At 52.4% G+C, this 68711-nt stretch overlaps 3 protein-coding genes, 1 long non-coding RNA gene and 1 other non-coding gene across 9 annotated transcripts; 1 reads left to right on the top strand and 4 right to left on the bottom strand.

Moving 5' to 3' along the window:
• Positions 1–215: 215 nt before the first annotated feature.
• Positions 216–5909, bottom strand: LOC132246539 (maestro heat-like repeat-containing protein family member 2B). Of its 2 annotated transcripts, none has more exons than XM_059719671.1 (4): positions 5763–5909; positions 4459–4613; positions 4017–4167; positions 216–3423 (listed from the first exon to the last, which is right to left on the bottom strand). In XM_059719671.1, the coding sequence occupies exons 1-4, from the start codon at positions 5859–5861 to the stop codon at positions 3376–3378; spliced, it is 453 nt and encodes a 150-aa protein (XP_059575654.1). In that variant the 5' UTR covers positions 5862–5909; the 3' UTR covers positions 216–3375. The 2 variants fall into 2 exon arrangements, with proteins under 2 accessions (XP_059575654.1, XP_059575655.1); XM_059719672.1 differs by having other exon boundaries at positions 4017–4161.
• Positions 5910–6418: 509 nt separating this feature from the next.
• On the bottom strand, positions 6419–13477 carry LOC132246541 (maestro heat-like repeat-containing protein family member 2B). Its single transcript, XM_059719682.1, has 13 exons — positions 13433–13477; positions 12322–13093; positions 11573–11680; positions 10742–10864; positions 9645–9797; positions 9268–9294; positions 8943–9065; positions 8451–8530; positions 7930–8065; positions 7684–7779; positions 7213–7317; positions 6898–7025; positions 6419–6490 (listed from the first exon to the last, which is right to left on the bottom strand). Exons 3-12 carry the CDS (start codon positions 11669–11671, stop codon positions 6960–6962), a joined length of 1008 nt encoding a protein of 335 aa, XP_059575665.1. The 5' UTR covers positions 11672–11680; positions 12322–13093; positions 13433–13477; the 3' UTR covers positions 6419–6490; positions 6898–6959.
• Positions 13478–13558: 81 nt separating this feature from the next.
• LOC132246566 (maestro heat-like repeat-containing protein family member 2B) lies at positions 13559–17950 on the bottom strand. The gene is made up of 7 exons (XM_059719796.1): positions 17284–17950; positions 16747–16816; positions 16505–16618; positions 16010–16083; positions 15452–15571; positions 14530–14637; positions 13559–14073 (listed from the first exon to the last, which is right to left on the bottom strand). The coding sequence occupies exons 4-7, from the start codon at positions 16073–16075 to the stop codon at positions 13879–13881; spliced, it is 489 nt and encodes a 162-aa protein (XP_059575779.1). The 5' UTR covers positions 16076–16083; positions 16505–16618; positions 16747–16816; positions 17284–17950; the 3' UTR covers positions 13559–13878.
• Positions 17951–53379: 35429 nt separating this feature from the next.
• Positions 53380–67979, top strand: LOC132246455 (uncharacterized). Of its 4 annotated transcripts, none has more exons than XR_009457746.1 (5): positions 53380–53723; positions 59949–61305; positions 61769–61898; positions 65719–65908; positions 66736–67979. It is a non-coding gene; the product is annotated as an uncharacterized LOC132246455 (long non-coding RNA). The 4 variants fall into 4 exon arrangements; XR_009457748.1 differs by having other exon boundaries at positions 65705–65908; XR_009457747.1 differs by lacking the exons at positions 65719–65908; positions 66736–67979 and adding an exon at positions 62106–62319 and having other exon boundaries at positions 53382–53723.
• TRNAA-UGC (transfer RNA alanine (anticodon UGC)) lies at positions 55730–55801 on the bottom strand. Its single transcript has one exon. It is a non-coding gene; the product is annotated as a tRNA-Ala (tRNA).
• Positions 67980–68711: the final 732 nt, after the last annotated feature.

The raw sequence follows: 68711 nt of genomic DNA, 5'->3' as shown, positions 1-68711 counted from the left end.
TGCATCTAATCCTCTGCAGGTGTGGAAATCGTCTCATTTTGAATGGAGCAGAGTTGATTTAAAAGTGCCATTTGACCTGCTCTAACAGAAAGGACATGTAGGTTGATGTTCACGTGGAGCAAATCCCATGCAATCAGTAGAGTTTTCTGAACTCTTCTGTTAGCCAAGTAGCCAGCTCCTGCTCTCCGCAGAGGTTTTCAGAAGTGACCAGGTAGCTGGGCAGTTAGTTGCTAAGATCCCAGCAGGTTCATGGCTTCTTGAAGAGGTCGCAAGTTGGGCACCTCAACTGAAACAGTTCAACTCACTAGAGAAAAACTGGTTCTTTTTATTAACAGGGTAAGATCAGGAAACTGTCCCAGTTTCCCTAGTTTGGTGTTTGAATCTTCTAAAGTGGAACCCTTGCCATTTCTGCATGGTTTAATTTAGCTTTGATAAGGAAGACAGGATCTTGGTGCAGGTACTGGTTAATCTACATAGGTTTGTGTTGATTGTTCTAACCGCACAGCACTAAGATCCAGATCAAGCTATTTCATTGTAACAGGGTCAGTTATTGTCTTGTTTTGTAAATCAAAATGTTTCAAAATGTTTCAATAGGTACAAAAATAGCAGCTGACATCAATGCTTCTGAAATTAAAATTGCACTAGCATTGATACAATATCAGTAATAAATATAAATCTAAACGACTAAGATAACCTGAAACAAATGAACACAATTCTAAAGCCAAAAGTCAGAATTTGACAAAATGAAACAGAATTTTTTTTCTTAGGAATTTTTCCCCCACGAGGATTTTCTTCAAAATCAATACTATTTAGCACACTATTCCAGGCCATTGGAACAACTTTTTTTTTTTCTGATGAAAACCTGTGCTTTGATGAAAATATTTTGACCTTTTCTATCTGTTACACAACAGGGGGGTTTAGTTCAGGCAGTGAAGGTTCACAGAGTAAAGTCCAAAGTGCTTTGGTTCAACCTGTAGAGCAGTGGTTCTCAACATTTTCAGAGTTAAGGCAGCCCTTGGAAATGGCCAGTTCTTACCTTTCACTCCTTTTTTGCCTGAAAAGCTAAGAACTGGCCATTTCCAAGGGGTGCCTCTGGGTGATCCTTTTCTTTGGGCATCCTGTTCCTAAAATGATCAACAAGATATGTCTCCCTTAAAAGGATCTTGGAGTCATCATTGATGCCACAATGAACATGGGTCGACAAAGTGGGGACGCAGTCTGGAAGGCCAACCGAGTTGGGAGCTTGAACAGTCTGGGGACACAACTGACACCCGTGGCGCCAAAACTCAGAGGTAAGAGATCCTAATTAAAAAATCTCACTTAACGGGTCTCAGTGTTCCCTAGCCTGGACAAGTAATGTCTTCTCAGCGGTAAGCACTCCCTACATTCCTTTTATAAGTATAAGACTTAGTTTATTTTATCTGACTGACTGAAAGATATAACCGGATACTTTATTTGAAACTGCAGGTAGGGGCAGACAAGAGAAGAGAGAAGAAATGAAGGAGGGCTGCATTCCTGTGTCAATGGGGTGGGGGAGAGTCCCCAGCAGGCAGGAGGGGCCAGGGCAGAGGCTGGGCATGGACTGAGGCTCCAGAACCCAGGGTCTGCATTTACCTAGTAGCCCCCAAGCAGGGATTACCGTGGAGGGTAAGAGGTGGCGGGGGTCAGGTTGGGAGCACTCTGCAGGGGTGATGTCCCTATAGGAAGGGTGTCTCCTCCCCACCCTGGTTGTTGGGCTCAGATCTGTACCAATGCTCCCTCTAAGGAGTAGCAGTCTGTGAGCACGCAGCCTCGGTCCATGAGCGCACTGCCTCGGTCCGTGAGCGTGCTGCCTCGGTCCAGCGTGGGACACTTATCAAAGGGGGCACAACTTTTAGTTGTGCGTGGCCATGCATGCGTGCACCTTAGAGGGAACCTTGGTCTGTACATGTGCCCTGATAGGGTGTGGGTGTCTCAAGGCAAGGAGGCAAAGGGGTTGAGGGCACAGCACTATCCTGGGAGCCAGGAGGAGCCTCCTGGCCTGTTGTGTCTGCTGTTGCTCTCCCTGAGCAGGAGAGTCTCAGCAGAGAGAAGCACTCTGTCGGGCGTAATTCCTGCCTCAGTGTAACCTAGGCCTCCTGATAGCCAGGGCATGGCCTGCATCCCCAGTGCCTACCCTGAGCTGTGTCTGTGGCCTCCAGAAGGGTTGAGCAGAGAGGGTGGGGGTTCCCAAGGACAGGTTTAAGGATCCCTCTGTTGGCCTGTGTCTCGCACCGGGAGGGAGGGGGCTGTGTCCTGCAGTGAAGACTCCATGGAAAGTGCTTCCAGCTCTGAGTCCCTGCCTAAATGTGACCTGCCCTCATCTCATCTGGCAGTCTCTGCCCCATACTGGAATGTATTTGTAGAAGTGGAGGTTGGACCTTGGGAATGCAGGAGGCAAAGCACTTTCTCTTCTGTAATAAACCAGTCCTGCCCATTGCAGGCTGAGATGGGGCAGGCCCACCCCACTAGAAGCAGCCCATGGTGAGCTAATGATGGGACTAATTACATTCCCCAGCTGTGGTCCCTCCGCAGGAGCAGTGGATCCAGCAGGGAATGATACACGGCTTGGCCCCAATATCCACTGAGAAAGAAAGCTGCTCATGCAGAATCCCCTTCCATCTGTGCCCAGCCAAGCTCTGCTCTGTGTCCTCGCAACACTATTACCAACATAGTGATCCATGGCAGTATCTGCAGGTGTCAGGGAGCATAGCTGCAAGAACTGGTTGCTGGAAGAGTCTGTGGACATGATGATTGTGCTCTGCAGAGAAGGAGTGTACGGTCCCTGTACATCAAGACCCCATCTGCCACAGCTCCTTCCCAAGGCAGCTGCCAGAGATCCTGCTCCTGGCAGAGGTACTTGTGACTCTGCAGGTCACGGTGAAAGTCTGTCCCAGTTTTAGCATGCCTATTTGAGTAAAAGGTTCCCGGTGAGGAGCTCAGGTGGCAATGCTTGCACAGAAACAGGGGAGTCTTCAGTGGGATGTGTTTGTGAAGGGACTTGGCTGTCAGTTGGAAGCTGGTGTGATTTGCTGTACAGACTCCACTTCCCCTTTTTGCACAGCCCCTGCCCTGCTCTGAGTCACTGTGTGATGTCCCTGATAAAATAATACATGGCGGTCTCTGCGACCGTCATGGAGTGCAGCTGCAGGGAGACCTGGTTCTTGGAGGTGTCTCTGGAGATGGAAATTCGGCTCTGTAGGGCTGAGCTGTAGATGGTGCCGCCACTGTAGTTAATATACCCCATCCACTCCAGCCCTGATGCTTGAGGTTGCCGGATCCAATGCCACCATCTGCTGCTTGTAGCGATGGATTCTCCAGAGATGGTGCAGGTCAGGGTGAGGGTCTCTCCAGGCTTTACCACCCCTGGGCCAGACTGGAGTAGCTGCGCTTGGGACAGGACACCTGGAAACATAGAAAGGCTAGAGTGAAATCCAGTGCAACTCATTTTTCCTGGCCACTGAGCAAAGAGCAGTCAGGACTGATTGTAGGGAGCATCCCTCTGAGACACAGACCTGGGGTAAGGAAGGAGAGAGAGGAGAGAAACAGTCATAGTGATGCCATCATGTGCTGAGACAGGGAGCTTCTCCCTAGAGCTGCCAGTTTCTCCCCCTGGCTGGTGCCAGAGCCCTGCAGGAGCCAGCATTTAACTAGGGAGCCTGGGGTTGGGTTTTGCATCAGTGCTGCCCTGAGCAACAGAGCCCTGCCCAGGGCTGCCCAGGAGGCCTGTGTCTCCTTCTGTGGCCCTTCCCTCCTGCCTCTGCCCTCCCTCCACACAGTTTCCCATTCTGCTTTGCAACCACCTCTCTGTCTGTCTGTCTGTCTGTCTGTCTGTCTGTCTCTCTCCTGTACTTGTGCTTCCCCCAGCCCCTGGGAATCCTTTTCAGCAAGGGAGAAAAGCTTGCCCCACGACCTGGCATCCTACCTCAAGCTCTTGAGAACCAGGACTCTAGCCCTCAAGGGGGAATGGAGAGAGCTGGGCTTGGGCTGTCACTTACTGCGAGAGGTCCCAGGGCTGCAGTGCCCTCAGATGGGCTACCCTCTGTGCCAGCTGGATATTGGATCTTCTCCAGAAGCAAACGGAGTATATGGAGGGTGGAGACATCATCCCTCCCCAAGGCCCTCCAGAGCTCAGAGGTGTCACTGCAACTGAACACAAATTACATATGAGCTGCAGATGTTCCTGTGATGTCATGAAGCAATAGGACACTGAAGCAAAGGCCAAGGGCTCTCCTGGCCTAGGACGGGGTTGGGGCACAGTGATGTCATCTGCCAATGCCGTTAGGCATGAGCCTGGTATTTCCTACCCAAACACAGTTGGACGTTAACTCTTACCAAGTCACCCAAAGGATCTGCAGCTGACTTGAAACTCTATGGGCTTTGCCAGGCTATGGGATGTGTGTGTGCCACCAGGCACAAGAGGTAGGGAGTGGCAAGTACCTGTCCATTGGCAGAGGCTTGGCAAGGAGGCTGGTGATCACTGCCTCTAGGTGAAACATGGCAAGAATGCCAACGCCTTCTAACAGGAAGCCTCGCATGGACCTCTCCTGCATTGTTGGCATCCGTATAAAGATAGTGGACAGGATGTCTGGCACCTGGAGAGAAAATAGCAAGAACAAGGGTCCCTTTCTCATTCAGCCAGCACACTCCAAATCAAGCCCTCCCTCAGTTTGGCAATTTGCTGCCATCTTAGAAATTCCTCGCTTTGAGGGACCAGTGTCCAGACACTGCTGCCTCCGGCTGATCCTAAGAAGTGAGCACGTCCCTATGCCCCTAGTTGGGGTGAAAATGGACACCATGACATGTGGGCAGACACCAACCAGCCTGCACCCCCTCAGCCTTTCCCTCACCCATGTGCACACACCTACAATCTAATTGCATGTCTGCCTGGGACCCATTTCTGCCTGACCTGCTCACACAAACACCCCAACAAATATCGACATCTGGGGGTGGTTTGAAGAAGCTAATTTTGACCTGCTGTGTGGATGCTCAGCTCAGGACCAACAAGCACCGCCAACGTCAGAACCCCTGTGAGAATCCCTGGGACCGCGAGCAAGATGATTGTAAGTGTAATTTTTCCAGGTGAGACCAGCTCTGCTGGAACTGCACACTGGAGTTCACACTTCTCAGTTCTAACTGCACCTCCCTATTCTGCACATGGCCGGGCCTGCGGGACAGTAGGTCCAGCTGCCCATAGCCAGTCCCATCCAGAACAGGGAGAGGGTGGAGGCTGCAGTATCTCTAGCATACAGTCTTTCCTGCGTCCTGTTCCCAACCCTGCAGAGAGGAGCAGGATGGAAAGAGCATTTCACATAGCCTCTACCAAGGCTGGGAAATGCCTGAGGATACACAACCATCTCTAGGTCCTGCCTTGCTGTGGACCCTTTGCATGGTGTGGCACTGAGGGAAGTGTGCATCTGTTCCTCATGCCTAAGCATGGTGTTCCAGCCCAGCCACAGCCGGGTGCCTCAGGCTCCTTGTTGCCCTCTCCTGCTGTATTTGCCCCACAGTCTATGTTTCCAAACCTGCTGGGGCTGAAAGCTCTTCTCAATAATCTAGGTCACTGTGTTCTCTCTCTTGGATGCGGCTGATCTGCTCTTCCCCCCCACATCTCTGGCTAGCAAGGGAAATGGAACTTGCTTCATGTCCAGGGATCAACACTAAGATTGCTGTCCACTCCACATGAAAGCAGTGTTTGAAAAGCACAAGGCAAATGCAGAAAGCCTCCTCAGCTTCAATTTTACCTCATTCAGAAGGGCATCTCCATTCTCCCTCAGGACTGCACAGAACCAGTGGCCTGCTGCTGTGGCACACATGGGGCTGGCAGAAAGCATGCCATCCATTATTGTCCCCACCAAATCAAGGGCCTAGGTGGAGGGCAAGAATTTGCCAGTGACCTGGAGACAAATAGAAAGAAAGGAAATTGCACTGAACCCCAGAATTCAAGACAGATATTAAAGAGTGGTGCCGTGTATAAGCTTGGGCCTTACGGCAACATGGTGCATGTGCAAGAGGTGAATCCTGGGTTTGAACGTTCCACCGTTCTTCAACGGAGAGAGCATCAATTGACAACACAACACAAACACAGCCAAGCTGCACCTCAGGATAAGTTAAAATGGGCACATGAGGAGACCAAGTCCTGGCTGAGGCTCTCACTTGGATGCTATCTACCAGACTTTCTAATCTTGCTCTGACTTATTCTTTCTACATGGACATGGGCAAACAGTGGGTGAACCATATGTGTCCCAAATGCCTCCCCCATGCACGCCAAAGAAAGAGATAAACCACGTGTGAGCAAAAGAACGGACAATGAAGGACACCCAGCTCCCAGAGTCTCCACACCAGCTTCTTGAGCCACTGACCTTCGCCATTTGGCAGGATGATGTCAGCACAGCCTCAGGGCTGGCAGCTTTGAGCTCCTCCCAGAGACCTCTCAGCTCCCCCTCTGCTGCATCCATTGTCCCGGACTGGCCTGGAATGAAAATAAGGAGGAAAAAGTGCTGTAATGATGTCTGAAACAGAACCGTGGCTCCATGGAGGAACCATGTGCGGTGTCATGGGCAGTGTGGTCCAAGGATGATGTTTGAGGTCTAAGTGACTTCAGTGGGGTCAGAGGTGCAGCGGGATCAGAGCTGCTACAATCCTCTCCCCATTTCTGCTAGGCGGGCTTCTTTTCACACTTCCCAAAGGAGGGTCAGGCCCTTCACACCACGCACTTCTTCTCTCCTAGGAGGAGATCTTCCAAGGGCCAGTCGTGGCCCTTTTGAGGTGCTTTTCAGGTGTCGTTAGACTAGCAGTGAATGGACAGAGCAGACGAGTAGGCATTACCAGAGGGAGAAGAGGGGCAGAGTCACTTGCACCTACTCAGAGTGCCCTTACTTTGTAGCTGCAGAAGGCAGAAAATGCAGTCGGCGGCCCACAGGCGGGATGCAGCAAGACAGCTAGCTGCAAGTGTATGGGGCCAGCAGCCCCAGCAGGGACCCAAACTGCTCCAAAGGCTCTTGTAGCTGAGAAAAAAGGAACAAGAAATGAATGACATGTGCCTGTGTCTGGCTAGAGTGATATTCAGATGTATGATCCGGAAGGTGAAAACAGAAATGCATCCCTGTGGGGCCCTGTCTGCTAGGGGAGCTTTCTACATCTCAGGGTGAGGCTGCCAGGAGGACATCAAGGCAAGAGTTAGACCATACTTACTCTGCAATAGACTGTCTCCTGATAGGCAACAAGAAGCTGGGAGCTGGCCTGCAAGGCCCTCTCTCTCTCCCGCTCCTTGTCAGAGAAGATCCATGGCTCAAGCAGCTGTTGGGAGAGCAAACTACTGTCAGAGGAACCTTGACAACAGCTCAGAGGACCCATTTCAACAGCACACATCACCATCACCACTGAAATCCCTCCAAGCAATCTGCTTCTTTTATCAGCTGGATACACCCCAGGCAGACTTGAATTCCCCTGAAGCCAGAGCAGCTGTTGAGTGACCATGGCACAAGAAGATGCAGCTACTAGGGATGTCAACGGGATGCAAGGGAATTACTATGCATTGCCTCAAGGACACCTTGGGAGACTCCCCTCTCATTTGCCCTGCTGAGGGAAACCTTCCTCCCTGTTTTTTGCCCCGCTTCCCCTTCCCCAGGAAAACAGCTCTGCCTGCTCCTGCTGGCTACTCACATGGACCATTTCCATGAACCAATTCTCAGCGGGGTCTTCTTCAAGGAGGCCCCTCATGAGCTCGCCCAAGGCCTGCATGGACAACTCGTGCAGTGCCTGCAAGCAGGAGATAGAAGAGGGAAGCTCAGGGCCAGCGGGAGCATGCGTCACAAAACCCAGAACCATTCTAGGGAGGCCAGGGGTGACTGCCAGGACCCAGAGCAGGCTGGGGAGCAGGTCCCAGCAGGTGATGCTGTCTAGGTGTACCTGTACTTGGACAGAGTCCTGAGAGGTCTCACTCTTTTCCCTCAGCTGCTGAACAGCTGGAAGAGGCAGCAGGCATTTTAAGCAGTCATCCAGGATGTTTCTGTTTTCATCCCGATTTAGTGAGGGTTTCACCTTGCTGGCAGAAGAAAGAGAGGACGAAAAGCCCTGTCACACTGACTGCCAGCCCCAAGGGAAAGTGGGTGCTAAGATATGATCTGAACCTAGAACCCGAAATCCAAACCCCGCTGGACCTGGCAGCTGACAAGCTCCTGGCACTCCCCCCAGCCACTGCTAGCTGTCCCACAAACACCACCACCACCAAGTCTTTCAAGTCCAAATCTCCAAGTGGACCAAACACATTCAAACCCTCTGACCCCAGCTGCAGTGAGAGCAGCCTGTGACCTGAGCCCTGCAGGTGTCTCAGCTCCAGATCTGATGGGAAGAACAACGGAGGATTAAGGAAGGAGCTCATCTCTGACCAGGGCATCCCAGTGCCAAGGGCCAGGGCAGGAATCACCTACCTCAGGTGCTTAATGGCAAGCATGGCCCTGAGGCGAACAGGAGAGGCCAAGGAATCCATTGGTTCCTCTTTCATGAAGTCCTGAAAGGCAGAAACGGAGACATGACACAGGGGAAATGGATGTGGGAAGCAGAGAGCTTCCCCCCACAAACCCACCAGGCTGCCCTCCCAGGTGAGCCATAAACAGAGCCAGGGCTGTGCTGGCTACTGCCCCAGGATCCTGCTCAGGTCGATGGCATCGGCGCAGAGGGCACAGAGCTGTACTCCAGTCACTCGCCAGACACAGCCGGGCCCTCCAAGAGCAGCCCGCAAAGCAGCATTGCCTACAAAGCTTCGAGGGGCACCAGCTTTCTGGGCCCCAAGCAGACCCCTCATGAGGCTCCAAGAATCCCATCCTAGCCAGGGGATGAAACAGCTGCTCCCAGGCAAACCAGTCCCATTAGGTTCCCACTAGGGCCTTTGCAGTTTGCCCCCCAGGGCTCCTCCCACTCACCAGCATGTACCCCAGGAGCTCCTCTTTGTAAGCAAACTGGAAGCTCTGGGAGTCGTCTGCGTCCTGGATGGCACGGCTAATCTCAGTGACCGACCGGATCAGGGTCAGCTTTAGGTCCGGGTCCTGAATTTCATGGGGGAACAACAAGGAGATGGAGATGAGGAATGGGCAAGAACCAACAGGTCCCTGAAAGCCCCAGGCCCACGCCCATCTCATATGAGAAGCATGGCAGCAGCAGGGACTCCTGCCTGGGGAAGGTCATTGTGCCTCCTCCAGGTGGGGTCTGGGAAGAGCACAGGCAGAGGTGGGGTCATTGAACATTTACCTTATTGACAAAGATGATGCCAAGCACCTGGGAAGTGAAATGCAAAACAATCGTCAATGCCTGGACGGCTCCAGACTACAGCTCCCTGCCAGGTCCAAAAAAGGGCTGGGCTGGGGAGTGTTGAGCAGTGCAAGGGCATGAATGCGTGCCCCGCTCCAGCGCAGGACAGGATGTCAGGAGCGTCTATCCCAGCACTCTCCATGCGTGGGTCCCTCCCACTGCACATCATCCCAGAAGGATTAACATGGATGCTCATCACAGGCCTGAGTTCAGGGGGAGGATCAGACAGTCAGAGCCTCTCTAGGCACCCAAGTGCAAAGGAAACATCAGTCCCATGGCAGGCCTCTTCCCGACATGGTGCAGTCCCAGGCTCTTACCTGGCAGCTGGTCATGTAATACTGCAGGACCTTCCTGGTGAGATCATGCTCCACGCGGGGGAGCAGCTGTGTTCGGGGGGCATGGACAGCAATTCGGCCGTAGGCCAGTATCAAGGCCCTGTGGGTCCTGGCTCTTTTCTCTTGGTGATAGTCCTGCACAGGGTGACATGACACTCAAACCAGGGCTTCCCATGCCTTCTGCCCCCCAAGTAGGAGTCACTGCTGACCAAGGAGTTGCCCAGCAGCAATACCGGCTCTCCCTGCCACTCACAGGAGACCCACAGCTCTGACAGCACCATCATCAGTGCTTTGTTTCAGATGCCTCATCTTCTCTGTCCTGCAGCCTGGGTGACTCGGGCAGAGAGAGCTGCAGTGCCACTCTGAGCCGTGGAAGTCGGGGCAGGGGCGGGGCAGAGTTTGTGACCCACAGGAAATGGGGCAGCAGATGCATTGTGCCCAGGGCCGCCTCATGTATTTGGCAGTAAGGAGTCCCTGGGCACAATGCATCAGGAAGGCTGCGGCAGGTCTGTCCGTGTGAAGGAGGTGGCTCTGCCTGTTGTGCTTTGCGCAGAAGCTGAAGCTGAAGCTCTCGGCAGGTGTTTGGGGCACCGTGAACGCCCTGCTGGATGCGGCCTGGACCCAAACACCTGTCAGCGCTGAGGTGCTCAGCTCAGCCATGGTGGCGGCTCCGCTGGGCTGGGTGAGCCCTAGAGGAGAACCTTAGGGCCCATTTTACAGCATTTGGGGCATGTGGATTATGCACTCGGAGCTGGTACTTTGAGGCTGGGCAACAGGGCTCATGTCTCCTCTCCCATGGCTAACTGAAAGATGTGAGAAAGACACAATCTCTTTCTCTGGGTGAACATCAGATGTAGTTGCCTCAGTGCCTGAAAGGGGCTGGTTAACTGTTGACTTATTAACCTGGGACATGAAAAACCTGAGTAGTAGAAACTGTGTTCCCCTCTGTATCACTGGAGACCTGATGTGGAGCATGTTCCCTGGGAGAGGGCATTACCAGGGAGAGGAGCCACCGCCAAGCTGCTCTTCTCAAGGGTTTCTAGGGGAAGGAAGTGTGAGAAACCCCCCAGCTCCATTACCTGCAGGCGGCCGACTATCCCAGACACCTGCACTTTACTCAGAGCCGCACCAAAGTCCTCCATTGTGCCCAGGGTGAGGTCCAGGTGGCCCTCGGCTGAGAATGCCAGGATGGTCACAACGTGCTGGAAGCCAAGAAACGCACTGGGGAGTGAGCAGGGCTGTCTGGCTGACAGACCCCAGAGTCCTCCCCATCTCCCTGATACTAGAACTGCCCGTCCGACCCGCAACAAGTCAGGGGGCTGTCTGAGGGAAAGGACAAGGGAAGGCCAGGAAGCAAACAAACCCGAGACACAAAGCAACAGAGAAGTGAGGACACGGGAGGACCTGATATGTCTGGAGAGAACAGGGTCCTCACCTCTCTCTCAGAAGCGTTCATGTAATCTGTGCCCTTCAGAGATTTCTGGAGCTGGGATTTCACATGGGCAACATCCTGGCAAGAGGCCAAGGTGGTACCAAGTGCCTTATATAGGAAACTCTGAAAGAAGGAGACCACCATCACCAAAGAGCTGGGAACACAGCAGCCTGCTGGTCAGGACAAGAACTGCCCAGAAACACACCCATCCCTAGGAAGGACCAAGAGAGTCCAGCCCCAGCACCCACACACCGAATAACTGGCCCCACTCTGCAGGGAAATGGCAGCTAAAGACAGAGAAAGAGCCCCAGTAAGCTCTCCCTTTGGGTCATTGAAGAGAGCAGACGACCAAGGACAATGCTTTTGATCAAGAAAATAGAACGGAAAAGCACAAACTGTGGAGAGAAACTCTCTGCAGCCTCCTGCCACAGCACCACCAAACAGCTGCAGAAACCCAGCCGTTGCCAAGAGCACGCACCTTCTCCGGGGAGGAGCAGGCATAACTGGCTGTCTGGTGCTGCAGCTCCAGGCTCAGCTGACTGCTCCAGGCATCGTCAGCAATGCTCTTCAGTGTCATGTTCAGGAACTGAGGGCACAAGTGAAGGGAAAGAAAGGGTTGGGTGCATGGGCTGAGTCTCTGTCGTCCTCCTCTTCTTTGCCCTTTCTAGCACCCGAGTCTCACAGGGAGACTTGGCAGCCTTTGGAGAACGCTCCAGGTGGACACCCTAGGATCTTCCTGCTTCTTGCTCTCCCCTCCTCATCTCTGCCCAAGGATCCTTCACAACCTGGACACCAGTGGACAGAAATGTGGAAGAGATTGTGCCAAGAAACCTGTCCACTGGGGAGAGATTGTGTAGAGGGGGGAGGCTGGATCAAGTCAAAAAGGCGCCATGGGCTCTACAACGGGCACCTCCAACTGCCAGGGACTTGAGTGCTTTGTTGTGTTGAACTTGCATTGTGATAGGACCTGGGAATTGCAGAAGCCCCCAACCAAGGCCTCATCTCCTTCCATTTCTTGAGCTCAAAGACTGTACGGAAAGGCTGGAGGATCCCAAATGGACAACTCTAGATGCCAATCCAAACTCAAGGACACTGGCAAACCTTCCAAGTTGGACTCTTGCTGGGTTATTGACTTTCATCACCTCATTTCCCTGAGGCATGAGGGAACCCTCCCTTCTCAGACAGCCCTGGCTGGCTGCAACAGCAGCTCTGAGAGCCATCCTGTACCTTCAGCAGCAGGTGCTCCCACCACACATTGTCCTGGGAGGTCTCAGGATTTCCTGAAGCTGGGAGGCAAACAAGAAGGGTGTCACTGCCATAGGCACTGAAGAAGAGTCTTAGTTGCCTCCCTGGGCATCAAGTCTTTAGCAACTCCTGCATCCGCACCCAGTCACCTCCTGGGATCTCAAGGTCACAGGCCCTGCGCTCTAGTATATACCCTGCTGGCATGTCTGAACGTTGTGCATGACCAGTCCCTGCAGAAGTGGCCATAAGGGGCCTGGAGGGTGCTCAGCACCTCACGGATGTGCTCGGCACAGCACAGTACAGGACCGGGCTTCGTAGAAAGGCAACGTGCACAGAGGTTTCCTCTGGCAACAGAAACCTCCCAAGAGTTCAGAGAACTGCAGGAGAGTGGTTAATCTGGTGGAGCCCTTCATGGGCAAACCCTACCCTGGGTCCCATCAACCTCCATGTTGTCAAGGCCCTGGATTCGCGCCCCCTGGCAAAGAGTAGAAGCTCTCAAGCATGCGATGCTGCAGAGGGGGACCGGTGCCACGGGGGGCTCCAGGAGGCTGCAACCTCCCCTCCCCTCTCCCTTTCCATTCTGCAGAGATACTGTGCTCCTTCCTTGCTTGTTTCCTTCAATAGTCGAGAGCAGGATGGGAATCTTGACCCTCCACTGCTCTCCAACAGCAGGGTGGATCATGCGGTGCAGAGCCCACAGTGCCCGCAGGGCAGAATGTGCGCGGCTGCTGTCACCCAGGGCCGAGGCAACCACCTGACAGCATGAGAGAAACAGGGGCTCAGCTCTGGAGTGGGACTCCATGGCTTTCTTTAGGAGGGAAACTGGCCTCCACCATACATGGCCAGAGCATTCAGCAATCAGACAGAGGCTGAAGTGCTGTGCTAGGCTGATCCTGCATGCCCCTCCGCAGGCTGCGAGGCAGGGGCAGAGCCTGGCTCTCCTCTGCAAAGGGAAGGGAACTCTGCCAGCACAGGGCAGCGCCAAGTGTGGGAAGAGACAGAACGTGCTCCTCCAGCTAAGGCTACAGGCACGTGTCCCCACACCACTGACCCTCCCCACACCTCTGGCAAGTACCTCTCCAGGGCTACTCACCAGGAGTCGCGCCAGCAGCCCCTGAGCCATAGGAAATGTGGCTGGAAAGAGAAAGAGAGCATGGCCATGTGGGACTACTTTGGAACTGGGGGGGTGATGCTGCTACAAGCCTGTCCATTCCCAATGCACCCGCCTGTGGCTGCTCGGGGAGCTGGGCACAACTGGCACTTTCATGGCACCTTCCGTGTCTGGATCTCAAGGAGCTTTACCAAGCAGCCTTCACTCCCAGCCCCTCTGTGAGGCAGGCACTGCTCAGTCATCATTGGATGAGTGGGGAAGCTGAGGCAAAAAGGCCCTGGGATTCCCCTGTTGCACAGCATAAATCTAGGGCAGCTCTGGCTTGGAGGAGCCCACATTGCCTGGCTCTCCCTCCCAGCTTGGAATGACCCAACTGGCCCTCCCGCCTTTGGGCTTCCTCATAGTGCATGGAAGAGACCGAAGATTTTCTACGAGGCAGGTGGAGCGGGTTCAAACCACAGGGATCTGGATTTCAAACCTCCTTTGCTGGGGTCCATGCAAGCTGCTTCTTCTCCCTCCCACTGCGGTTGCTCGGCCAGGTCCCCGAGGCAGCGGCACAGGGGGGTCAGAGTGCAGCTGTACTCAGCTGGCACTATGTACTCCAGCAGCCGGGGCCATAAGACCTGGAGAGGAGCCAGACAGCTTGGACTCAGCTCCTTGTACCCCTGCACCCAGCTCTCTTCATCCAGTGCTCAAGGACAGTCTCCTCTTCGTCACCAATGACCCACCTACTTGAGGGTCCTTCCCCCACCCCTGACCTCATGTCTGTCTCTCAGGAATAGCTGATCTCTGAAACCCTGTTCTAACACTGGCCAAACAAGTCTGAATTTCAGAGAAGACTGAGCAGAGCAAGGAGAGAGAATGAGGAGGCCAGCTCAGCACAGGGATCCCTTCCAGCTGGGGGGTTGTATTAAGGTCATTCCTTAAATGGTGGCAGCTTGCTCCATAACTCATGGCCAGCACTGGCCATGGTATATCTCCATTACCCTGCCAATGCAGAGAATTGCCCAGTGGAGAGGTACAGGGGATGAAGAGAAAGTCCTTGATAATGCAAGGGCAGCAACTAACTGATCACCTACTTGGCTCATGCCACTGATTGAGACATCCAGATTTTCCAGGATCTCCACGCAGGTGATTCGGATGCTCTGTTCCTCCTCGGCATCCTGACTGGAACGGTTTTTGGACTTCTGCACGAGAGACCGAGAGAAAGCTCACGAGCAAGTCAAGAGGCAACGACTGGACACTCAATCTCCATCTCCTTCACAGCCAGCTTGAACACTGCACAGTTACCACTGCATTTTATGTTCTGCTGAAAGCACAACTCACTGGAGCCGAGATAAGAAAAGAAAAACCAGGCTGATGGGGCAGGTTCCCAGTTCAGAAAGACCTCCGACACTGTGCAACGACTTGCTGAACACAAAGTGTTTCTGGGGCCTGGGAGTGGGTTATGTCTTGAAACCTGCCAAGTATTCACCTCCCTCGTCCTTCCAAGAGAACCCTTCAGATTCAGCCCAGCGGACTCAAATGTGCAGGCATCACACACCCGCTCTGCTGCGTCTGCTCCAGGGCCCAGCCAGCTCAATTGTCTCGTCACTGTGATTCTATCAATGGGCCAAGCTATGTCCTGGGCACCAAGACATGTCCTCGGCAGTCTATTTCCACCAGAGAGCATTGCTGTTCTCAAGGAAGTCTCCCTGCCAGACTGCGTGGTCAGGGTTTTCACTCCTCAGTGCCTGACGGGGCAAATCTCAGCCTCATCAGAAGATGTACATAGTCCAGATGAGAGTCTGGTCTTGCTAACACCCTGGGGAAAATCCAGAGGAGCTGCACTGACATCCCGAGAGCTCCCTTGGAGCTGTTGTACCAGTGGAAATGGTCTGACCCTGGTTCTAATGACTCAGCCTGGCACTTCTGAGGCACACCACACTCCTGCTCAAGACAATGGCAGGCTTCAGCCTGCTACAACAGAAGCCCCAGGTCCCCAGCTTCCATTCCTCTTACCATTTGGCTCCTAGACAAGCTGGACTGCTTGAAAATATAGGCCACTAAGTCCCAGGCCCAGTCATCCAGGCCCTGCACACTGAGCAGTGTCCTGACGAAATGAAGGACGGCCTTCTTCACCTGGAGGGGAGGAGAGGACAGATTGGAGTCAGGACGGCCTTTATGCCCTAATGGGGGCAGGGACCGGCCATGGCACAAACCCTCCCTCAAACCTTGGAAAGGATGACAGGGAAGGAGAAGGGTCCCCAGGCCTCCAAATTTATTTCTAGGGTTTATAAAGAGGCAAGAGAACAGCATGTCTTTCCTACTCAGTAGTCCTATATTGGCATCGGAGGGAAAGCAGATCCCCTGCCCACTGGCAAACTGATGTCACTTCCCCAGATCCTGACTCTCCCCACCTCTGGAAGCAGAGGGGCAGGCTCTCTGCACTGCCTTCCCTGAAGACGCGGATAGGGAAGAAAGGTTTTCTCTACAAGAGAACCAAGAATCTGGGGTGGGAATTTTGTGCCAGGTCCATGTGCCATCCCCAGCACAGCCACTGCTCACAAAGCACCTCACCTCAGTGCTCTGATCACCAAGCATGCACCTCATGGCCTTGACTACAGCACATTTTTTCTGGCTCATCTCGGGCACTGGAAGGAAAAGGAGGGCACAATATTGCTGTGTTCTGGGAGCAATCCACAGCAAGAGGCACCCGGATTGCAAAAGACCTGCTTGTGGTGACCTGCACAACCTCCTGTCTCTACTTTGCAACCTGGGAAAGTCTCTTGGGCCATAAAAGGGCTCGTTAAACCTCTCGACTTGAGAGTGCTGCCAGGAGAGGTGTCCGAGCAGGATTTGGTCCCAGCATTCCTGTGTCATCCAGCAGGATGCAGGGTGCTACTGGCCCTCTGGGACCGAGCAGCAGAGGACGGAGGTCTGACTCTAGCTCTACAGCCAGGGCTCTTGAGCGCAGCTAGAGCAGGACAGGTCATTCGGCCTGGACAGTCCTAACTCAGTTCCTGAAAGGTCAGCCAAGACAGCAGTCAGCACATTTGCTCTGGTCATACTTACAGTCAGCAGCAATGATGCCACTAAAGATGGAGAGGGATGCCACGCAGCTTCCCTCTTTGTCGGTCTTGAGGCGGGAGCCCACAAAGGAAATAAATTGGTCTGGGGAGAGACAGGCTGCAGGGGAGAAGAGCAAACCTCAGTGGCCTCAGCACTCCTCGTTCTCATTCCCCTGTCCAGGGTTTGGCACAGAGCAGGGAGGTTTGAAGGAAACCCCTATGTCACTTGGAGCCCCCTCTGCTTACCCAGCAGGCGGAGACAGTAGAACACCTTGACCTGGTTCTCTGAGCCCGGCAGCTGTGCGATATCACACACCTGTGGGAAGAAGGCAAGGGATTCTCCATAGTCCCAGCTGGGTGCAGATGAAAGTGTGGAATGGATCCTGAACTCCCACTGTCCAGAGTCCTTTTGAGTCCCAGGAGACATCACTGCTATCACACACAGCAAGAGCCAAGAACTCAAAGGTCCAGACCATAAGCAAGAGGGGACCCTGATTTCCAAGTCCCTTTAGCAACATGGCTGCTCTTGGCTGGACTCGCACCACAGGGTTGATTGTTCGGGTCCTGACTTGCTAGGACAAAGGGATTTGCATGGAGCCTCCTATCAGTTGAACTGGACTGAGGGAGACAAGGAGGCCACCACCTGTTTTCTTCTTCTTGGGCAAGCAGAGACGTTGCCAGCAGAGTGGGGCTTGGCACCTCCATCAGCTGGGTCTGTCTGGGTAATGGGACTTGGACCTGCTGGGCCTTGGGATGAGCGGTACAGAATCGACCTCCCCTTACCTGGGTGTGCAGGGCAAAGCAGATGCTCTTGAGTTTCCCAACGGGGAGAGGGACCTCAAAATCATAGGCTACCTCCAAGATCTGGCTCAGACTCTGCAACAGACCGTGAAAGTCAAAGGGAGGGTGTCACGGCGGGGTCCTCACGGAGGGCCGTGATCTCCTTGAGGTCCCTCGCTCCGTGTCAGGCCGGCCCAAGGCACTCTCTAATTCTCGCCCGCCACGTCTTGTTGGAACATATGATTGGGAGGCTGCCTATGACTCCCTGGGCACGGCTACTCGGGACCTCTGTCCCCGCGGTTCTTCTGGACCCCCTGGGGGTCTCCCGATATGGTGGGTGTTCCCCGGACAACCTAGCCTTATGGGCTATGCGTGGCTCCTACCTGCCCCTGATACCACGCCCCAAGCCTCGCAGATGTAATGGACGTTGCTCGGTCTGTACGCCCACTTCCCGGGCCTCCTCTCTAATGTGGCCCACTCTGGGCTCCCTCTCTTGTGCCAGGCCTCTTGCTGGAACTCTCGTCTTGCCCACTCTGGGCCTCCCCTGCCAGTGTGGTCCCGCTCAGGGACTCTCTAGCGGGCCTCCGGTCCTATGGGCCAACCGCACGGGCACCCTCTCTGACCCTGGCTCACCGCGCTGCTACTCCCTGTATTCTCGGGGCAACCGCAGCGCCCTGCCTCGGTTTGAGGGGTGTTACCGCACTAGCCTGCAGCTGGGCTCGCTATGCCCGCCTCGGGCTCTTCGATATGGCCCCCCTCTCTAGGGCTGCTCGGTATGGCGCTCCCCCTCTCTGGGGCTCGCCGTGCCCACACTGGGCTACTCAATAACGTACAATGGCGCTCCCCCTCTTTGGGGCTCGCCGTGCCCACACTGGGCTACTCAATAACGTACAATGGCGCTCCCCCTCTCTGGGGCTCGCCGTGCCCACACTGGGCTACTCAATAATACCGCCCCTTTCCTGGGGCTGGGGTCTATATTTCCCCACATGCAATCCGGGGTCTCGGTCCCCGTCCGCAACCTACAGGTTGCGCCCGCGACCCACTGGCTGCGCTCCTCGCCGCCAGCTGCTCACGCACTGGCATGCGAGCTGCGCCTTCCCTGGTGCTATGAAAATAATGCGCCCTCTTGGCGCTAGGGCACCCCACACTCTCTGGGGTCCCTGTGATTGAGGACACTACACCCTCTTAAGAGGCCTCCTCCAACCCCTACAGCCTCACCCAAGCCTCCGGGTGTAATATACAGAGCCAAACGTAAACTAGAGCCTCCTGGCTATAACATAAACATAAAGCCCCCTGGCTAAACCATAGTGCCCATCCTCTCAGGGCTATCACGAGCTGTACTTGCAAGTTGGGCTTCTCCCCATATCTCGGCTGAGGGAGCTCCTGCCTCTCCGGCTGCTGGCAGAGAACTGCCACCCTCGCTTGGGCCCTGGGCTTTATAAGGGCCAGGCCCTGCCCCCTACAGGCAGCTGGCTCCCCTTAGTTGCTCCGGCAACCCGCAGCTGTGCTCACTTGGTTCTGCCAGGGCTCTCTCCCTGGCAGTTTCTCCTCTCTTAGGAGCAGGCACTAAGGTGCCCTGCGACAGAGGGTTAGAGAGGAGAACTGTGGAGACAGCAAGAGCAGAAAATTAGTGAGTGAGAAAAGATACCTCACTGCCCCATGCTTAGTGCTTATTGCTTTGGGGCTGGAAGTTTCGACATCTGCAAGTCTGGCCACACCACACTGTGCTGTTTGAGCCCCTGCCCAGTCCCCTGAATACACCCCACCTGGATTACCACTCTCTGGAGATTCAGATTCCTTCCAAAGGATGCCAGGAGGAGAGTGGGTCCCACAGCCCACAGGTGTCGTAGGCCCCAAAACTGACCGCAGTCAGGCCCAGCCAGCATCTGCCCACACAGCCCCAGGGACACAGGACAAGGGAGCACAGAGCTGAAGTGGGATTCTCCCCTGGGGTAAACCTGTGCTGCCTCGGGGGGCTGCCCAGGTGCAAACAAAGACAGAGCGCAGGAGACACGCTCCACAGGCAGAACCACTGTATAACATGCTCCACTTCTGTAAACCATAACAGGGAGCCCCAAATCTCCATGCTTTAAACTGCCAGGCCCTGACCATAATCCCTGCCAAGCCCAGAGGGAGCAGAGCCAAACTCAGCTGGAAGGAGTGGTCTGGTAGTTCATTTCTTTTGTCTGCCCTTATCAGACTTCCTAGAAAATGGAAGCGGCATTCCCATCATAGCCATGATCTACAGACCTGGCTGCTGTGAGTTTAGCCTCCAAGGGTAGGCAAGGCCGATCCGTTAAGGGGTCTTGAATTGAACCAGGAAAGCCCCAAGAGCTACGGAGTTCCTAGGCCAAGTCGTACATGTATGCACGTGTGCCAGTGCGCACACCCACGCATACAGACAAGGGCCAATGCTGGTTTCCCAGGTGGCATCTCACCATGGTGACATGAAGATTGTCGACCCCTCCCTCGTATTGCTGCAGGAGACAGGGGAGCCTCTCAAAAACAGTATTGCGATGCCTCTCATGGTGGAGAAGGAGGCCCATTGCGGGTCCCAGCGCCTTGACCGCAGCCTGCTGCAGCTGCAGAGAAGAAAGGCAGGACTGAGTCCCTCCGGCAGACTTTCCAGGAGGTTGCTCTGGGTCAGGAAGAGGCACAGCTTTTCTCCTTCTCATATCAGCAGTGTCCTTGGTCCATCATTGGACCAGCCCCGTCTGCATGGTTCCCAGCTATGGCAGCTGCGAGGGGCCGTGGGATATGGCCCCGAGGCTGGCTCCCCGCTGTGCTGATGTGCCCAGATTCATGTGCAGAGAGAGCAAACTCCTTGTTGCCATCCCCCTGGGCCCCGAAGGAGTCATGCCCAGAAGGAGCTCCCAGTGCCCACTGGCACCCATTAGTGCACGCAACTGCACACTGCCTGTGGGCAGAGCAGATTCTCAGACACGTGTTATGAGCCCCGGAGACTGGGTCTTCCCTGCCAGCACTGTACACACAGGCAGAAATAGTGAAACGTGACAGCTGTGCTATGGAGCTAGAAAGACAGCAGCCCTCACCTCCAGGTCCTCGCTTGTCAGCCAGCTGCTGCTCATGAGATTAAAGAAAGGGAGCACATGAAAACCATAGTCGGCTGCCCGGCAGCCAGGGAACGGGCTCTCATCTCAGACGTGGAATTTCAGGTTGGCAGCCTGGGCAAAGCCTTCCACAACTGCAGAGGGGGAGAAAAGATGAGACATTTGCACAGGAACATCGGAGTGAGGTGCTGCAGGACATGCATGCCTGGTGGTCATGACAGTGTCCCGGCAGCCTCTGTGCTGCTCGGGGCAGATGGAGAATTTGGGACAGGTGGAGCACGGACCAGGGGCTACAACTAGGATTCAATCTGCACCATCTGCCCCAGGGCCTAGAGGCAGCTCCAGCCTCGGTGATGGCTCCTGGGAACTACTCTGCAAGGGTCATGAAGGGCCCAATCCTGCTCACTGCTCAGAGCCTCCAGCCAGCCCAGGGAGGGACGGTTCTCCACTCGTGGTTGGATCAGGCCCAGGAAGTGCAGTGGAGGCCCCGCTTGCTAGTGCGGGACACTCCAGTAGGGCCCAAGCTCTGTGTTAGGCCCTGGGTGCCCAGTGGGGGCACTTGCAGGAGGGGCTGGCACTCACCTCCACACAGCGCCCGCTTCATCTGGTCGGTCTCCACCAGCCTCAGCACAAAACGCAATTTGCTGAGCGTCAGCACAAGGAAGGGCTCAGACCTCAGTGCTGCAGGATGAGGATACATTATGCAGTTAGAGACATTCCTGTCCACCTGCATCCCTCACTCTCAGGGTGAGCAGCACAAAGGGGCTTTGAAGATGTCAGAGGAACCCCACAGTGACTGCCCCTACGTAGGGCAATCTTCTGTCTGCTGCCCTCCCATGCCCAGATGCAGGGCAGGAGGAGGGAGTGGAGGGTCCTGCCCACCTAATCTCCACTCCTTCCTGTCCTGAAGGCCCTTTCAGCTGTTACAGAAGTTAGTGCTGGCGCCTTAGAGCCAGGAGCCAGATTCTTCAGGCCCCAAATCCAGCTCAGTTGTGATGGCCCCATTGGACAGAGTGGTATTTATCCCCTCCCTCCACAATCCCTGATGAGAGCCCAGAAGCAAGGGAGGCAATGCTGTACCATAGGCTGAGGCCAAGTCGCCCAGTGTAATCAAGAAGTAAATTGGAGGGAGCTCCATGATGCCCACGTGACACTGCAGCTCATACATCACCCAATTGTAAAAGGTGCCGGCAAGTGCCACGAGGGTTTTTCCTGCAGCCAACTGCACTTCATCCTTTTCTTGCTAGAATAAGAAAAGAAAACTGGAGCACATGCCCGATGCACAGTTTAGACAGTGGTAAGTCAGGCTGGGGATAACTCTGAAAGGGAGGGAGAAGGATGCATTAGCCTCAGCTCCTCCAGTGGCCCAGTGCCATTTCATCCTTGGTTCCAAGCAAACTCTCTTCCCCACCACCTACCAGCCACACACTGTACTAGCTGCTCCTGAATTCACTACATGCCCCTAATAATTCCTTGAATGAGATCCCTCACTCCTAAATGCCCGCTGAAACACTTGGCTGAACAATGTTTCGGCTCTGGTTGGCTGGCCAACCGCAGAATTCACCTGGGCTGTAGGACACAGCTTCAGCATGGACCAGGAAGCTTCTTGGACAATGCTGTCCCCAGCAAAGCACCTATGCACTCTGGTCTTTCTCAGCAGACAAGCTGCCCCATGTTTCAGAGGAGCTCAACACCGGGCTGGATCGTGTTCCTGCTCTCCAGAACCATCTGGAGAAGCTCTGTCTTGAGCAAGCCTGCAGCCTCTAAGCAGGGTCCATGCAGGAGATACACCATAGGCCCAAGCTACATTGGACCAAACAAACTATGCATAGAGTCAAGTCTTGTGAGGAGAAACTGGGCAGAGCTCACTCACCTGGGTCTCCCTCATGTCTTTGGAGGCCAAGTGGATGATCCTCCTGACAAGGTCCCTGTCTAGGCTCTTTATGTCCCCCTGCAAGACTTCCTGCAGGCTGGAGTAAATGGTGACTCTTGTCTCCTGGGAACACACCGAGAAAGAGAACAATGGGTTTCCTTTGGGACCAGTGCCAGATCATCCAGGACTGTGATGTTGGACATCAGTTACCCAGGGATTCTTCTACAGCCACGCTAAGGGGGACCTTGCTCCTGGACAGGAACACAACCCAGGGTGTCTTGTGTTTGTCCTCTCATGCAGATGTTTACAGCTGGCACTAATAAGTGGGGAGTGTCAGGCACTGTGAGGGCACAAGGTAACAGACTGGCAGGAGACACAGAAAAGTGGTCAGAAAAGCAGTCAGATGCATCACAGGCACTGTCACCCCAGTGCACTGGGGAGGTGGGAGTGACTTGCATTTCTTTCAGAGATGGGGACACCAGGGGAGTGACAAGGAGCTGTCGGGTGATCCTGAGCAGCAAATTTAGCAGGAGTTTGCCAGGCAAGATGCTGCCAAAAACCATTGTGTGATTAGTTCTGTTACTGAGTGAAGAAGGGAGTTGAAATATTTGTGAACCAGGTTGCGCTAAGCCAGCCAAGCCATACTTGGATGACAACAAATCAGGCAGGGAAAGTGTGTTGCCCAGGGTCTCTAGGCAGAGGCTCAGCACCCTTGGCTGTATTCCCAGTTCTTTTCCTGACTCGCTGGGGGACAATGGGCAAGTCACTTCACTTCCTGGGCTGAGGCTTTCCAGTCTCACAAGGCTGCTGGGAAACTACATTTCATATCTCAATGCTGTGAGATACTTGGAGGAAAACACTAAGGAGGCTCACAGCATTATCTGTAGGGTGAGGGCTTGTTTGAATGTGGCTACCATATCTATCATCCACTGGGGAGGGGGAGATGATGCCCATGTGAGCGTGCCCTGATATCATCGTGACATCACAATATAACAACAGGGGGCATGTTGTATTGTGAGCTTTAAAAGGAGAGCAGGAACGGAAAAGAGCCAGCAGATGGACAAGGACCAGTTTTAGTTGGGGTCCCACCCTGCACAGCCTGGAAGGAAATGCTTAGAGCAGCCATGTGACACAAAGCCATCGCCCTACCTCCTCCTGTTGGAGTCTCTCCAGCAGAAGGCTCACAGTAATGTCAAGGTCCATGTCTGCCTGGCCAAACTCTGGGCCAAGATTGCCCTGAGCTTGATCCACCAGGTATCTCGCTGCAGAGGGATCACTGGTGGAAAAACCTGAAATGGAGGAAAAGGATTCTGTTGATTTCCGTTGTTCTCGTTCATCACCGCCCACTAGCAGCTCTGCTGGAGCCAAACCCTGTAGCCTGGCTACAAAGGAAAGGTTTCCTAGCACAGCAACAAGGGGAGAGCTCTCCAGGCCACCCTTCTGGGCTGAGGCAGCTGGTACTGCTAAAGAGGCACTTTTCTTAGTGCAATTCAGTTCTGCCAAAAATCTCGTCTTTGCCAATAGGGTGGAGATGATGCTCTGGTGTTAGCCAGCATCAGAAGCTAAAAACCTATAATCATCAGTCCTGTGCGCAATGGCCACAGCTGTACCAGCCAAAGAGGCAAGAGTGGACCTGGTCAGGGAGAAGATGCACCTTCCCCTTTCTCCCGCTCTGTTATGCTAGGAGATTTGCTTGCAAAATGGCCCAGCCAGTTGGAAGGGGAGATTACTGTGATATTTGTTTTCCGGAAAATAAGGGAAGTCGTGCAGACAATAACAACTCTTTTCTCCTTGGCAATTAGTTGGAGAATTGGGATCACATACCCAAAATGATGGTTTAGGGACAATGTTTTTGAAAGCAAGGTTGCCTATAAGCATACCTGGGATAGGGAGGGGCTGTTTAAATTAGAGAGGTTCCCCAACAGCCATTCTAATTATAACGGCTCACCGTCACATGTATTAAGCACCCAATATGTTAACATTGCCATTGGAGCACTTTAAATGAAGCTTATTCAATGAGCTTTAGTTAAAGCACCCCCACAGCCATTTTAAAATGTGGCGGTGGGGGGCAGGGCACTTAAACCACATGACAGTGAGGCAAGGCTGGAGCGTTTTAATTAGGAAGTGGAGCAGACTCGATTAACTGAGCCTGCTCCAACCGGTTCTAATTAGAACGCGAACCAGCACGTCTATAGGCTGCCGTCGTGCTTCAGCTTAGCTAATGTATGCAGAGACACCTCACACCACCCACCTGGCTGCAAGGGGGACAGGGTCAGAAATACCCCGGGGATGGAAGGAGGCCTTTCCCAGAACATCTAACACAGTCTCCAATGACTGGAGGCATGCCAGTGTCCAGAGGCTGAAGGCTTGATCCTGACCTGGTCTCGATCACCCAAGCTGCGGTCCAGGCCACCAAGTAACAGTGGTTTGCACAACTTAAAATCTAGCTCTAGCAAAACTGATTTGAGCTAATCCAGCTATTCCTTGTGCTTCCAAGAAGGGCTGTGGGACTAGAGATTAGGCATGGAGAACATCGTGGGGATCTTACCTCTGCTGGGTAGTTTCAGATCGATGACTTCCATTGTTCAAAGTCGGCTTAAACAAGCTTTCCTTCTCTAATGCGCTGAGCAGCTCCTATCGCGAAGGCGTCCGGAGGCACTCAAGGCTCCAGGTCCAGGACCCAGGAAAGAGGTGAGCCAACAGCCTTTGTGATGTAAGCACCACTATGACAACTAGGTGACCATGTCCTACCTCACAGGTGGCTGCTGACCGATGAGGGGCTGCGTATCATGGAAGCTTTCACAGGGCTGCATAAGGCTCCAGATACAAGTATCCCCAGAGGAGGGTCAATTTGATTTGATGTAGACTATCTTAGTCCCCCAGATCACCTTGGAGTTTCCTGTCTTCTCCAGGTGCGCTGTACCTTCCAGCACTGATCGAGTAATTAAATCTGCCTATGCTTGAATTTGTAAGAAATAAAACTAGGTTGGAACCAGGAAAAGCTTCCTCTCACTTGCTACTTCTTGGCCTCCTTTGTTTTTGCATCTTGTCGTCCAAAATGGCTTGTTGTAGCCCTCAGATGTTACAGGACTGGGTTGCAACCATCTTGTCCATCCAGCCTGCCAAATGCACCCTGCCCACGTGGGTCCTGGGTCTGTCTACATGGAGGCCCCACCCGCCCCCTCCATCCAGTGCCCCCAGGGGTGGGTGCGGGGTAGACGCTGCCATGAAATCTACTCGAGAAGTCGCTGATTCAGGACTTTAAAACTTGGCCCAGTAGGAATCTCACACAACTGTCTCAAGAGGTAGGAAATCTGTATATAAAAGTGCTCTTGCTTCCCTCCCACGTTGCTGCCATGTTTAACTCTTACACAACCCCTGTCAGATTGCCAATGATCACTATTCTCAATTAGCAGATGAGAGTAGGGAGGCAAAGAAAGAGTAAGTGGCGGGTCCACAAGACGTGTGCTGGTGCAGGGAATTGAACCGAGACCTCTTGAGTCCCTTTTCAGAGACCTCTGATGTGTCAAACTCTCGCTGCAGGGGGTTCGCTCTTGCTTTTCCCAAGATGCCTGTAATTCATCGAGGGGGAGGAGACTTTTCCCAATGATACTAGAACGGTTGCATGTACTGCTAAACGAATAGATGTGATTAAGTGCAGCGTGTGACTGCATACACTCGAGGACGTGCAGGATAAGTAAAATAAAGGAGTGATTGAAGGAACTGTACAAGATGGTGGAGCTATTATATTTTTTTCCGTGAATACAGCATCTGGCTTAATCAAGTCCTTTTCTTCCTTCAAAACACAGTGAGAGGCTGACACCCCCTCTGCACAGGGCTACCTGCAGGAGCACTTTTCTCTGACTTAGCAACAGCAAGGCCTGTGATCTTAGGTGTGCTATGTCTCAGTTCCATATCAGGGAAGTTATGCCAAAGTTTGCCATGCTATTAAGGCTGGCTGTGTGGCATCTTACAGGGTGCTGAGCGCAAACAGGAGTCTTCTAAAATAGTGCCTGCTAGTGGCAGGTCAGGCATGCAGCATGTGCAGCAGTTTCCCTTGATTATTGCATGCTTCTGGCTTGAATTTCAGGAATGGACATCGCCCTTTCACTCCTGCTGCAGGTGCTCACCTGCTCTCTAAACTAGGCCATCATCTTAACTCCCTCTATAAATGGGAAATGGGAAGCCTTCCATGTGCAGTTTCCTCTTAGCTCATGCCCTCTTTTCAGATTTAAAGAAGGAAGGAAGTCTGGGTTGGTGTCTGGGGCTAGGATTCCCCTCTACAGGACCTGGAGTAAGATTCTTGGCTCACTTCACACAGACCTCTGGGGACAGGTGTCAGTCCTGCCTTGGGGCTGGTGTCAAACAATACTCTGGAGTGCCAATCTCAATCAGAGCCTTGCTGTTGCTGTCTCTAGTCATAAAAGGCATGAGCTATACTGATATGGGAAGATGAAAGACTGTGCATGCAGTTAACCAGCTCCCACATCATCTGATCTGCCCTTTGGATTTCCCAGTCCTCGGAAGGAGCTGAGCATTAAAGGCCTCCATTTGGACCCTGCTGCCCTTCCCTCCTTGTGAGCCTGGGGGGGATGAGGCGGGGTAAATGTCAGCACACAAACTCCCACCAAAGGCAATACATCCTACACATGTGCTACTGGCATTTCTCTCTTATTCGGTAGTGTCATTTGTCCTTATTTCCTTTATTGGAATAGAATGGCAACAAGTTCCTTTAACCTGGAAATATAAGTAAAAGGGTAAGGTCTCACCATCAGCCACTTGGCCTATTGCCTGCCCCCACTCTGCCCCTTCCTCCTCTGTCCCCCACTCTTACGTAGTTTAGTGAAGCTTTGACTTTGCTCAGAGGGACGGGCAGGATCCAGACCCGCCCAGCATGGGAACTGCACCCACCGACAACAAATAGCGCCCGGGGAGGAGAGACAGGAGATGGAGTACTTAGAATATCACTCCGAATATCAAGGCAGCAGGTTTCCCAGGTGCGTAGAGGTGCCCTCAGTTGGGCTGGCTGGGCAAATGCAAACAGGCACTTATCAATCAGTCCCTAGCACCACTGAGCTGCTCTGCTCAGCGAGACTAATTTCACCTCCAACATGTATTTTTATACAAACCAAAATAAAGCAGTCTTTCCTGCCCAAGTGCAGGGGGGCTGCACCCAATGATCTTGGAAAGTCCCTTCCAGCCCCTAACATCTATGAACCCATAAAAAATGACAAAAATAAACACAGCCTATATTTTGGGCTTTGATTTTTCCTCTGTTCTGAGACATGGTGACCATGAGTTTCTCCTGATCCCACAGAAAGAAAACGTGGCAAAATGTCTGAGAAGGAGACAAATTTCAACACTTACTTTTGCCCCCAAGGAGGGGGAATAACTTCACAACCCCAGGACAGCAACTGGTGGTGGATCAGCTTGGGTCCCAAACCACATGTGACTGAAACCTGCCACGTTGCCAGCATGGACTGGTTGTTCAGACTTTGCTTTTTTCTGATAAACCAGTGTTTTTACAGAGAGATAATTAACACGCAATCCCTATCTCACCATGAATTCCTATGGGATGGCAAGGCACCTGCAGTGCTTGCTGCAAGGGAGATGTGTGAGATCACCACTGCCCACGTTTGATTTTGCCCTATTTGCTCAGCAGTAAAATCACAGTGACTTATGGTCACAGGGTTTCTGCAGCAGGATGGTGAATGGGTATTAGCTACCTGCAGTGAAAGCACACCTTTTTTGCAATTGGAGCTGTAACACCTGATAAGACAGACGTTAGTAGAAGCTACCCTGTCTGGGTAGTGGTGCACAAACAGGCACAGGGTGACAAATGCTTGTCCTTTCATTCCTCCCATGATACTATCAGTTTCTTGACATATAATGCACCTGCTGACAGCCCTGGCATTTAAGCTTTTGGTAGATCCTTTCCTCCACAGTCCCATGCTTTCCCCGTGTCCCAGCTTCAAAAGTCTCCCTTAGCATGGTGGCCGGAGGCACGGTTCCTCCTGCTGAGTGTGCGGCCAGAAACTCTGTCTCGCTGTCACAGTCACTTGAAATGTCCTTGTCCCCTGCGAACTGTCAAGTCGAAAGGCCAAAGTCCTGGGGAGGGAGCTCACCGGAGTCGTCAGAGACTCGTACTTTCAAGCAAGCTATGCGCTCAGGGAAGAGAAGTCTCTCCAGGTCAGGGTGAAGGTGGCCCCTTGCGGGGAGATGTGGGTCCTCAGAGGAAAGGTTAAAATGAAGACCCTCTGTCAGCACAGTCACCTGAAAGAAGGCCTCTTGTCAGCACCTGCCCATGTCCACATTATGCTGCTCGTATCCTTCTGCTGGATATCTAAAGTCTCCCAAGGAGGAACTGTCTGAAAGGAGGTTTTCTAGCTGTCTTGGAAAGCTGAGGTGTCCTCTTCAGTCTCCCTCCAGACAAAATGAGAGAACCCACACCCCGTAATGTTGGGCACAGACCCTCCATCCAGCTGGGAGACTCCTGATTCAGAACCGGACTCCAACCCTTTCTGACTCACGCTGGACACTCGGCAGTTCGGGTCTCTCTTTGGGAACCGAGGCATTTCAACGTAGGCTGTGAAACTGGTGTCATCCTCCTCCTCCAACAAGGAAAGGAAAGAAGCTGCTGGTGACATGTAGTTTCTTGCTGAGGGATTGTTCCTCCTCTTCTGTGATTCCTGCTCTCCCACAAAGAAGTCTTCCTCATTAGGCTTCTTCTCAAGAACCAATGGCAGAGGCCTTAGATAGAAAAAAACCTAGTGGGGAATGTGATTTGCAGGCTAGAGGGATTTTTTTTCTTTGCTTGCTGTTTTTTCAAGCCAAGGCAATGAGTGTGCAACGTGCCAGCATCACAGCCCTAGAGAACGACTCTGATCTTGGACCTATTGGTAATGGAGCCCCAGCAGGCTACAGTGGAGTTATGCTAATTTACCCAGTGCAAGGAGGCTCCTTTCTCAGCACAGCTGCCCAGTTCCAGAAATGCAAATGGCAAGGCGTACGCTGGAGCATCCTATCTGACTGGCTCGCCCATTCTAAGCAATGGTCCCTCTAAGGTGTAGTGTCCGTGAGCGCCCCGCTTCAGTCCATGGGCACGCTGCTTTGGTCCATGAGCACACTGCTTCGGTCCATTCCTGAATTGGTTCTGCTTCCCGCTTTAATATTTAATATTACACTGTGTACCAGATGCATTCTTTAATATTCGCCTCAGTCTATTTATTATCTTGCTGGATGTTTTTCTTTAAAGGCCCAATTCTGCTTTTACTTTGCATGGTAGTAAACAATAGAAGAAAGTAGCTGTAATACCCACATGCTACCTGGTAATCATGTCGATGTGGCCAGGATTAAGACTTAATTAATATTTAAATATGGGCAAGCATTTGAGCTCTCTGTCTTCAGTTACCAAAGAGCTGACTTTGTCTCCAGTATCTTTGTCACATGACGAGATTAGGATGGGATTATGGGGCAAAATGCTCCTTGGGCTACCCAAGATTTCATGGCGATGCCACTGGTGAACTGTCCCAAAGACCCCTGACCACAGTGCCGCCCGGCCCAAAGCACGGTTTGGCCATGCCAGGCTGCCAGCTAACAGCCCCCATGCCCACTGTACTAAGTATAATGGCTTGAATAAGGAACTGGCTTTCAGGCTGGGTTCATGGCTAGAAATTGTGCTTGGGCCATCTATCGTAATACCTCTGCGTGCCCAGAGGACTGTCCTGGCCATCTGTGACCAGAGACTTCTCCGGCCCAAACTCCGGTTTGGCCGTGCCAGGCTGATAACACACCGCACCCCAGCCACCGTGATGAATACAGGGAACTGAATAAGGAACTGGATTGTGGACTGGGATTATACCAAGAAATCCTTCTTGGGCCACCCCGGACCATGTCTCTGTACAACCAGGGGACACTTCTGGACATCTCTGACCAGAGATTTGCCCTGCCCAAAGCGCAGGTTGGCCAACTAACAGTACCCTAGCCACTGTGCTAAGTATCTGGAACCGAATAAGGAACTGGATTTTGTGCTGGGATTATACCCAGAGTATTGTCCAGCCCAAAGCGCAGTTTGGCTCTGCCACGCTGCCAACACAGAGCATGGCCTGAGCACAGACTGGAGGGCAGGGAACGACGGCAGGCAGACCGGGACAGGCTGGAAAAGTGGGCAGAACACAATAGGATGCAGCACAACAAGGACAAGTGCAGAGCGCTGCACCGAGGGGGTCAAAATATCCAGCACGCCCACTGGCTGGGAGTGACCTGCTCAGCAGCACAGGAGCGGAAAGGGATCTCGGAGTCATCGTGGATCCAAGATGAACACGGGTCATCAGTGTGGGGAAATCGTCAGCAAAGGTAACCGCGCTGTAGCATGCATCAGCACACGCATGACGACTAGATCCAGGGAGGTGATCGTTCCCCTCTGTGCGGCGTTGCTCAGACCCCAGGTGGAGTCCTGCGTCCAGTTGTGAGCGCCGCACTTCAAGAAGGATGTTGATAGACTTGGGAGGGTGCAGAGGAGGCCACTCACGGTTAGGGAGGAGAAACTGCAGGACCGGGACCTCTTCAGCCTCCGCAAGAGCAGGCCAAGAGGTGACCTTGTGGCTGCCTACAAATACATTAGGGGGGCAGGAAGGGAACGGAGATGCTCTGGTCACCAGGGCGCCTCTTGGGGCAACAAGGAGCAATGGTCACAAACTGACAGCGAGCAGAGTTTGGCTAGATATCACGAAAACCTTCTTCATGCTGAGGGTGGCCAAAATTTGGCCTGGGTCCCAGGGGAGGTGGTGCTCTCCCCTGCCTTGCGGGGCTTGAAGAGAAGGCTGGGTAGGCATCTGGCTGGGGGCATCTGGCCCTTTCCTGCCTAGGCAGGAGGTCGGACTCGATGATCTGTTGAGGTCCCTTCCGACCTGAGCATCTCTGAAGCCAAAACCTGCAGAGTCGATGCTTCCCTAAACCTGGGACCTCCGTGTTTAAAAGATGGTTAAAATCAAAGCTCAGTTTGACTTAGCAACGGTGTAGTGCCACCTGGGTAGCTACAGCAGATTGAAAGGTAGGTCTGCGTGCTGTAACCTCAGTTATTGGGGGATTTCTATGTTATAACTTGGTCGGCATATGGGACAGAAGGCCCTTGGCATTACACACCCCAGCAGGAAAGGCGCACGGGATCTTTGGCAAGTGTCACACACAACCTCGGCGGTGGCAGGAGGCTCTAAGTGTGTATGGACCTCTGGGCTGTACTGTGACCCAAAAAGCAACCTGTTCAAGGGAGTGTGGGGACGTCAAAGACCTGCTGGAAAGCGTGGCACCAGAGGGGTCCAGAGGCACAGAGTGGAGCTGAGGGAAAGAGATGGATGAGAGGTCACAAGGCTGAGAGAGGTCACTGCTAAGAGCACTGAGATCTCAAGTAGCCTGAGAAGGGGCCCAAAAGCCGGAAAGTGAGAGTGTCTCACTCCACGAGGGTGAAGACGAGCAGGGCAGAAGAGCCTAACCTGGGTAACATCTAAAAACGACTCCCTCCTGGTCGGCTCTTCCCAGGTGCCACTCCCCTGCGCACCGTCCTCGGGGCTTGTCTGCCTCAACCTCCACGCAGCGGGTTTCCCCTTAATGGGAGCCCCAGCTGTGCCTGGGGGGCAATAACGGTGCCCTCCAGCCACCCCTGCAGTCATGCCCATGCCTTGCAGATGTCATTCAGTGTGCAGAAGGGGGAACCGAATAAGGAACTGGATTTTGTGCTGGGATTATACCCAGAGTATTGTCCGTCCCAAAGTGCAGTTTGGCTCTGCCACGCTGCCAACTCCGAGCACGGCCCGAGCACAGACCAGAGGGTAGGGAATGACTGCAGGCAGACCGGGACAGGCTAGAAATTGGGCAGAACACGGCCCCAGTCGAGAGGGAGAGGGCCCTTGTGACTCTCTCAAAGTCGTGTTGTTATCCAGATTCACATCCTTCTTTAGGAGCACCCCTTCTGCGACCTCTGAACAGGGATGCCCGCAGGTAGGCAGCAGGCATGCCGAGACCAATGCCCATTAACCTGGTCAGCAGGGCCTCAGTTTTCTGTGTGTCTTGAAAAGCAGAGTCTCAGCATTTTGGGCCACAACCACCCTTTAGGTTTGTGCTGGTCCAGTGCTGAGCACAGTGGGTTTCCTGCTGAGGACTGGAGGCCCCAGGCATTGCCACGGTACAGATACTTCACAGTGACGGTCTTCTCCCTCTCCTAGTGACTGGCTCTTTTACGCAGCCATTGCCATCAGACCTTTGGTCTCCATGGCTTCAGCTAGCTGAAAAAAAGGCAACAAAAGACATCCAATTAAGAGTTTTCTTTCTTCCAATGTTATCTTTGCTGCCAGCATGACTCAGTTTTTTTCCCCCTGGGACTAGGAAAATCCCAAGGGGCTGTACCTTGCCCCCTGCGTCCCTGCTGAGTACAACTTCATGGTGCATGTAGTCCCTTTCAGTCAGGGGAAGTACTGGCGTAGAAAACGATTATTCAGTGGGAGAAGGGCTGGAGATGCCGGGCCCTTAAGTAGCCCCACAAACTTGCATTCCTCTTCATTTCCTCAGGAACCAAATCTAGGAGCGATGCAAGGAGCCCGAGTAGCAATGCTTCTTCTGGGGGACTGTGGCGGGACCCGTCCAGCACACGCACCTGGGGGAGAAGCACGGGGGAGCCGCTAGCAAAGGCCCTGCTCACGCTGCGCTACTCCCTTCCCTGGCCAGGAGTCGCGGGGGCCTTTCCCTTGTGTACAAACAGCAGCCCTTGTGCCTCCTGCCCCCTCCGCTGATTTAGTCCAAGTTGGTCGGCACACCACCAGGGATTACTGCAACCGTAGGCGCCGCTCCACCTCCAGCTCCAGCGTCTGCGCCTGGCACAACAGCACCCACCGCGTCGTCTTCTTGGCGGTGCCCCGCAGGCCTGGCTCCATCCCACTGGGTCACACATAGCGGTAAGGCACCTTAAGGTGTCTGCACGTGGGTTAAAGCGCCTTAACTAATCACATATACATTTGATACCTGCTTTAGGTAAGTAGGAAATTTAGGTGTGAGTAGCCGAAAACCATTTTAAGCTGCATTAAGAGCACACATGTGTAGACCTGTGCTCTTAATGCACCTTAAAAATACCTAATGCACCTTAAACCACCACGTGAAGATGTGCCCACTGAGACCAGAAGCTCTTTGTGTAAGGCAAGGAAAGGACCCATGAATCCCCACCAAACACCTTCCTCCAGGGGCCACTCACATCTCCTGAAGAGGGCAAGCAGGGTGAGACACAGGATCACACGTGCCCCAAGGACAAGTGTGGTACAAAACCGTGTCTCTGGGGCGGGGAGAGGATACGCACTCGCTTCGGGCCACGCATGCCCTGCAGGATCGCAGGTGGGCGACGAGGAGGGCCAGTGAGCTTTCTCAGGGTGTGCAGGGACCAGGAAGCTGGTGTTCCCTCTGCTTTTCACACTGACCTATTTTACACCACCTTGTAAAGGGGTCATGATTTTTGTGTGGTTCTCAACACAGCTATAAGGCAAAAAAAATGCATGGCAAAGGAGACAGAAAAGTATACCCAGCACATCCGGTGATTGTAAACCACACCAACATAACAAGTAATCAGGGCAGCGCTGAGAAGAGCGGGCTGTTATCAGAGCTCAGCGACACAGCACCGTGCTCACCTGAAGTCAGGTAGAAGCTGGAGGAGTTCCCGTTGTGCTCGGCCCTATTTACACTAAGCTATTATAAGCAGTGGTGCCAAAAAGCAGTGTGGGACAAAGGAGCCTCCTGACTGCTGGATGACACCGTCAGAAAGACAAAATGAAAACACACCAAGGAGCAAAAAGACACTGAAGGAAGGACAAAAACAAAAAAAACCCCAAACAAACTCAAGCCCTTCCTAATGAGCCAGAGATCACAAGTCCAGGTGCACAACCTTGGCAAATGTAACAAGCAGAGATGAACATCTCGACAGAGAGAGAGATAAGAGTGAGCACGAGATGGGGGCTTGCAAGTAGAAATACACGGGTTGGGAAACCTGTCCCTTGTAGAGGCCGAGAGGAACCATGAATAATGTCCGGTGTCTCTACTGGTCAAGGGCAAACGTCACCAAGTTGGGCTGAGTGTTCATCAGGCAACGGGGATGCCGTGCGATGAGAAACCTTTCTGAGCTTTCGCCACCGACCACGTATCCGAGTGGTTTTCTGTGTCACCTTCAGGATCTGGAAGATGTCTCCTGAACACCAGCCTTCCCAGGCATGCAGGCTCCAGCAGCCTGTAGGCCAAAAGCAACAGCAGCCAGGTACGACCTGAGACATCTCCCCGCACGGCTAGGAACAACAGAAAGTAGGGTAGATTTGTACCTTGTATGCTAATCAAAGTAGATTGATAGAGTGATAGACAAACACACAGACACACAGACAGACAGACAGACAGACAGACAGACAGATAGATAGATAGATAGATAGATAGATAGATAGATAGATAGATAGATAGATAGATAGGCCATGCTGTGCTTGACTTAACAGGAGACTGCTATGTGCAGTGTTTCTCTGGCAGTTTCCAATCTAGACAAGTTCAGGGGAAAGGGAGGTCTGTGGGAAAGGCAGCCATGTCCTCAGGGTCCCTGCAGGCCGAACAGTTGGGGCTGAGCCCTAGCACGTTAGGCCAAGGTACGTTCCTCCAGGGTTCGTCCCAGCAGGGGCTCTTGCAGCCTCCAGTGCAATACCACCGCTGCGTTTGCACCTCCCCGAGGTCACAGAGCCAGGCCCACGTCCTATTCCACCTCCAAGTGCTCCCTGCAGGTAGCAGAAAGCACATGTCCCATCTCAGCCATCTCAGTGCAGGGACCTGAATGCAGCCGGAGAGAGGCATAGCCATCACTGCCTCAGTGGGCAAGCTAGCGTGCCCTAGAGACTGATCCTCATCCATCCTGAATAGACACAGAGGTCGCCTACTCTGGAAAGGCCATAACGAGGGCAGCCTTCCTTGATCCTGTTCCGCATAGTGAAGTTATCCCACGCTCTCCTGTTCCTTCAGTGGAGGATGCTTATGCCTATCATACAGGCCTGGCGCTCCCTCTGACGCGGACATCTGCAGCACAGAAAAGGAGGCAGAAGTTGGAGCCTGGCTGTAGACGGGGACCCAAGGCCAGTCCTAGTCAACCCAGCTGGAAGTGGGGACCCAGGCATTCAGGATGGAGGGCCAGAGGCAGCTGGAAGTGAAGTCAGCCACATCACTGTGCTGCAGGATCTTGGCTCCAGAAACCGGGGAGCGTTAACCACAGTGGCCCAATGTGTCACCTATGCTCACCATGGACTTCGACCCTTGCCACTGTCCTGCGAGTCAACAGTGAGAGGTGTCTTAACCGACATGCCAGTCTGAGGCCGATGGCAGCTCCCGCTGAGCTTATTCCCTGATGCATGGAGAGTGCCGGGATTTCTTCTAAAAGGTGTTAAAAAACATCTCTTTGCAGTACAAGATAAATCAGTAGGTGTTGTGTGCCTCAGTTCTTCTGGTCGTCTTCCAGCTGATATACATGACAGGAACCCACGTGTCCTCTTCTGGAGTCTTGCTCCAGGAGCAGAATTCAAGGCTCCTTCGGGTCATGTCATCTCTGTCTCGGCCACTTCTGCAGCCTCCCAAAAGGGGCAGGGAGCAGTAAATTTCCTGAAGCCGGAGCAGAGCCTTCTGGATTGTTCTCCTCTCCTAGATGCCATCTACTAACCCAACGACCAAAGGTTTCTGCAGGCCCTCGGCATGCTTTGTAAGGGGGCAAGGGGCAAGGCTTCTTGAATACGTATATTTGCACTCCAAGGTACGGAGAAAGGCCGGAGTGCCACAAGAAGGGTCGATGCCCTATTTCTCTAGGGTGCCACTCCAGGATGACAGGCTCCTATTACATGGAGCAAGTACTCCAGCCCTTAGTACAGAATTGGGACGCTGCTTCAGGCTCCATCATGACAACTTTGAAGCCCTTGATGGAAAAGCATGCTGGGTACAACAGAAGCAGAGCAAATGCAATAGCACAGTTTCTGGGTTTGAATTGTATTTCATTGCGAGATTGGTGAGACATAGCTGCTGTTTGCCAAGTCCTTTGACAGTCTCAGATGAAATGTTCCCTCCAAGGGCAAAGCCTTGGTACTAGTATGGGCAGCGCTCGAGCACATGGCCTGTCGCGCTGCAGACTGAAGTGCGCAGGCTGGGCAGTAAAGAACCACTAACTAGTGAATAGAAGAGCAGTGTCTCACCTGCAAGACCTCACACCACATTTTTCCCTCCCAGGAACAACCTTTCTACCAAGTTTCATGAATGGGTTTTTGGAGTTGTCATCATTTTAGCATTGTCCAGTCCTAAGACATTGTGGCAGGGGGTGTCACAGAGAATGCCACAGGTTTTCATACCACATTACGAAATTACGATGAATACTTAGGATTATTCATGATAAGATAGCTGACCTAGCAGTCCCACCATCGGAAAGTCCATTCTGAACTGGGTGGTGGTGGGGTTGGGAAGTGTGAGTAGAGTATGCTCTGGGAAGTGTCAACAAATAAAGTGACCCCGCCAGATTATTGTACCAAAAATGGGTTAAGTGACACAACCATTTGCGACTGGTGATGCGGTGGCAGAGTGTGTCCACAATCTAACCCTCCATGTGAGCGGCGCGTGATCACCTGTGGTCTAGCCAACCAAAAACCACCTAATGGGCATGGCTGGCCAGCATGTCCATGTGTTCCAGAACTTAGCATCAGGGGAGCTTTCGGATTGGCTAGAAATTTTATATAGGGGACCGCGCGCCTTGGTGCGGGGTCCCCGGGCTCCGACTCCCAGGACAGACTGATCACCTGTCTTGGGGCCTGGTCAGACCCCTAGGTTACCAGCAGAAGCTGCTCTGGTTGTTCCGAGCTCCATAGCTTAGTGCCTCGCTTCAACCACCACCCGTCACTTGTTTGTCATCTGTCATCTGTATTCCTTGCTGCTGTATATAGTTCATCATCTGTATCGTTCTCCAAGTTATATCACCTACTGTTCAACTGTTCTGTAAGTAAAACTTCAAGTCTTATTTTACCTTCTCATTGCCTTCGGTATTCATCTCTTTCTTGCACCCGGCATCCCCGAGCGTGTCTGGGTTGGTGTCACCACCCGGTGCCCCACTCAGGACGCAACTACGACCGGTTTCCCCATACCTTGCGGAATACGCGCCCACAGGAAGCAGCAGCTGGGCAGTGGGATCCGGCCTGTTGTTGGGATCTGGCTGGATAGGCACCTGGCCATGCCCACCCGCCTGCGGGACACAGATGTTGGGCACCGCCGGGACGGAGTACGTGTGTGTGTGCCTGCATTACCCCTTCCACGTGAATGCAGGTGTATATGCTGATAATAACCCTTGTGTGTCCAGGGTAGATTCATCCCTCTATTAAAGCAGCTTTTCTGCTTCTAGTAGTGGACAGCCTTTCTTGTTCACCCCTCTCAGAAAGGATCTCCTACAATCAGAAAAGGTGCAGGGAAGGGCAATACAGATGAGATGGATGCGGTAGTCATAGAACCAGGTTCAGTCAAAGATTGCAGCTGTCCTTTCTAAGGCGCCCAGATCAGAAGTCCTTGCTGGCTCATGACAGAAGAAATATGTCCATCTTCTCGATACAGGCTGAGTGACAAATATCACTGTTTCAAAGACTAACCATAGCCGGATTTGGTCCATGTATTTGTTTTCAGCCCACTAGCCCTCCTCCTCAGCACCTGGCTCCTTTCAACGCCAGAAGACTTCAGGGAGGCACCAGATTACCCCAGTTTAAAGACACTGGTCTGCTACTTGCAAGGAGACATGCCTGGCTCCCAAATGCTGAAAGAGGCACAACACCTCCTGGCCAAGTTTCTGAGGGAAGAGCTAGAAAATGAGAGTAAGTTATAATTTTCCCCAAGCTATCGCTGCCGAACCTCCCAAACCTGACCAAAGAATTGCATTTGGGGGGTAAATGTCACCAACAGTTATATTACCAGGGTGAATTCTGATATCACTGACATGAGAGGACCAGGCCCTGCAGATTTGGGGGTTTTTAGCGCTGTCCCTGTTGCATCTCTCCCGGGAGAGCAGGTCAAGAGTGGGTTGAAATGCAAACCTGCAGGGCGGAAGCACAGGCCTGGTTGTGCGGGTTGGAAACTGGGGACTTGGCATTTCGGAGACTTTTGCCAGCGCACAGGAGTGAGAGCAGCAGCCAAGAGGCAAATTGCCTTTGGACTTTCAGCACATGCGAAATCTGGCCAAAGCTGCTCTCTACCCAGTTGTCTCCTTTCAAAAGAGGAAAATCTCATCAGATGTTACTGTGCTCTGACCCAAGGCAGCTTCAGGCAAAAGCCTTTTTGCCACGAGGCGTCTCTTGCTAGTGAGCGCCATGGTGCAGGATGTGCGTCCCACTGGTTTTTCCTATGCGAGCGATGGGCTGCGGGCATCCAAGGACAGAGGACAGACTCACATTGCCGGGGCGCAGACCTGCTGAAACAGCGCTGAGCTGTGGCACTGCACCAATGTATGTCCAGTGTCCAACTGACACATGGTCCTTCACCCAGGTAGAAACTTTCCTGTGGCAAATAGCTTTGTGGTTATGCTTCTCAGACCTGGTGCAATGTGTGAACTAGGACTGGTGTCGAGCTTTGGCACAGCAGTGCAGGGAAATGATATATGAAAGAAGGGAAACAAAAGAAAAGCAGTATTTCACCCCAGAAACTTGACCTGCTGGGTGTTCCAGAAAGAAGGGGTTATTTTAGACTTGGGCACAGCACCAGGTCAACTCAGGCATTTAAATGTGGATACAAGACGCATTGCATAAAACACAACTGCTTTTTTCTCCAGCCTCCAAAATCATTCGTATCTGCAAGGTTGCTAATATGTGTCTAACGAGGCTCTGTCCCGGGTTTGGGTCCAGTGGGCCAAGACAATGTTCAGGTCGATGTTTAGATCCAACTGTTGTTCAAAGTCAGCAGAAGTTTCCAGGGGTTTTGTTCCCACATTTATTTCTTGCAGTAATATTGGAAAAAGGGACTTGAACTTTGAGTGACAGACAGTCCCTTGCATGAGAACGAAATGATCCACATCCTGAAAGAACGGCTCCGAATTACAATGAACTTGTCTGTGTAGCAGGGAGTGCGGAGAGGGCAGGGCAGTGTCTAATCTGAGAGTATGATAGGAGCTGTCTTAGAGTGATCACTTGTGTTGTGTCCATCCGGTTTGCTCATGGTTATAGAGCTGAATGAGCTATTCTTTCTAAAGTACATCATGCTTTCTCCACAAGCACATTTAAAGGCTCAGTGAGGAGTCATTGGTCGAAGTCATTTCTTTAGTGAGAAACATGCAGGCGGAGCTTTCTATATGCAGCCTGAACTCTAGAGACCCCCCACGAGGATCTCGTGGGGGCAGGGCCCGGCAGGGCAAATTATGCTGAGGGGAAACCAGCATGGGTTTGTGGCGGGCAGATCGTGCCTGACCAAACTAGTCTCTTTCTATGACCAGGTTACGAAACGCCCGGACACAGGAGGAGGGGTGGATGTCGTATACTTAGACTTCAGGAAGGCCTTAGATACGGTATCCCACCCCATACTGCTGAACAAGTTAAGAGGCTGTGATGTGGATGACTGCACAGTCCGGTGGGTGGCGAATTGGCTAGAGGGTCGCACCCAAAGAGTCGTGGTAGATGGGTCGGTCTTGACCTGGAAGGGTGTGGGCAGTGGGGTCCCGCAGGGTTCGGTCCTTGGACCGATACTCTTTAATGTCTTCATAAGCGACTTGGACGAGGGAGTGAAATGTACTCTGTCCAAGTTTGCAGATGACACAAAGCTATGGGGAGAAGTGGACACGCCGGAGGGCAGGGAACAGCTGCAGGCAGACCTGGATAGGTTGCACAAGTGGGCAGAAAACAACAGGATGCAGTTCAACAAGGAGAAATGCAAAGTGCTGCACCTAGGGAGGAAAAATGTCCAGCACACCTACAGCCTAGGGAATGACCTGCTGGGTGGCACAGAGGTGGAAAGGGATCTTGGAGTCCTAGTGGACTCCAAGATGAACATGAGCCGGCAGTGTGACGAAGCCATCAGAAAAGCCAATGGCACTTTATCGTGCATCAGCAGATGCATGACAAATAGGTCCAGGGAGGTGATACTTCCCCTCTACAGGGCGTTGGTCAGACCGCAGTTGGAGTACTGCGTGCAATTCTGGACGCCACACTTCAAGAAGGATGCGGATAACCTGGAGAGGGTCCAGAGAAGGGCAACTCGTATGGTCAAGGGCCTGCAGACCAAGCCCTACGAGGAGAGACTAGAGAAACTGGACCTTTTCAGCCTCCGCAAGAGAAGGTTGAGAGGCGACCTTGTGGCTGCCTATAAGTTCATCACGGGGGCACAGAAGGGAATTGGTGAGGATTTATTCACCAAGGCGCCCCCGGGGGTCACAAGAAACAATGGCCACAAGCTAGTAGAGAGCAGATTTAGACTGGACATAAGGAAGAACTTCTTCACAGTTCGAGTGGCCAAGGTCTGGAACGGGCTCCCAAGGGAGGTGGTGCTCTCCCCTACCCTGGGGGTCTTCAAGAGGAGGTTAGACGAGTATCTAGCTGGGGTCATCTAGACCCAGCACTCTTTCCTGCTTATGCAGGGGGTCGGACTTGATGATCTATTGAGGTCCCTTCCGACCCTAACATCTATGAATCTATGAATCTATGAGGACTCTCTGCAGGGCCCACCCATGTAGATTAGACTGCAAGGCTGGGGCAAGAGATAAGACACACACAAGTCCATTCTGGGGTTTGCCCATGCTGTGCTGGAGAGTGTGTGTGTGTGTGTGTGTGTGTGTGTGTGTGTGCGTGTGTGGATTGGAGGCCCCCCACGTCTGGGGCAGGAGGGGCTCCAGTCTACCGGCCCAACCCTCCAGCACAGGCTGGGCAACCCCAGACACAACTCCCTCCCCTCCCTTCCCCACATGGGTGTCTGGTGGCTCTTGAGTCAAGGGGGGGCACGTGCCCCACCCCGATACCAGTCAGCAACTGGGGGAACCCCAGAGGCCGATCCCACTGGTTGGGGGGGGGTCCCCTGGTGGCCAATCCTGCTGCCTGCGGGGCCCCGGATCTCACTCACCATAAAAGCAGCCACGCTGCTTCGGGAACTTGGTGACCACTTCCAGAAGCAGCGCGGCCATTGGAGCTGGCAGCCCTGCTCCCCGGCCAGCGCTCGCAGGAGGGGCACTGGTGCTCCTGCCTGCTACCCTGCCCACCGGCTACACAGGGAGCGCAGCATGACAGGGGTGCCCCGGTGCTCTCAGGGGGTGCACCCCCGTGCATTCCCTATGTGTTGCCCCTGGTTCTCTGCCCGCATCCTAAGGACAGCACCAGGAACAAGGCCAGGCAGCTTCAGCCCGGCCCTGCTCCTGGCATGTCCTAACAGAAGTTAATGAAGGCGCTCTGCTTTGGAGCGCCTTAGTCTGCACCTTCATGTAATGAGGGCTCATTGGTCTGACAATCAGGCATTTTTTGAAGTGCTCTGCAGCCATGCCCTTCTCTCAGTGCTTGGTCGTAGAGTGGTGTCAGCGGCTGATCATGGGCTAAAGCATCACTTGTCAGTGCCTACAGAATATTGTAAGAAATACCAGACAAGGCGAGCCTAGCCCAAGAGTTTGGGAGCCAGCAATCAGTGCTGTTAAGAAGGTAAGAAGAGTTTTAGAGAAGTGGGTTTTAAAGAAGGATTTGAAAACAGAGACGTGTTGATGGAGTTAGACTATAGGGGAAATGCCAGCAGAAATGAAGAGGTTAACATCTTGTAGAACAGGATCTGGAGCTGATGTTACTGAGTTAAGACAAAGAGAGAGAAGAGATTCCAGTTGGGGCGGGGAAAGAATCAGAAAGGGAGGACGGAGCGATTCTTTTTGTGAACAATTATTGTAAAATGTCATTGATGTGGCTTCTTTTCATAAAATAGCAACACATAACTAAGGCTGGTAGAGCCATTTTCACTCAGCTCATTTAGCTCCAAATAAATTGTTGTATTTAGGCCAGAGCGGGGACCAGCCTGAAGACCAGCCCGGGGACCAGCCTGAGCTCCAACATGAGGAGCAGCCTGGGGACCTGCCTGAGGACCAGCCGAGGGTCCAGCCTGAGGAGCAGCCCGGGGACCACCCCGAAGACCAGCCTGGGGACCTGCCCGAGGACCAGCTGCGGGTCCAGCCCGTGGACCAGCCGAGGGTCCAGCCTGAGGTCCAGCATGAGGACCAGCCTGGGGACCACCCCGGGGACCACCCTGAAGGCAAGCCTGGGGAGCTGCCTGAGGACCAGCCCAGGGACCAGCCTGGGGATCAGCCCAAGGACGAGGCTGAGGATCTACCCGAGGACCAGCTTGGGGACCTGTCTGAGGACCATACCGAGGACCATATGGAGAACCAGCCTGCGCGAGGACCAGCCTGGGGACCTGCCTCAAGAAAAGGTATGGTCTAGAACCTTTTGCTCAAAGTATTCAGTGTGAAAAGGGTAGGAGGAACTGGCAATATTTGGAGTCTAAGTGAAAGTTGAATTTCCACGTCCATTGTTTACTCCTGTCCCCCACAAGCTGGTCCTAGCTGTGAGCAAACACAAGTGCACGGCTGCAAGCAGCTTCAATGGCCCACCGGGGAAAAATCTGACCCCTCATTGCATGTGGTGTCAGATAAAGATGTTCAAAACGTAGCGTCTTCTGGAACGCGTGTCTTCTGGGGCTCCCAACCTGCCGGTGCTTTCAGAGTGGGAGGGGGCAAGGGAGCAGGAGTTGAGTCTGGGGGTTTTCAGCCCCCCTCTACAGGCTGGGGCCAGTGTAGTGCAGGCCCCCAAGGTGGGGTGGGGGGCTCCAATTCCCCCACTCCACCCTTCAGCACCAGGTGCGGAGCCCCAAGTACCAGCTCCCTCCACTGCCTTCCCCCTCCCATTCGGAAACAGCCAGGACTGCACAGAGCCTGGCCCTGGCTGTGGAAACCTGCTTGCAGGCTCCCAGTGGGCAGCTAGATCCCCGCCCGTCCGGACCCGCATTGACCTTCTGTTTGGTCTGGGGTAAGGGTGTAACTCAGATCGCTTTGCAAAACTTGTTCTGAGTTACAGCTGGGAGCTCCACTTCTCTCTGCACCCTTAGGGCACGTCCGCACGTGCAGGCCCATGTGCTTGCAGCAGCTCAGATAGGAGCGGCACGTATTTGAGCTGGGGATTTCTGCCTCAACACATGTGTCTGCACATGCCCTTTGGTGTGGGGCAAGTTGTGCCACTTGGGGCAAAATAACCCTGCCCAGCTCCTCCCGGATCTTCAGCCAGGGGCAGCTAGAGCCTGCGGCCAGCACCGGTTTGCAGAAGCGGGGTGGGACATGGTGTGGGGTGGGCGGTGGGACAGGGGGTGGGTGGATTGTGGGGGGACTGTGGGTGAGTGGGAACTGTGTGAGGGGGCTGCTCAGGAAGGGTGGGTCCTCTGCCCCGCAACAGGGCACAGGCCGCCCCCCACAGCCCATGGTCTGCTGCCCCCAGGACCACAGCCTTCCCCGCAGGGCCCACAGCTCCCCTGCGTGGCCCACCCCCACAGTACCGCAGCCCCCCTGCACGGCCCACAGCTCACTGGGAGCAGCAGTGAGGGCTGGGGCACTTGGGGCCTCCTGGCATATCCCCCCTCGCACCAGCCGCTCCTCTGCCACATCACCTGGGCCCACTCACGGAGACCACCTGTCATGCCAGACCAGGTCCTGTGTGCATGGGCACCAAGCACCACCCAGCGGGGCCAGTTTTGTGCACGCAGGAGTCATCCCGACTCAACACGCGGTCCTCATGAGTGGCACGGGGCCCAAGGGACAGCGCGAGTGGCCAAGAACTACCTAAAAGTGCACAGTGCCACACTAAACCGGGCCAGCCCCACGCACCTGCATCCTGTGCCCCCCAACCCCGGCTGGGCAACTGGCGGGCAATGCCTTGCTGCCACTTACCCAGCCAGGGTAGGGGGCACAGGATGTGGGCATGGCAGTGCTGGGAGTGGGGTTTATGCCCTGCTACTGCTTGCCCCCTTCCGCCCGGAGCAAGCTGCACCTGCATCATACCCCCGTCCCCCGCCTGTCCTGGCTGGGCAAGAGGCAGCGAGGCATATCCCCCACTCCCAGCACTGTCGTGCCTGCAGCCCGGGCCCCTCTGCCCTCCTCCCCATGTCCCATGCCCCCCTCCCCAGCTGGGCACAAGTCAGAGGAATCTGCAAACACAAAGGGGTGCAGGAGATGGAAGCCGAGTGTCCAGTGTTTTTGAATATTAGTTTCCTTTTCATATCACAAGAGAGCCCGTTTCCTTGGGCGAGGACCCTTGCCCGATAGGGAACGGCAGAGAAAGGTCAGTAGGCACGTCTGCTCTGCAGGAGTTCCTTCCTGAGCAAAGCACCTTGTGTAGTCGGGATGCCGCCGTTTCATTCAGCAGACAAGGTTCTCTGGGTAAAAGTGCTGTCTTTTATTAGACCAACTAAACACCCATTTCACCTCCGGTGGCAGTCTATTCCAAACCTTGGGGGATCGGACAGTAAAGAAATTCTTTCTTACGTCCAGCCTGAATCGGTTGCGGCAGAGTTTGTGACCGTTCGATCTTGTCATCCCTTGGGGCGCTCTGGTGAACAGATGTTCCCCCAGATCCTGATGAGCACCCCTGATAAATTTATAGGTGGCCACCAGATCACCCCTGAGCCTGCGCTTCTCCAGGCTGAAGACCCATGGCTCTCAGCCTCTCATCATAAAGTCTGTTTTCCTGACCTCTGATCATGCACGTGGCTCTCCTCTGCACCCTCTCAAGCTTCTCCACATCCTTTTTGAATTGTGGCGCCCGAAACTGGATGCAGTACTCCAGCTGCGGCCTCACCAAGGCCAAGTACAAGCAGAGAATGACGTCCCGGGGTTTGCTAGAGAAGCATCTATGGATGCAAGCCAGCGTTTTGCTCGCTTTACTAGCCGCAGCATCACATTGAAGGCTCACGTTCATGTTGTGGTCAACCATGACCCCCAAGTCCCTTTCATCTGTAGTGCTAACCAGCGTACCACTACCAAGCGTATAAGCATGCTGCAGGTTTGTCTGCATCCTATAAGTATGTGTATAGTGCCGTGTCCTATAAGTATGCCCCTTACCTGCACGGCCCTGCTCACAATGGTGACCGTGCACGCAGCCCCAGCGCTGCGAGCCCAGAGCGCGGGATCTGGCAGTCAGCCAGGACACGTGTCACAGGATCCCGCCTGCTGAGGACCCCCGACCCTGCCCTGCCGACTGCCTGCGCCAGGCGCCGCGCCCCATTTCTGCTGAGCCTGGCAGGTCCCAGGAGGTGAGCTGGATGCCGGGGGCAAAGGGGCGGAGCCAAAGGAGACGTAGCAGGCGCTGTCCCCAGCTCGTCCTGTCAGGCGAGGCTGGGGCAGCCGCACGCTATGCAGCCCTTGGGGCAGCCGCAGCAGCACCCGGCTCACGTGATGAGCCCGGCCCCGCGGGGGTTAGCAGCTCCCCTCCCCGCTGGCTGGGGCCCACAGGCCGGCCCTGCCCGCCTTGCCGTTGCCCCACAGCCGCTGTGCAGCGTGCACCAGGCACCAGGACTCCTCGCCTGTCCCGAGTGAAGGACCTCGGGCCAGAGAAAATGGCTTGGTGAGCTGCATGGCAGCCCGCGGGCCGTATGTTGGACAAGCCTGGGTTAGAGGGTCTTGCCCCTCCGCTCAGAGTCAGACCAACTCCGTATTTAGGCTCAGAAAGAAATTTGACCCCATGGTCGATTGGGATGGGCTGGGGGGGCGAGGGGGCTGCCTTCCTCTGTGTGGGCATGGAGATCTACCCGAGATCTCTCGAGTGAATATTAACATTTTGCAGAAGCAGGACGTTGGCCGCCACGTTCCCCATGTGTTACCTGTGGCAGGTTAGGGCCTTAAGGCTTGTGTGGTGTCAGGGTTGGGGGTAGTTTTACTGAGAGGTTGCATTATGGATCTGCACAGGGTGGCTCAGATAAGGATGATTCGCCCCAGGCAGGGGGTTGGACTAGGTCACCTGTGGAGATCCCTCCTGGCCTGAGTTCTGTTCTGCGAAATCCAGACAGGGTCGCTACGCATTCAGCCAGACTCTGCCAAACTGGACAGGTTTAAAATGCGACCTGAGGAAGGGCACTTGGGCTAAGAAAAGACTGTCGAAAACCCCAAGGCTGAATCGATTCAACCTTCGCAGATTAGGCTGAACCAATAAGCAAGTGAACAGACATTCATTTTGATTCTGGAAATGTAGCCATATGTCTCCAGTGCTCAGGCCAGAAACCAGGGGAAGCTACGGCATGTTTCCCTGCCTGGCTGGAGCAGACAGCCTGCACAAGGCTAGCCCCCTCACTCTGGGGGGTAGAGGGGTGCAGGGGGGGTTGAGTTTGAATTTGGAGGGGAACTGGGACAGAAGTTCAGTAAACCAATTTCACCTAAATAAATTAAGTCTCATATTACATTCATCCAGGTTTATCTTAAACCGGTTTTGGCCATTTTGAAAGCAGTTTATGTACACTGAACTGCTGTTCTGTTACAGGTTTGAACTGGTTTCCAATCACTTATACCGGTTTATGTGCAACTTGTCCTTAGCCTTGATGACCAAAGGCTTGTCCAATACGTCTGTCAACTATGCACTGGTCAAACAAAAGACATCACAGAAATCCCTGACATTTTAAAATGAAACTTTGGGTTTTAAAAATTTGGGAGGAGGTGTACGTGTCAGGTGGACTCTCTAGCATGAGGGCTGCATGGCATGGACTCGAAACAATAGCCTTACAAATGCCAGCTGCGAACACACGAAGCATACAATATGGGATAGGTTTTACCCCTGTAACAGAATGGGCCTTCAACTCTAGACAGACAGGGTTCTGTGGGTAGATGTGATATTTTAAGCTATCAATTTAGTTGGTCTAATAAAAGATATGACTTCCACCCAAACAACCTTGTCTGCCTGTGGCCTTAGATCAGCATGGTTACAGTCAACAACCCTTCAAATCTAGTTTCTCAACTTGGGCCAACTTATAGCAAGTTTGACTACTTTATTTACCCAGGTAACGAGGCCAAAACTGAACTTTTCTTTCCTCAATCTGTCCTCACCCTATTTTGTCAGAGCCAACAACACCATCGTCTTTCTCACAACCAGGCCAGGAATCGGAGGCATCATCCACCGTTCATTTCCTTGTTCCACACGGCCGAGACGTACTTACATATTACTACTTCCTCTACAATACCTCCAAAACTGGAACCTGCTTTTTCCCTGCACAACTAAGTCTGTTATGAAGACACTCAACACTGTGAGCTAGTGCTTTCTACCAGCTCACCTCACTTGAGTCAGCCACACTTCTTTTTAACTTGCAAACCAGGTCCTTTATTTGAAGGCCTTCTCAGCAAAGGAAGTCAAACAGAAAAACTTCCCGCTTCCCTCTCCAGGCTAATAAACAGTACTCAGCCTTTCTCCCTCCAGGCTGTAACACAAACAGTGCCTTCCTCCAGGCTACCAAGGCTCTCCAGCCTCATCAAGTTCCTTCTGCCTCCCTCATCTCGTTCAGCTAGCCCTTTTCAATGTTTCCAGCTGGGCATCTGACCCGTGGCCTGATCCCCTCCAGCGCCACTTCATCAGCAATACTATTAACAAGATGTGCTGAGACTGTGATCCATGACAAGTATTCTGCACTGATCGGCCGTCTGCTGGATGAATTCAAACAAAGATTTGTGGATTTCAGGGAACACAGCGATGAGTTGAAGCTGTTTGCAGATCCATTTGGAGCGGATGCCACCGATGCTCCTGACACGTTCCAAACGGCACTAACTGACATCCCAAATAACGGTGCCTTGAAGAGAGCTTTTGCAGAACGTGACCTACTGACATGTTCTAGTCAATACGTTACATGGCACTCTTTCCCAAATCTCTTGAATCACGCACTTCGGTTCATTGCACTGTTTGGCAGCACGTATTGCTGTGAGCAGCTTTTCTCAAGAATGTAAATACATGAAATGCATAGGTCATTGCATGCTAATGAAGTAAACAGAAGCAGAGCTTGAGATAGGAGGAGATATGGGTGGAACAAAGGAGGAACCAAGGTGGAGGAAATGTTAATGAGCATGAACCAAGGTGTGTAAAATGTCAAAAAAACCCTACTGTTCAGTGCAGGATCCCAGTTGGTTGTCTTTTTTGGGACCTGGCCTGAAGCTGGCTCCATTTTGAATAAAGCTGTTCTGAGCAATGTGTGCTGGTGTTTGCTCCCTGCTTGCTCTGGCTAGTGAGTAACAGGATCCATGAGCAACTGGATTGTCGTCTCCCCGGTCGTTGGGCTCTGCATGGAGTCGGGGATCTAACAGCCATCTGGTGCAAAATGTCTGGATAGTCAGCCACACTGGCTATGCATCCAGAGACAGAGTACCTCTGGATGTGCAAATACCAAAAATACACTGTAGGTGTCCAAAGAGGCCACTTAGGCGAGCAGGGAAAAAGAATATGCCAAGACCTAGGACTAAGCAGGCCAGCTATTGCAACGCTTACACAATGCTCTCTGCAGCACAAGCACTTATTTCATGGACAGGCAAAAGCATGGACAAGGGATGAGGAGGATGTTAAAAAGCTGCCTACTAAGTTCCAGTTATTCCAAGTGTTCAACAGGTAATCCCCAGAGCTGGTGTGCCTCGCTACTGGTGACATTCCCCAAGAACCAATTATACAAGGCGTGCTGAATGCACAGCAGTTAGGACAAAACATCTTATAGACATTTGTTGCTGATCGACTTGTGCATAAAGCTGTCATCATACGTGCACCAATCTCAAAGTCAAAATCTCTTGCTTCCATATATACAGTACAGTTAGCAACAGAAAAACACAAAACAACAGACCTCAGTCATCAGAGCTGATCGTGAACTATTCAGACGCCTACTTGTATCTATGGATGTCGATAACCTCCTGAGGCAAGAACTCTCTACTGTACTGCTATCACTGGCTACAACAAACGGAAACTTGAGACCAGCAAACAAAGCTTAACTACTCTCCATTTTGGAAGAGAATATTTCGTAGACAAGTTTGAAAGCAGCCCTGACTCCAACATGTGTAGTGATTGATGGTGTGGCTGTGGCTCGGGCCATGGGAAAACCCAAGGATGCAGTGACTTTTGGAGAACATGTGGATGCTTTTGCGGTGAATATCATGTCCAATTTCAAGGAACCTTGCAGCAGGGTAGATGTTGTGTTTGACTGCTACAAAGACCCATTGATCAAGGATGTTACTAGAAAGCGTCGAATTGGGAAAGGAAGAAAATAAGAATTGGAAATAGCAGCAAGGACGTCATGTTGCCTGTGTAATGGAGAACAGTGAATGAATCCAAGGAAAACAAGGCATGCAAACACTTGTTAGGTTCCTCAAAAGGGAACGCCTACAGCAAACATTACGTGGCAGTCAGTGGTGGTAATGATGGTTATGCTACCTCAACTGCAAGAAACACAGCCCACCTCCACTCCACACAAGAGGTGGCAGGCAACCACGTGATCTTGCTTCTTTCTGAAGCAAAGTCAGAAGGATATAACACAGTCATTGTCACAATGTGGTAGCTCTATCCAAATAAAGCTTCTGCTGACCTGACCCAGAAGTTTGCTGCATGTGTTTTCCATAACAACAAGCAGTGACACAGATGTCCTATTGCTAGTGATTGCACTCTGCCCTCGTCTCAGCAGTGAGCTGTGGATGAGAGCAAGCCCATCAAGAACTCAATACATTGCTGTGCACAAGGTGGAGTGCTGTGATGAACTAAGGGGCAGGCTGCTGGTTTTTCATGCCATCGTGGGGTATGATACCACAAGCTAGCTTGCACGAATTTCTAAAAAGTTTGCTTGGAAGATCTGTGAAACTCCTCATCTCCTGTCTCAATTTGAAGTACCTCACACACCAGATGCCCAAGTACTGGCCATTAGACAGACTCAAGGCCCCCCATGCAGGATGCCAGCGCTTAATTTTTGCTCATTTTTTGAACTAAATAAGAATAATTTTTCTGTTGCAAACAGCTCAAAAAGATCAATCGCCACAGACAGGGCAGAGCTGTTTTTAATACTACAGATTCCCATTTAAAACTTCTAGTTTTTTCTTGTGAAGTGGGTTTGCTGCGGCCCCTGATTGAGAATCAATTTCTAGACCAGCGGTCCTGAACCGGGCTCCATGTACCCCCAGGGGGTACACAAAGCCTCATTGGGAGTACGTGAGATATATTTCATACACCATGTAACACAGGTCGAAGGGCCTAAAAAATGTCTTGACAATTTGAAATTGCTGAGGCTTTAGTGTCGTTAAAATGCACGCGCGCATGGAAGCCAGATATCCTATTCCTGCTCCATGCCTCAACCTTGCACCAGAAGCATTGCTCCAAACACCTGTCATTCAATCGTGTAGAGTCAAGTCTTTGAACGTAGTTGTGCATTCAAAGTTGTTGTGTTTGCATTTGAGTTTTTTACTTCATTTTTTGTATGCACGTGGCGGTTCCACACAAGTAACAGTATACATCTGCTTTTTCCTTTCATTTTGGTAAGTACCTATGTTCAATTTTAAATTGCTACCAACCTACGAAGTATATTTTAAGGGTTTTACTTTGCACTATTTTTCAAGGACTGAATTCTTGCTTCGTCCATAGATTTATCATGTCAAAGAAGTGTTATTACTAGGATTTGCGTGTGCAGTTTGGCGTTACGTTTATGCTTGATACAAATGATTTACAAAAACCACAATGCTTCCTTTGCTCAAAAGGTACTTTGCAACGGATATATGAAGCCATCTAAACTTAAAGAGCACCTTCAGACTGTTCACCCTGAAAATACTAAAGACCCAAAAGCTTTATTAAAAATCAAGCAATCACAACTTGAAACAAGCACACACTCCGATCGTGGATTTACTCCCCAGAAGCCAGCGCTGGAGGCAAGTTATCATGTGGCATTAAGGATGGCCACAGAAAAAAAAGCTGCATACCATCACAGAGACCCTGGTGAAGCCGTGCCATGGAAATGGCCGAGCTGATGTCTGGTAAAGATGCACAACTAAAAATAGCACAGATCCCCCATACAACACCATTCACGACCGAATCAAGGACATGTCAGAAGACATATGCAAACAAGTAGTGGAGCAAGTCAAGAAAAGTCTGATAAAATTGGCTTGCAGTTGGATGAATCAACTGATGTCTCAAATTGCACACAACTTCTCGTTTTTGCTTGATATGCGCGTGAGAATCATGTCAAAGAAGAATTTCTTTTGTGAAAGAAACAACGAAGGCAGCAGACATTATGGCTTTTTATGTGCATGGAATAAATAAAGCTTGTTTAAAATGAAGTCTTTGTATGAGTATCTTGCTGTTTTTATAATACACGAGTACACGTAGTTTGACATAAAAATTAATTTCTCATTGAAAGGGGGTACGTGAAGTCTCACTCTGAGACCAAGAGGTACGTCAACTGAAAAAGGTTCAGAACCGCCGTTCTGGACCCTTGTATCAGATCATGGCAAAACCTGCTGCCTTCTTTGGAGTAATCACTAAAACCTTTTTTTTTTACTTCGATACCCACATTATTGACTGCTGTCTAGGTCTTCGTGGCCCACTACCTACTGCAGTCTCATTTCTGGCATTCAAGCTTTGTTGCTTGGGTAACCCTGACCATATTCTCTCTCCCTACAGGCTTCGCACTGCTTCACCGTTACACCTGATACGAGCTTGCAGTCATTACCGCTAAGGCATTTATCATCTAGGTTCTCTGATCGTACTAGTCCCTGGCACTACCAAGAATGCCACTCTCCATTGCCCGTTCCCCCCCCACAAAGTCATTTTTCTCCTGGCTGCTCTTTATTCGTCAACAGCTAGGTGTGGGGAAAACAGGACGTTCTGGCCCGTCTTGTTTAGATAAAACTTCCAATTCACATTTTAAAAAGAAATGCTTAAAAATAGTAAATAAATAAATAAATAAAATTCAACCTCCTCAGAGCGTAAGGTACTATCTGTGATTTGCTCTGTGGTATGGCTTCAAGTTCCTCATTAATATCAATGCCTTGTGTTAGAGATCGTACATTGAAGCCATGGCTCCTTCCCTTAAAAGCAGCTTTCCCCCGAGCACCGCACAAGCAAAACAGTCCCTGTACGGCTGGGGTACACTGGCACGCGCAGTTTGGAGCGAGCGGTTAAGAGTCAAGGGGGTCTCTTTCAAGTCACGGAAGTGGAGAGCAAATCTTGACTATGACAAATTCAGTGTAATGGCAATGTTTATTTTCCCCACTTGCTGCTCCAGGGCTGGCACGGTCGAGCGCCTCGCTGGACCTTTCGGTTTCGACACGAGAGAAGCGGCAGACCCGGCTGTCGGCCGCGTCGCTTCGCAGCCTCCTCACGGACACGCGCGCCGCTGCGCTGTGCTTGTCTTTTCAAACCGTCGCTGGTTACCTTCCCGCCTCGGTGATGAACTCTAGTCTAGAGAGCGAGGCCAGCGGCCCTCCCCCTTCCTAGCTCACGGGCAGCCCCCTCAGAAACACTCGTTTCACTCGAATTTTTGACAAGGAAACATTTTTTCTCCTGCTGCTAAGAAAGCCCCAACAGCTCAGACCGGTCTGAACTCTCTGAGCTCCTACGCGACCGCCCAGCTCACGCCTCGCGCGTGCAGCGCTGACACGGCCACTGTCGTCCGGCACCCCGCCACCGGGCCGCAGCATCTACCGGGAGTAAAGAGTTTAATCCACGAATTAACTGTAGCTGTGACTAAGGAAAGCGCCCTCCGCACAGCCGCGCCGCCGCAGCAGGGCTGGGGGACCCTCGGGTGCTGGGGACACACTTCCTGCTCCGCGCCTGCAGGCCGGACCCCGCCCAGTCCCGGCGCCCGCGGAACCAGCGGAGCACGAGCCCGCAACCGAGTCCCCCGACCGCGTGCCGGAAAAGGGCGGCCTACGGTCATATTTAAAAGCTCTCAGCCCGGAGGGACGTCCGCCACACCCAATTAGCTGCTGCGGCGCCCAGCGCCTATCCACCAATAAACGTGGGTATGAAAGAGGCAGCGCCCGCCCTTGCCCCGGCCCCGGCCCCGCCCCGCCGCCCCGGGGGGGGGCGTGGCCTGGGCGAGGGAGCGCTCGCGACGTGCCGGGGAGGCGCAGTGCGGGCGTGGCTGTGTTGGAGCGCGGAGCTCCGGTCCGGGGGGCGTGGCCTGGGCGAGGGCGCGCCTGCGCCGTGTGCGGGACCCGCAGTGCGGGAGCGGCCGCGGAGGAGCGCGGGGTTCTGAGTTGTGGGGCGGGGCGGGGCGGGGCGGGGCGCAGCTCCGGGCTCGGGCAGGGGCTCGGGATGCGCCCGGGGAGGCAGCGGGGAGCCGCCCGCCCACACGGCGCTGCACGTGCCCCGAGCCGGCATGCGGGAGCCCCGGGGCCGCCTGCTCCTTCCCTCCCGACCCCAGCCCCAAAACATCCGGGGAGCCCCCTCCTCGGCGCCTCCGGGTGCTTAGTGTTACCTTTTGCACGTGGCTGTTCACTAATTATTGTAAGTTTACATAGTGCTAATTAACGTTCATGTTGCTTACTAGTCTAATTATTTCTCATTCTAACGGTGCATGATTATCATGACGTTAATAAGATGATTTTTAACATTATTATCATGACATTAATGAAATTATTTGTAAAATCTGTTGGGCTCGCAAAACGCGCTCTGCATATCCAGCTTCTTTTAAAACAGTTGAACGGGAGCTAGAAACCCGACTGGGCTGGGCATCAGCTAATCATTATTATTGCAGTACTGCTATATCGTAATTATTCTTTATATATTATTGTAATTATTGTGACTGGCTGTATAGTGTTCCTGTTTTTGAAAGCCGGTGTGTTTTCTGCACTCGATAGAGGTGAACAACTTTTCTTTTCACCTCCCCTTTTCTTCAGTTAACTCTGAGTCTGGGTCACCCGCTGCAATTCGCCCTCCGTGCATTTCTTGGTTGTGTCGGGGGTGAGTTTTTGGGGGAGGTAAAAATCCTTTTAAAAATAACTACATAAATAAATAGGTCTATGGCTGCTTTTTGGGGGGCTGGGGAGAAGCCCAAAGTTGCCTGCGGGCCCCGGCTCCTCCATCCCACCTACGAGGCTGAAGTTGATTGCTTCTTCCCAGTTCCTTTTTCAAAACTAATCTACACCCAATCGAAGCTTGTTGTTAATGAATTACACATCTTAAATAGAATTTCATGACATATTTGCTAATGCATATGTAAAATAATATTCTGTATCAAATATAAAGGTCAGATTAGGATGGGATTATGGGGCAAAATACTTCTTGGGCCACCCCAAACTGCCTGTTGGCGCCACAGGGGACTGTCCCAGAGCACCTTGACCACAGCGTTGCCCGGCCCAAAGTGCGGTTTGGCCGTGCTGGCTGCCAGCTGACACCCCCCCGCCCCTGTACTAAATATATGGGCGTGAGTTAGGAACTAGTTTTGGGGCTGCGATTTTAGCCAGAAATCCTTCTTGGGCCACCCCATGACAGACCTGTGCGCCATCGGGGACTCTGCTGGACATCTCTCACCAGTCTTGCCCAACCCAAAACACGGCTTGCCTGTGATAGACTGCGAACTGACAGCGTTCCAGCTTCTGTACTGAGTATATGGACCGAAATAAGGACCCTGATTTAGGGCTGGGATCATGGCTAGAAATCCTTCTTGGGCCAGCCCACGCCATGCCTCTGTGGCACATGGGACTCTCCTGGTTATCTGCGCAGAGTCCTGCCCATCCCAGGAAATGGTTTGGCTGTGCCCAGCTGCCAGCTGATAGTCCGCCCAGACACCACTAACTACAGGGGCCTGAATAAAGAAGTGGGATTTGGGCTGGGATTAGAGATGGAAATGCTTGTTGGGCCACCCCGCCTTATCACTCTGTGGTACCAGTGGACTCCCCTGACCACAGCTTGCCTGGCCCAACTTGTGGTTTGGCCCTGCCAGGATGCCAATGGACAGCTCCCCCAGCCACAGTACTAAGTATGTGGGTTTGAGTAAGGAAGTGGATCTTGGGCTGGGATTATGGTTGGAAATGTGTTCTGGACCACCTCACAGCACACCCCTGTTGCACCAGGGGACTCTCCTGCTCTTCCCTGACCAGAGTCATAGTATCATAGTACTTAGGGTGGGAAGGGCTGATCAGGTCTGACTCCTTCCCTCAGGCAGGAATGGGTGCAGGATCATATCACCCCAGCCTCCTCTTGAAGATGCCCAAGGTAGGAGAGCACCACCTCCCTTGGGGGCCCATTCCAGAGCCTGGCAGCCCTAAGTGTAAAGTAATGTTTCCTGGTGTCCAGCCTGAACCTTTTCTCTAACAATCTGAGGGTGTTATTCCTAGTAACCCTGGGTGGTGGCTGGGGGGAAACAGAGCCTCCCTCAATTCTCTCTGGTCCCCCATAGTGAGTTGGTAAATTGCTATCAGTTCCCCTCTCAGCCTTCTCCTGTGGAGGCTGAATAGGTTCAGGCCTTCTAGCCTCTCTTTGTAGGGCCTGCCCTGCTGCCCCATGACAAGTGGAGATGCTGGGGATTGAACCCAGGACCTCATACATGCAAAGCATGCGCTCTACCACTGAGCTACATCCCCTTTTGGAAGCTTAACCACTCCCTTGCTGTCCTGCCTGACTGAAGACATGGTTTGGCTGTGCCAGACGATGAACTGGCAGCCCCTGCAAATAGTGTCCTAAATTTATGGGTTTGAATAAGGAACTGGGTTTTGGGCTAGGTTGTCGGCAGGAAATCCTCTTTGGGCCACCCCACACCATGCCTCTGTGGCACTGGATACAATCCCACACCCCCCAACCAGAGTCTTGCCTGGCCCAGAGTGCAGTTTTTGTGTGCCAAGCTGCCAACTGACAGCCCCCCATGCCCACTGTACTAAGTACATGGACCCAAATAAAGACCTGGTTTTGGACTGGGGTTATGGCTGGAAATACTGTTTGGGCCGGTTCCCCCATCCCCACTGTACTAAGTATACAGGCTCAAGGAAGGAATTTCTTGTGTGCTGGGATTAGAGATGGAAATCCTTCTTGGGCCACCCCACACCATGTCTCTATGGCACCGGGGGACTCTCCCGGACACCACTGACCAGTCTGGCCCGGACCAGAGCGTGGTTTCTTCATGCCAGGCTGCCAACTAACAGCCCCCCATTCCCATGGTACTAAGTATACATGCTTGACTAAAGACCCGGCATTTGGGCTGAGATTGCAGACTGAATTGATGACCAATGTCTTGCCTGGTCCAGATGGTGTGGGGTGGCGCAAAATGGATTTCAGCCATAATCCCAGCTGTTACCAGATTTGCCTGTCACTTTGGGGTGTGCTCATTTATTAGGGGTACATTTCTAGGGTCTTTGCAATTCTATCAATGTGCTGCTTGTGTTACCTGTGTTTCTGTACGGACTGTATCTCTGCCTTCTGCAAGTCCTCACCCCCAGTGGAGCTATCTTGCAGGACTCCATTTCAGTGGGGCTGGGTTCCTCCAGCCACTAAATCAGTCAAGTGCGCACACACACACACACACACACACACACACACACACACACACACACACACACACACACTAACATGACATGCCTGACCTGGCCAGGTTTATCAGGCTGACACCTTCACATGCCAGGAATCAGTTCATTAAGGTAACACTACACTGCAGTCAGACACCAGCACACAGTGAACAGAATCCCTCTGAATGCGGCTGGGTGTCCAGCTGACACCCTCATGGGCCAGCTTTCAGTTCATTAGGGCACGCCTGAGCCAAACTGGGTCCATCAGCCTATACAAGCTGATCCTCTTACGTGTCTCAAACTCAGCACGTCCCAATCTTTTGCCCTAACTGTCCTAGTAGTGGTAGCCTCTTGATGAGCGGACCCCACAGTATTTCTGGGCTTCACAGGGATCTTTGGCTTAGGTAAAAGAAGCGTTGCTGCAGAGCAAGTGAGGAAGGGAAGTAGAGAAGGAAAAATGCATCCAGTTACCACCAGTTTCACTATAAAAGTTATTTATTGTGAAGCATATGAGTTTTATAATGGTACTAGTAGTAATAGACATGCAAGGGGAAACAAAGAAAACAATTACAATATTCCCCTGGTTTAATTGAGTATTTGGGGAAACTTAGCTGAAGCTTAACTAATCCAATTTAGGTTCAGAAAGCTATGCCTAGAGACAAAAAGAAAGAGAGAAAGAGGGAGAAAGAGAGAGCGAGAGCTGGGGTGTCACTGTTCCCAGGCACTCCGGTGATTTGATGACAAGCAAAGTTCCCAGCACGATCCTTGAAGGGAGAGGATCTGTTTCTGCCAGCTTCTTGGGAACAACAGCGGGTGGTGTCAGAGAGATTTTTCTCTCTTGAAGCACCCTGTTTGCTGCTTTACACCTTTCTTATCCCCTTAGTCCAGCCTCTTCAAAGCATTCTTTTAATTGTGTAAATGAAGAGGGTCCCAAGCCATAAGTGACAGGGAAAATCCTGTTATACAAACAGTTTCAGTTTAAATGAATGACCTTTCTCAGTGACCAGGGGTTATCTGGTTTGGAACATCTCAAGAAATGGATTAACAACCAGGAAAAACATCAAGTTTTAAGGAATAACCAGACACGTAGGAGCCATCTTGAAATTATGGGGTTTTATTTTCTTTTTTTCCAATTCCCTTTCTTTTACAACAAGGTGTCTATGAAACGGCATCTTGACATTTTCTCTTAACTTTTTAATCCTGAGCCATTTTGGTTGTGGCCAGCCTCAAGGCACTCATGCTTACAAAATCAAATGGAGATGCGCAGAACTGAGACATGTTTTCCTGTAGATTGTCTGAAGAGGCTTCATCTTTTGTTAAGTGCACTGACGGCGTCTGTCTTGGGGCAGTGGATTGTTCTTGGTGCTGTGTATTGAGCTGGTCCCTGAGGGAATCATGATTAATCGGTAACTGGTAGCAGCCAGGCCTGCGGTGATCCCAGGTCCCATGCCTCAAAACAGACACAGTTGCACAAGCACCCATGTCACGAGTTTTGCCTGTCAGCAGCCAGAGGTGCAGGCCCCCGAGCCCAGAAGCCCTGCATCGATCCCTCGACAGCTGGCAGGCTTCGTGGCCTCAGCAGGGGCCACCATCGCTGCAGATTTCAGCCCACTGCACCTTAACACACACGGTCATCTATGTCACGAGTTTTGCCTGTCAGCAGCTCCAGGTGCAGTTCCCCCCAAAACCCTGCACCAATCGTCTTGAAGCTTGGCAGGCTTCATGGCCTCGGCAAGGCTACCAGCCCTGCAGCTTTCACCCCGCTGTGGTGTAACACATACACGTGGCATGAGTTTTGCTTTCAAGAATGTGGGGTGCAGTTCCCCTGAGCCCCTGCACCGATCTTCTTGAAACGTGGCAGGCTTCATGCTCTCAACAGGGGCTGCCACCCCTGCAAGTTTCACCCAAATCAGACAAAAAACACAGCTGTAGATATTTCATTCATTCCCCATTATACCCTATGGCCGGGTCTCCGAGGCGGCTCCAAAGCTTCCTACTCACACAGGCCGACTCGTGACTGTAATGGACTGCAGAACCCAGATCTACTCTAAGCAGAATTACCTCTATCGTCACATCCACAGCTGCCCCATTCAGGCCATGGAAAACTGTCTGTGCACCAGGCATGGCAGGACTGGCGCTGGGACAGTTGGCTGTGCTGACCTCAGAGAATGGGAGAGCTTTGCATCTCCCTGGGTGATTATAGGATCGTATTTCTGAAGACACATGTACTTTTGGGGCATCCAGAAGCAAAGACACACATTTTAATGGGATGGAAGGTGGGTCAAACCTGTTTCAAAGGAAGTGTAGAGAGAGTGTCTGATCTTATGGGGAAGGGATGTTGACTGTCAGCACGAAGACTTCTTAAATGAGCTCTGTACGATGGGAAACAGCAACGGAGAAGAGGTGGTGGGAGGTAGCCAGCAAAATCAGTGGCATTTAGGAGGCAGCAGTGCAGTACTTGGAGGTACCAAGTAGTTATTTCATCTCAGTGAGCAATTTTAATTCATTTTTAGCAAAATCTTAAAAACTTGAAGACCTGGACTTCTTCAGCTGTGACATCACAAACCTGAAGGATTACAGGGAAAGGATTTTTGAGCTGCTTCAGGAGATCACCTACCTAGATTGATTTGATCAGGAAGGTAATGAGGCCCCCAACTCAGAAGATGAAGATGATGAGGGTGACTTCTCTAAACATGCAGTCATTAGTTATGCCATTCAGTCAGTATCTAAATAGAAAATTAAGACTAAAGTGACTGTGGAACTGCTGGAGCACAAATCAGCTACGTGTGTCAGGTGAAGGCCAGTATCACATACTGCTCCTATTGGGTAGTGCGGGGGGGGGTGGGCAATGCACTTGCGAAGAGAGTAGTCATGGATGCTGTGCACAGCTAAAGGAGAGCTGCACTTAGGAAAACGTGAGTACACATCTTTACACTGAGCTATAACTATATAAAAGCAGTTATTTTATTGCTGGTACCAAAAGCTTTTTTTTTTTTTTCATACCCATCATCTCATATTCGATGCTGTGGCACATTCAGTTCTGTGTTTTCTCTTCCTATAGAAAGAGGAAAAAGAGGGATGTTACTTCTAGTCCTGTCTTTTTTTAAAGATTTCTGGAGAAGATTTTGTAGCTGAATTGAGTCAGATTTCAGAAGCTCATTTAAGATGAATTTACAAACAAGCCTCTGAGGTTTAAGCAAAGCTGTAAGGAATTAATTTACCTGCCTTTCAGAAGGGGATGAGGAGGATGAAGCAGATGAAGATGAAGCTGGTCCACCAGGAGAGTACAAACAAGGTGAAGATGATGGAGGTTCAGATTTGGGGGAGAGTGAAGAGGAGGAAGAAGCTGGCCTTTCATACCTGATGATGGACAAGATCCAGGTAGGACTTACCCTATTCTACTGTAAGGCTCAGGATTTTCTTGACACTGTCTAGCTATAAACGTGTAATAATTTAAACTTGTATAAGCAGAATCATGTAAATCCACTATCACATATGTGCAATAGAGTACTTTAGAGAGACACCTTTTACTATCAAAGAAGTGCGTTACAGTAGGGGAACCGCCGCTCTTTGGTATTCTCCGTTATCTTGCTCAACATGAAGTGCTGCAAGATTTATTACTTCACTGCCTTGTAGAATTAGTGTCATTCTGCACCAGATCACCACGTCAGATTTGGAGGATAACATGGCCGAAACAAATCCACCTGCCCTACCAGGATGCTCACAAGTGTCTGGGGCGCTTCAGCCTTGAGAGCCATGCCCTCACCGTCCAGATCTGCAGGTTGTCAGGTGTGGGGCTGGGGCTTCCAGGCAGGGGGGAGAGGGTGAGTATGGAGGAGCTAGGGCCTGAGGGTGCAGGGGGCTGATCAGGATGTGAGGGCTGAGGCAAAGGGGAGACAGGCTGGGAATCCAGGAGTGAGGGCTGGCCACAGGAAGAAGTCAGGGAGAGGCTGGAGCTGTGGCCTTGGGAGTGCCGTGGGTTCGGCCATGCAGGGGAGAGCTGGGGCAGGGAGCGGAGACTTGCCCTGGGTGGGAGCGCATTGCCCTTGCCCTGGGTAGGAGCACAGGACCTTGAGCTGCTGTTAGTGGAGGGAGGTGGGTGGGAAGTTGGATCCTGGCATTTTGGGGAAGGAGAAGGGGTTGGATGCTCCTTTCACCCCACTTATCTCAGGGCCCTTTTCTTTCCTAGCCAGGGGGGCAGAAATCCCATGTGATGTTTGCTGAGCTGACCTGCAGGGAGCCTGATGGACACAGGGGATGGGAACGGGGCTGTGTCAGGTTCGCTGCTCTGGGAAGGAAGCGAGTTAGAGCAGAGCAGGCGTGAGGACCAGGACTTGCAGGTTGTGCCCTGCTCTGGCTCTTCGAAAGGAGTGCTGTCCAGCATGCCATAGTGAGGGTCATGGTTTGGGAGGACTCCTGGGTCCTGTTTCTAGCTGAGGGAAGGAGGGCAGAGGGTGGGAGGAAGGTTTTGTGGCTCAAGACTCCTGGCTTCTTTTTGGGATCTGTCACTTCCCCAGAATGAACCCACAAATCATCTGTGCTTTGAGTCAATTGATACCTTGGGTGATGCTGTCAGCACGTACATGGAGGTGAGTGGAAGCAGCATGGTGGGAGGTGTCCACTGCCCTGGTCAGAGGAGGACGGGGTTGGGGGAATACTGGGCCCATGGATTGGATTCAAGGGTGGATGGCGATACTGGGCTTGGGTGGCCTCATGGGTCCCATCTGTCAGGCAGAGGAAGGTAGTAATAGGTGCATGGGTCAGATCCAGGCTGGCATGGATGGGGTTCCCGTCAAGGGGCTGCATTGAAGCAGAAGAGTTACTTGGCTGGGGGTGAGCCCGTGGGTCCCACGGGAGGGTTTGTATACTACAAGCAGTGCCCTCCTGCCAGGGTCCCCGTTGGGTCCCAGTCGTGCCCTTCACTGCCCAGCCCTGTCCTGGCAGTGGCTGATGGGGAAAATGTGGGGTCTTTCCATTCTCCTTCAGCATGGAAATGGCCTCTGCTTTGCCTCCCACCCCGCTCATGCTTTGCCTCCTGTCTCCTCTTCACAGCGGTGATCAACGTGAGCCATGATGCGATACGCATACCAGCTGCCAGCTCTGGGTGGTGGAGGAGCAGTCCATCAGGCAGGTCAACGGCGACTTCGACTGCAAGTGGGAGGTGCTGGAGGCCTCAGGCCAGGTCAGCATTAACTGGCCCCGGGAGTGACCTTGCTGTGGGGAGGCTCCTCGAGGACCTGCCCATCCCCTCTCAGAGACCTGCCTGCACAGCTTCACGTGCACCCACACCCAAAGGACTCTGTAGAGGGGGCAGGGTCACAGGCATGGTTGTGGGTTGAACTTTGAAGATGTGGGGTGGGAGCCTAATGTAAGACATGTTTATTTTTAGAGCTGTTCTTCTACACCTGCTGCTTTCCCAGGAGAGAGAGACTTAATTGATATGAATGGGAGGAGGGTTGTACTGGAATGGTCTATTTTAGGCAGGAGTGAGGGCTGTCCTTGTCCCATTGCTGGGTTCCCTGCCCCCCAGCAGTCTGGAGAATGGCTTGAGCCTTGTTTTGCTTCCACCCAAGAGGATTATATTAAAATATAATAAAGGAAAAGTGGCTTGTGATGGGTTTTATTCTGAAGGGGTAGAGTGGGGCTTCACAGTACTGGCAGGAGGGACACCCCTGAGATTGCAGTGGACAGACAGACTGGGCTGAGGCATGGGGATGGAAAGAGCTTCCCTGTAAAACACATGGCTTGTCCCATCATAGACAATGATGGCTGAAAGGGACCTCAAGAGGTCACCTGGTCTAGTCCAACCCCCTGCTTAGAACAGGCCCACCCACAACTATATCACCCCAGCCAAAGCTTTCTCTACCGAGGCCTTAACCTCCAAGGATGTAGATCCCACAGCCTCTCTGGTTAACCTACTCTAGTGTTTTACTACTCTCCATGTGAGAGTTTTTCCTAATATGTAAGCTAAAGTTCCCTTGCTGCAACTTTCGCCCATTGCTCCTTGTTCGGCCATCAACCACCACTGAGAACAGTGCAGGTCCGTGCTCTTTGCACCCCCCTGCAGGGAGTTGAAGGCTGCTATTAAATCCCCCTTTAGACTTCTCTTCTGCAGACTAAATAAGCCCAGCTCCCTCAGCCTCTCTCCTCGTAAGCACAGATCCAGGTTTTCTGTTCACCATGGACAAATGTGGTGAAACCCATCTTTTTCTCATTTTAAGGCGAAAAACCCAGATTGCCTCTTTAAGAAGAAAACATCCGGAAATGGCAGGTTCCCCATGCAGGCTGGCAGAGTTCCAGCCTGCAAGGGGCTAGAGGGAGCAGGAGGAGGGCTATCAGGCAGGGGAGGCCACATGCGTGCACACATGTGCGTGTGGCAGCCGGGCAGCCTGGAGAGCACCTCTTGCAGCTCTCCGCTAAGCCTTGCACTGCGGCCATCTGGGACAAGGATGGTGCCTGGGATCCACAGGTGCAAGGTGATAAATGGCGTCTAATGGCCAGGGAGGGATTAGCATCCCCCGGGCCCTGCAGAGCACACCCCTGCAGGGGGAAGGCATTTCTGGTCCAGGGTAGGCCTGGTGCACACGTATTCATTAGAGCTGTCACGGCAGGGGGCTGATGGTCTCTGACTTCCCCCGGCAGGTCCCCAGGCAGCCCTTGTCCTGGTAACATCTGAATTCTTCTGTGCTTGCACTTTCTGACCCCTTGAATACTCTCGCTCCTCCTGCCAAGCTCAGCGGGGAGCCGCTGGCACCTGTGGGCAGGGAGCAGGGGCAGATTTGCGTGAAGGGGCTGATCTCAGCTCTGGGGGGCTCAGAGAGACTCCGCAGGTCCGAGCCAGAGACCTGTTTGCCTGGGGAAGGCGCGCTGGTCTGGATTCCCACCGTGGCCTGGGCACCGCTACTCCTCGTGCTGCTCACACCCTGCTCGGGTACCCCGAAGGGGAGGGTCAGCCACGTCCTGGGCTTTATGAATCCCAGGTTCTCTTCCCACAGGTGTTTTTTCCAGTTTCTTGCCCTTTGGTCCTGCCCTGTCTGCCACAAAACCAGAGGCTCAGTGAGGATAAGGGATTAATTCCTGTCCTCCCAGGTTCCCTCTCGCATCCGCACTGACTCAAGCGCCCGCAAAGTCCGTGGCTCTGGGCAGCACTGCCAGTCTCTCTCGGACACTGAGCGGTGAGCACAGGCACTACTGTGTGCACTGGGACCAACAAAACCAGGGCCAGGCCCCACAATTTCTCTGGCACAGCGAGGGGATCAAAGGGAATGGAGTCCCAGACCGATTCACCATTTCCAACTCCAGCGCCATACGCTCTTTAACCACCACCTATGTCCCTGGGGAAGATGAGGCCATTTCCAGGTGTGGTGCAGGTTACAAGATTGGAGGTAGTTGTGGGTATGTCAGCGTGACACAGTCAGATGAGGACCTGAGACAAAAACCTCCCTTGGGCTCAACGGGGCTCTGTGTGGCTTGGATCTGTGCTCCATGAAGGGTTTGCATGTCAGCAAGCTCTGCTAGCCCCTCGAGTAGCTACTCGCAGTCTAACAGGCCCTTCCTTGTCCTGCTCTGTCATCGTACTCTTAGACAGGCAAAGCAGCTTTTCACTGTTTCCCCGCCTAGCAGCTCTCTCCCCTTGACTGTCAACATATATTCCTCCTCTTCTCTTTGTGTAGAAAGGACTAAAGGTTCAGAGACACCTTTCCACACCCACTATTAGCAAACGAAGGATGGGAATGCGTGATACACAAACCCAGCACAGATTCAGGAAACATCTCCAAAATGTGTGGTTGCAGCCTTCTCCCCTCTGATTCCTTGACAGATGTGTGGTGCCCCCTTCAGAGGGAATCCCTTTCTTTAAGCAAAGAGCTAAACCCACACACCCATTGATGAGTGAGGGCAATCCCAGCTCCGAATTAAGGACTATGCAAAGTGTCATCCCTAATCACACATAATCCCATTTGTATCCAGCCTTTGTCCCACATCCCTGCTCAGAGGTTCATAAAAGGGAAAGGAATTCTCGTTTGGGAAGAAACGAGTGACCTCTCCTCTTTTACTGTCCTCCTCGTGCTGCCTGCTGGGTCCCATCTTGTCCTGCTCTGTCATTGCATCCTTTGCCCAAGGGCAAAACAACTTGTCAGTGCTTCCCCTTAGCAGTTCTCTGCTGTACGTGGTGGAGACTCATTCATCCCCTCCTCTGTTGCTTGCCGAGCTCTGTATGCTTGGGAGCCCCTCTGCTCACCCAGCGTTCAGAAGCTCAGGGTGGCATCTCGGGTAAAGGACCAATCTCCATCAGGTGTCATTTCAACTCAAAACTGATTTCTCTTGAGACCCCTTGGGTGCATGTGCCCTTCTTTGCAGGGTGACAGCTTTCTGTAGACAAAGCATTGGACCCCATGGACGTCCTGATGAGGATGGGAAATCAGAAGAATGACTACATAGCGATGTGGAGTGTCATCTTGGGTCACGTGTGCTTCCATCCTGACACTCGGATAGTTCTAAACTGACATTCAGATAGTTTCTAAACTAAACAAAAGTTGAAATACCCACCGGTGCCCTGGGAAATACACCTTTGTGAGATGTTTGTCATGGGGGACAGTGGGCTTTGGCCAAATCTGGGGACTTGTTTGGGGGTCTCTACAAAGGCACGAGAGAGAGGCAGATAGCAGAGGCAGACACACACTGTGAGTAAATGTGATTCCACCTGACTAGCTGGTGTTTCACATAACCTACATCACCGTGCTACATTCACAACTACGTGGGCTCATTTTGTGATGTTTCTAGTAAGTGGGGGAGGTCGAGGCAGCAGCAGCCAGGGAGCAGGGAGCAGATTTGCATGAAGGAACAGATCTTGGTCCGGGAGTCAGAGAGAGACTGGGAGGGTCCCAGCGAGAAACTTCCTTGGCTCAGGAAGCCGACCTAGTCTGGATTCCCACCATAACCCCTCTCCTTCTTGTGCTGCTCACGTGCTGCTTGGGTAACTCATCAAAGGCCGCGTGCTGCAGATTACTTTTGCAGACCTTCCTGGGATGAACAGAGAAATGGGGAGCCCGCTGTACGAGAGGAGAGTAAAGGAACTGCCTTGTCCTACCTTGTGAGAAGCAGACCAAGAGCGGAGATGACTGCTTTCTGCGATTACATCCGAGAGAGCCAAGAGCCATGCAAAAGAAAAGGAGAGTGCCAGCTCCAGAAAAAGTGAGTAAATAGGAGTCCCACATAGAAACAGGCTGAAGCTGAGAAGAAGGGTTGTAACCATCGGAGCAGGAGGCTCTGGAGCAGGTTCCCCGTGGGAGGGAACAACTCATTTTAAGAAGCAGATTGACAGATTTGAGCATGGGATGATATGTGGGATTGCCTGTGCTGGGAAGGGTGTGGGCATGAGCCAGGAGGTCCCGTCCAGGCCCGTGTTACCCTGTCTGCTCCAGTCCATCTTCAGAGAAAGATGACCCACCCATTGCACACGGAAGAAGCCCCGAGATGTCGTTGGTGTCACACAAATCCCTTCCCTGCCCAGAGTGCGGCTGCCTGCTCTGTGCCTGCACGTTACACAGGAGGAAACTGGTCCGGGGGGCAGTGCTGTAGGCGCTAGGGTGCGGGCGATGTGCTGTTCAGCCGGGAAGGGGTGCGGGAGACAGGGGTGGGCATCGCAGGGAGCACAGAGAAGGCAGGATGCTGCCAGGTCTGTTCTGGGGGGCTGCTCCAGCGTTTTGGCTGAGGCCATTCAATCTCTTCCAAAAAGATTCCTGGAGGCAGGAGCATGAGTATTTTGATGGGAAAGGGTCCTGCTGGCTCCCCCGAAGACAGCAATAGACTTAAAGCTCCCTCTCCATGTGCCTTGAATGTGGAGCTCCTTATAGGGCACCCACCAGGGTTGTTGTAGTGTTGATGGGAATACAGCAAGGCCTACACATAAAAACTTTGTGATCAAATTAAAACAACAGTGCATCTTGCACAAAAATGCAAGTGGCAGCTGGGACCATGCTAAATACCGCAACCCCAATTGGTCTTATTCTCTGTGCTAGATTATGTCAAATCGAGGAAATGGTCAACAGAGAACTGCCACACTCATCACATGTACGTGTGTCTCAGAAGCCAGTAAAGGCAAGAAAGCTACATAGACGGACAAAAAACTAGAGCTCTTCCTTCCAAAATGATATCTTTCATTACATCAACTGGAGAATCACAAGAAAATTGTCCTTTTCTGCAAGCTTTCGGGATCAAAGTCCCTTTGTCAAGCTGTGGGAAAAGTATAGGTGGTACAAGATGGTAAGGAGTCCCTCTAGGTAGAAAATCAACTTCATTTTTGCACAGAGGGAGCTGGAGATGGAAGACTGTCCCTCCGGGTCCGTGAGAGTGTCTTTGTGAGCTGGGCCAAGTAGCTCTTTGCTGTGTTGATCAGGTAGGACTCCTTCCCTGGAGGTGTCAGATGGCAAGCGGGGAAGTAACAAAAACTTCCTTCTTATTCTGCAATGAAGTTTAAAACCCCCCCAAAAAAGCTACATACACATTTCAATTGACATAGCAGCTACAGGGAACAAAAGGCTAAATACGCATCTCAACAGAAACTTGTAAAAGATACAGAAAAAATGTCCTGTATGTGACAAACACTTCTCCCATCAAACATCCTAAGGGGTAGGGTGTTCAAAATGTCTGAACCATTCAGTGCAGGTCTGGAGTTTGAAAAACAAACCATCGCCTGTACACGCTACTGCAAATGTGCCCAGCTGATATACAGATACCCCAAGACAGGTTTGGTGACACCTCTAAGTATCCTGTCCAACTGCTCAGGCCCATCCAAACGCTCAGACCTACAATTATAGGGTCTGCAGAGATGCACAAGTTTTACCCCTAGACAATGCAAGAACAGGAGCCAGGCACTTACTAGTTGTGATATGATGATCAACACCCTTTTCTCCCTGTTTGTCTGGACTCTAAGTGGCCAACTATCAAGAAAAAATGCTTTGAAGTTATACAATGAAACAATATAAGAACTAACAGAATTTGCCATCAAAGTGTGCACTCCAGGAGAAGCAGAGAGAGATCACTGCTACATCGCAACCAGCTTAACCAGCAACGGATCCTGCATGGGGAAAGCTGCAAAACTGGACCAACTTCCTTCGCCGGCATTGGTAAGAGAACCCTATTGCTGCTAAATATGTACTAGGACTTTGTGCAGTAGCTCCTTTTATTTTGGGAAGGAGTCTTTTTCTGTCATTTGGTTTGATAAGTTTGCTTGTGGTATTGTTATTAAAGCCTTTCTGCTATTGAACAACCGGGTGTTGTGTCAGTTCTTGGGGCACTAGTTCTAAAAACCTGCTTTCTAAATGCAACAGTAGTAATTCTCTCTGTACCCGTGGTGCGCAGGTACCCATCTGGTTCCCAGAGATCAAGCCATCTGGGACACGTATGGTGCCTGGGATCCCACAGGGCGCGTCTCTCTATGTGCAAGGGGATCGATGGCTTCTGAAATGGAGCCTGCTGCCGCGTTCGAATGAGAGCAGCCCAGCAGCCTTGGCATCGCATGTATGTAGTGTCCTCACATTTCAAAATGGTTGTGGGACCCCTTTCACTAAAATTTCTTCAACAAGGTTTACTTAAAGAGCCCCTGTTGCCATTTCAAAGGCCAGGATGCTGAATATATGAGACATTGCTGGTGTTTTATTTAGAGTGGCTCTTGAGAGCCGCTCTAATTCAAATCCTTCCTCCCCCACCACTCCATTATCCCAGGGCACATATAAAGATGCCCAGGTGTCATCACATATGCACTCAGGTCTGAGAGAATTGGTAGACTCCAGGGCCATGAAGTCTGAAATGGAAAACCAAAGCCAGTTCATCCCAAAGATCAGAACAAATAACACCCCTGTTGGCCCAATTTGAATGAGCCGTCTCAAGTCCTCTTCCTTCAAAGATGGCATTTCCTAAATTCCTTCTTGCACCAGCATGTCTCCCTTGCTCTCACCACTGCGAAGGGCTGGGGCACATCCCCTTTCTGGGATCA

The sequence above is a fragment of the Alligator mississippiensis genome, chromosome 16, assembly GCF_030867095.1.
Source record: "Alligator mississippiensis isolate rAllMis1 chromosome 16, rAllMis1, whole genome shotgun sequence".
In the NCBI taxonomy this organism is placed as follows: Eukaryota; Metazoa; Chordata; order Crocodylia; family Alligatoridae; genus Alligator; species Alligator mississippiensis.
The sequence above is the reverse complement of the archived record's forward strand: the minus strand, read 5'-3'. Positions and strand labels throughout refer to the sequence as shown.

Excerpts from the sequence above, each read along its gene's own strand:
- LOC132246566 (XM_059719796.1), bottom strand. The coding sequence starts at position 16,075 with ATGAGCCAGAAAAAATGTGCTGTAGTCAAGGCCATGAGGTGCATGCTT. Across the intron at positions 14,638-15,451 it reads GCTTGTCTAGGAGCCAAATG|AAGTCCAAAAACCGTTCCAG; the intron begins GTAAGAGGAATG and ends TCTCTCGTGCAG. Across the intron at positions 14,074-14,529 it reads CAATCAGTGGCATGAGCCAA|GTCTTATGGCCCCGGCTGCT; the intron begins GTAGGTGATCAG and ends GCTCCTCTCCAG.
- LOC132246541 (XM_059719682.1), bottom strand. The coding sequence starts at position 11,671 with ATGACACTGAAGAGCATTGCTGACGATGCCTGGAGCAGTCAGCTGAGC. Across the intron at positions 7,780-7,929 it reads AGGACTCTGTCCAAGTACAG|GCACTGCACGAGTTGTCCAT; the intron begins GTACACCTAGAC and ends TCCTGCTTGCAG. Across the intron at positions 7,318-7,683 it reads GGTTCATGGAAATGGTCCAT|CTGCTTGAGCCATGGATCTT; the intron begins GTGAGTAGCCAG and ends CTCTCCCAACAG.
- LOC132246539 (XM_059719671.1), bottom strand. The coding sequence starts at position 5,861 with ATGGATGGCATGCTTTCTGCCAGCCCCATGTGTGCCACAGCAGCAGGC. Across the intron at positions 4,168-4,458 it reads AAGCCTCTGCCAATGGACAG|TTGCAGTGACACCTCTGAGC; the intron begins GTACTTGCCACT and ends ATTTGTGTTCAG. Across the intron at positions 3,424-4,016 it reads CAGCCCTGGGACCTCTCGCA|GTGTCCTGTCCCAAGCGCAG; the intron begins GTAAGTGACAGC and ends CTATGTTTCCAG.